At 44.1% G+C, this 72,089-nt stretch overlaps 1 long non-coding RNA gene across 1 annotated transcript; it reads left to right on the top strand.

Annotated features, from left to right (window-relative positions):
- The first annotated feature begins 39,653 nt into the window (after nucleotides 1–39,653).
- Nucleotides 39,654–49,818, top strand: LOC133235217 (uncharacterized). The gene is made up of 3 exons (XR_009732483.1): nucleotides 39,654–39,740; nucleotides 47,779–48,020; nucleotides 49,502–49,818. It is a non-coding gene; the product is annotated as an uncharacterized LOC133235217 (long non-coding RNA).
- Nucleotides 49,819–72,089: the final 22,271 nt, after the last annotated feature.

Below are 72,089 nucleotides of genomic sequence, written 5' to 3'. Positions count from 1 at the left end.
CACTCCCTTGTGGGTGGAGTAACTTTCTCTTGATACTCTGGAGTTAAGGAAGCCAGCATTTGGCCAACATCAGAGTAAGTGATGTCTGATGACTTCAGGAACCGTCAACCACTGCTGAAACAACTAGGTGACAGTTTGCTGATGGAGACCTATTCACCTAATCTCATATTATGGTTTTCATGTGGTCTCCCAAGTCTCCTTCCACAGAATGTGTCTTATCAGTACATATACAGAGGAAAATGGTCATTGAAGGTGGAGAAACCTGGTAGACTCCCCCTAAATCAAGGCTGGCAAATTTAATTTCACCAATTATGGGACAAATGGACACTGTGTGCCTTCTGATGGGATGCACCGAGAAAAACCACACCACTTTTGTGACGTTTGTGCCAAAAATATACAACCTGAATCTAATCGTGAGGCAACATCAGACAAAGCCAAATGGAGGGATTTTCCACAAACATAATATGAGCCTGTTTCCCTGAGAAAAGTCAAGATCATGAGAGTTAAGGGAACTCTAAGGAACGGAAGAGGCCCGAAGGCATGACATTCAAAAGCAATGTGGGATCTTGGATTTGATCCGAGACCAGAGAGGGATGAAGGTTTATGAAGGACAATATTGAGGGGGTCTGGATGCCATGGGGCATACATCTCAATGTTAATTTTCTGATTGTGGAAATTGTATCATCTATTTATACAGAGGCAGTTCTTAGGAAATAAACACTAAAGCATTTATGGATAAAGGAACATTCCTTCCTTTTCTCTCTTTCTCCTATTCTTCCTTCTCCTTCCCTCTAGTCCCCTTCCCTTTTCCCTCCCTCCTCCTTCCTGCCTTCTCCTCTCTCCATTGCTCACCCATCTCCCTTCCTCCTCCCCCTCTCTCTTCCTTCTCCACCTCCCCTCCAACCAACCTCTGAAGCAAATGTAGTAAAATGCTCATCAGTGGGGAATCTGGGTGAAGGAGATATAATATATGTATATATACACATACATCCATACATATATACGCATATATGTGTGTGTATGTATGTGTGTGTATGCATTATTCCTATAGATTTTCCATAAATCCGAATTCATTTCAAAATAAAAAGTTACCTCAGGCCCCACCCAAAAAAGATCTGAGGAGCAAGTGGACCGCCAAGGGAGGAGCCCTGAGTGCTCCCTACAGGTCAATGGCCAGACCTGAAAGGGGTTTTAAGGGTATAAAGTCTGACCCTTTTCCTTCTCCTCTAAAACCCTGAGATGCCACAGATGGGCAGCTACTTAGCTTTGTAGAATCCCCAGACCAGGTCTTAGCCCTGTGCGTCTTGCCTTCCTGCATTGAATCCCAAACTTCATGGCTGAGAGAACTTGGGCTCCTTACCCTTTCAAGCCTCCAGTTTTCTCACCTGGCAAGTGAAAGGCTAGGAAGACTGCATGAGGAGAAAAATGGTATGCATAGGACTTAGCATGGGACTGGCTTGCTAAGCACTCCATCAATGTCAACTGTTACTACTGGTTTTGTTGTTATTATTTGACTCACTGGCCTGGATTTACAAGGCAGGAAATGGACCTAGGGTAGCTGTCAGAATGCTGCCAGCTTCCAGAGAAAGAAAACATAAGGGAAAGGTTTTTTTTAAATAAAGAAAAGATATAATCTCCTGTAACAGGAAGTCTGGTTGTGAGATAGCTCCCGGGAGCTGGGGTTCATCAAATGACTGGATGATGTCATCAGGATACAGATCTTTTCCCACTAGCTACTCTGCCAGTCTCTGCTCAGCCTTGGGATGGGTCCTCTCAGTATCTCAGGATCCCTTTCACATAATATGTAAATAAAATGCATCATATGTAAACAAGAAGACAGGAAAAGAAAGGGCCTCTTTTTGTCTCATTTTTTAAGTTTGAGAGAGAAATTCCTAGAGTCTCATCAGATATCCTCTCATATCTCTGTTCAGAATAAACAGATAAACTCTATTCACATGTAAAATCAACCTTATCAGAGGAGTATCAAATTAGCATGTATGTAAGTAAGAATTACATTGATTGAAAGTAATGGACAATCTCATATAACTGTGACATTATATAGAAGTTGACTTTCACATTTGGAGCCTGGCTACTCTGCCCAGAATTCTCTGGCACCTCTAGCCTCAGGAACCTGGGCTTTTTCTCATCTTATGGTACTCTGTGCATGTTTCAATTCCAGTTGCTTCATAGCCCAAGATGGCTGCACCAGCATACCCCAAGATGGCTGCATCAGCTCCAATCCTCTAGTCCTCATTCCAGCACAGAAGAAGGCAAAAGGGGAGTAGAAAGACAAAATCCCTTTCTATAAAGGATGCTTACTTCTAGAAACAGTACACATCACATCAACTTAATTCCATTGGGCAAAACTCAGTCACATGGCCTTATTTAGCTGTAACAGAGTCTATGAAACATCTTAGCTCTGCACTGCTATCAGATCAGATCAGATCAGATCAGTCGCTCAGTCATGTCAGACTCTTTGTGACCCCGTGAATCGCAGCACACCAGGCCTCCCTGTCCATCACCAACTCCCGGAGTTCACTCAGACTCACGTCCATCAAGTCAGTGATGCCATCCAGCCATCTCATCCTCTGTCGTCCCCTTCTGCTCCTGCCCCCAATCCCTCCCAGCATCAGAGTCTTTTTCAATGAGTCAGCTCTTCGCATGAGGTGGCCAAAGTACTGGACTTTCAGCTTTAGCATCATTCCTTCCAAAGAAATCCCAGGGCTGATCTCCTTCAGAATGGACTGGTTGGATCTCCTTGCAGTCCAAGGGACTCTCAAGAGTCTTCTCCAACACCATAGTTCAAAAGCATCAATTCTTCAGTGCTCAGCCTTCTTCACAGTCCAACTCTCACATCCATACATGACCACAGGAAAAACTATAGCCTTGACTAGACGGACTTTTGTTGGCAAAGTAATGTCTCTGCTTTTGAATATGCTATCTAGGTTGGTCATAACTTTCCTCCCAAGGAGTCAGCGTCTTTTAATTTCATGGCTGCAGTCACCATCTGCAGTGATTTTGGAGCCCAGAAAAATAAAGTCTGACACTGTTTTCACTGTTTCCCCATCTATTTCCCATGAAGTGGTGGGACCGGATGCCATGATCTTCGTTTTCTGAATGTTGAGCTTTAAGACAACTTTTTCACTCTCCACTTTCACTTTCATCAAGAGGCTTTTTAGTTCCTCTTCACTTTATGCCATAAGGGTGGTGTCATCTGCATATCTGAGATGATTGAGATTTCTCCCTGCAATCTTGATTCCAGCTTGTGTTTTTTCCAATCCAGTGTTTCTCATGACGTACTCTGCATAGAAGTTAAATAAACAGGGTGACAATATACAGCCTTGACGAACTCCTTTTCCTATTTGTAACCAGTCTGTTGTTCCATGTCCAGTTCTAACTGTTGCTTCCTGACCTGCATATAGGTTTCTCAAGAGGCAGGTCAGGTGGTCTGGTATTCCCATCTCTTTCAGAATTGTCCACAGTTTATTGTGATCCACACAGTCAAAGGCTTTGGCATAGTCAATAAAGCAGAAATAGATGTTTTTCTGGAACTCTCTTGCTTTTTCGATGATCCAGCGGATGTTGGCAATTTGATCTCTGGTTCCTCTGTCTTTTCTAAAACTAGCTTGAACATCAGGAAGTTCACGGTTCACGTATTGTTGAAGCCTGGCTTGGAGAATTTTGAGCATTACTTTACTAGCGTGTGAGATGAGTGCAATTGTGCGGTAGTTTGAGCATTCTTTGGAATTGCCTTTCTTTGGGATTGGAGTGAAAACTGACCTTTCCAGTCCTGTGGCCACTGCTGAGTTTTCCAAATTTGCTGGCATATTGAGTGCAGCACTTTCACAGCATCATCTTTCAGGATTTGAAAGAGCTCAACTGGAATTCCATCACCTCCCCTAGCTTTGTTCGTAGTGATGCTTTCTAAGGCCCACTTGACTTCACATTCCAGGATGTCTGGCTGTAGATGAGTGATCACACCATCGTGATTATCTGGGTCGTAAGATCTTTTCTGTACAGTTCTTCTGTGTATTCTTGCCATCTCTTCTTAATATCTTCTGCTTCTGTTAGGTCCATACCATTTCTGTCCTTTATCGAGCTCATCTTTGCATGAAATGTTCCTTTGGTATTTCTGATTTTCTTGAAGAGATCCCTAGTCTTTCCCATTCTGTTGTTTTCCTCTATTTCTTTGCACTGATCGCTGAAGAAGGCTTTCTTATTTCTTCTTGCTATTCTTTAGAACTCTGCATTCAGATGTTTATATCTTTCCTTTTCTCCTTTGCTTTTCACTTCTCTTCTTTTCACAGCTATTTGTAAGGCCTCCCCAGACAGCCATTTTGCTTTTTTGCATTTCTTTTCTATGGGAATGGTCTTGATCCCTGTCTCCTGCACTGCTATGGGCCCAGCTAAAAAATTAGCAGAGATGTCTACTACTGTAGAAAAGGATGGGGTGGGGAAGCCTTGATGAATATTGGCCATCAACAATTTATGCCACACTATGACTCCAACACAGGACTAAGGAGGACCCAGCCCCCTTGAAGCTATGGTTGCCTCAGACCTGCACAAAATCAGGGTGCTGCTAACAGGGCAAGGTGGAGAATGGGGTTGGCTAGGAAACAGCAGGTTCCTGAGACTAGGAAATGCCTATCACTCCTTACCAGGTTACCCATCAACAGAAATGAGCAAGCCCCGTTTTTAAAAGAGAGCAAGGATTCCTTTTGACCTTTTCAAGATACCACCTTCCTCCTACCTTCTCCCTTTCCTTTCTCCTCTAGAATAAAGTCTGCAAAATATGCTGTAGGCATTCGCCTTGCTCATGAGTCAGGCACATGGTTTTGGTGTTCAGTGAGTGCCTGAATCACTTGCAAGACTTGGAGCACAGAACATTCCATCTCCATCAGAGCTCCTTGGGGGAGGAGGTGATATTATCCTGAAAGTCATTTGTATTGTATTCATCCACCTCCTTTGCCAAAATGATTCATTCTTAATCCTCACAATCATTCTTACAAGAATAGCACTGCATGTGTGTGGGAGGGGGATGCTTTACCTCTCTCAAAGCTTGACAGCTGTGGATCTGTTTATATTATTTCTAGAACTCAGAATGAACTGAATCACTGGGATAATAGAAACTGAGATTCCACGATGACAGACAGCTGGAGGAGAGGGACACTGACTCAGTCAACCAGATGCTTTACCTACATAGTATTTATGTGTGGTTTATCGTGGGTTTTTCATGAAGGATGCTCTGTCTGGCTGTTCCATCTTTAGAGAAGGCGTTTATGATTTTTTCCCTCTGTTCAGTGTCCAATTTCTCAAGTTTTGTTTACAGAAACCATATTTCCCTTGGGAAACCAGTCCTCCTATGGATTCAGTCTATACTGAGACTAATACCACCTTTGTCTTTAGGGAATACCTGTCACTCAGGCTGGTATCCTGAGCAGAGTATCCCTTGTCCACTATGACTGGTTCATAGTTGGTAGGATGATCAAAATCATCCAATGTAGTTCATTACCAGGGTTTTCTCAGAACAGTAGCAAAGACAGAGGCTTTGTTTTCTGCTTGACTTGGGCTTGAGAGGATGCAAATCTAGAACTGCTGGCACCCTTGATATGAAGAGAAGATACATCAAAGTAGGGGGGCTTCCTAGTCTTAGTGACCTATTGGCTCCTAGTACAACAACCATTCCCCAGCCATTTGCCATGTTAGCAAAACCCTGATTTTGTACAATGGGAAGTAGAGCCAAGAGGTGTAGGGAGCTCTAGTCCTCAAGGCATATATTGAGACCCTGGGTCCACCATACTTGAAGAGATGCTATTGGGATATTCCACTACGTAAGTGAATGAACTATTTTTGGTGTACTTGGGTTTCTTTTCCTTGCAACAAAAATAGCTAAGGATTAATATAGTCATCTCAGTCATTGACAACCCCCTAGATTTGACATCTTGACATACTCTGCTCTTCCTCAAATTCTTTCTTTCTCTTAACCTTGAGTATCCTGTGCTGAACTTAACCATGGGCATTATTCAAGGCTTGACTTTGGTTTTCTCATTTCATCTTTCTACAATCCCTTCTGAATGACCCATATCGTTTTACTACTTCAGATTTTACATCTAAGCTGCTATGCAGTAAGTAGTACTGGCTACAATTTTTTTAAATTGTGAGTAGATACCCAACCCAATAGGACAAATAGATGCCAAAAACAAAGAATGTCTTGATGTATGAAACTCAATGTTCCAAACAAATGAAACTTATGACAAGATAATTTGACATGGATCTGATGAAATACAAATGCATCATAGCATTGTATGGTGTTAAAAAATTTATCCTGACACTTGTCAAAAGGACAAGGAAAACTTTATTCAGGACTTCTGCCATAGGTATCAAGACTATTGCAGTAGGGGAGAAATAGGAGTGGGTGTGGATGCAAAATTATTAAGAGGAGACATCAACAGTAAGGTGATTTTTGCTTACTGAATCAACATAATTCTTACTGAAGGCAGGCTGAGATGAGCAGATATCAAGGGTTTATCTCTGTAAACTGAGTTAATAAGTTTCTTGCTAAAACTGGACTTGGAAGCTCAAACACAGGGCTCACAGAGAAGGTCTAGTCTAAAAGAGGGCTCAGAAGAGCCTAACTCAAATTTGGCCAAAGACAAAGCCTTTGTCAATGGTACGCCAGATCACATGTAAATGGGGAGTCTTCAGAACATTGAAAGAATATAGTGGGAATTACCTTTACCAAACCATTTCTCTTTGTTCATTTCTCCTTTATTACACTGCTTGTATCTCTAGTTTCATTTTACCCTCTTGTTAGTCTTCCACACTGCCACTCACGCACTATACCAGGCCACTGGATAACCTGTTCTCCTGGCCTCCTTTCCATCCCATGGACCCTTCCCCACCTAAGACCTGTGTGCATGTGGCCTCTTTCTGCCTGGAACTCCATCTCAGACATTTCACTTCTAATCATCCTTTGGTCTCTCCTTGTATGCGAACTGGGGGTAAGGGAAGGAGGGCTTCCCCGACATAGCTGCCCAGTGTGTGAGATTCCAGTATGTGTGAGAATCTCACATACATCTCACAATCACATCATTTGGGAGAATCATATAAACTCTCCATCATCCTACTCACCATGGCTGCAATTTGCATTATTTGTGGGGATATTTGAATAATATGTCTCTTCCATTACATTTTAGGTTCTAGAAGGGCAGAGACAGTGTCTGTTTCTGCTCACCCCTGAATTTCACTGTCTGGCAGAGTCTCTGGCCCACACTGGACACTTCACATTGTTAACATTTACAAAATTAAGTAGAACTGGGAGGAGAAAGGAGCTGGACAGGAGGTAAAATGGTCATTGCCCCAGATCAAGTGCCTGGACCATATCTGAATACCCCTGATTCAGAGAGTAGGGTTGAAGAAAGAACTAACCTAACTGAGCTTCCTAAGAAAGACTTCATGAGAGCTGGACCCCAGCAGAGTGGCCATAGGCCCCAGTGACCCCAGGGATGCAGACGCAATGACAGCCTTGGCCAACCTCACTGGGGGACCTGGAGCTGGAATGGCATTTCAGAATCACCCAAGAAGGTCAGGCACTTGGATTCCCATGTCTGTCAGTCATTGAATGTGGGCTGCACCAGGAAGGAACATGACCTTGGCAACGCAGCACAGCCAGCATCGGGGTAGTTAGTCCTTTACTGAACGAGATCTGGGAGGTGTATATCACAGTGGTCCTATGTAAGGCAACGCCTTCTGCCTCCAGGCTCTGAAATACGCCCACTCACTGCCTGGCCCTTTCATTGCCTAGAGGCCATGACACCTCTTTGGTTACCAGCTCAACCATCCCCCACCTCCATCCTGTACCACACCTGCTGTGTCCCTCCACCCAGGTCTTTACAAAGAGGCCCTTGATTAAACTTTCCTCCAACTGCTACTTTGTGGGTACTTTCTGCTTCCTGCTGCAACCTCCTCCTCTGATGTGACCCTTGGAGCCCCTGAGCAGAGGGTGGGAAAGCTCATACAACCTATGTGGACAAGGGCCATCTTTATTCAGGACTACTGTGACAGATGTCAAGGCTGGTACAATAGGGGAGAGAGATCGGACTCAAGTCCACTCCAAATACAATGAGACAGCTAGGGATTTAGAGCCTGGGAGCACAGGCAACAAAATTGTACCCAGGGAAGTTCCACTCCCCAGCTTTCTTTGTGCCAGGAAACTTCCTAGTCCTGGAATGATGTCACCCTCTGTCTCAGCCAATGACTGCCCACCTCTCTTTTAAGGTCCATCCAGATCCTGCCTCTGGGGACAACTCTGACCATGAATCCCACCTTCAGTCACTGACCTTACCTTCCTATGAACTCCCATAGAATTTACTGCCTAAAATTCTAGAAGAGACTTATCTTGCTTTGTATTATAACTTTATTACTTGACCCTTGCTCTTTTTCCTATTTCTTCATGGGTGTGCACATCACAGCCTGAGTTATTAATAGGATGCAACACAAGAGTGTATCTGTGTATTTATCCTTCACTGTTCCTAACACAGAGACTTGCACGTTTGTTTGTTTCGACAAAGAGACGAATGAATGAGTGTAAAATTTGGAAGCTAAAACATCTCTCTGGATAACTGTCTGACTTCTCTATCCCTCAACCTTTTGGCTCTTTTGAGCTTAGTTCTACTCAGAAGTCAGAAACAAATTAGCATTCATCATCAATATATACCGTGCTCTATCTGTGAATCTGTCCCCTGTGTAGGAAGTGATACATAGAACCTCTCTCTTGCATTCTAACTCAGAGAGCCTGTAACATGAGCTGGAAATATGAGGCAATTAACCATGTAATTCAGACAAAATCGCCTGGAAATGTACTTCGTGAGTAGGTACACAGCCCAGTAATGGAAGACTTGAAAAATTCATTCATGATAGATATGGAACCATTTATTAGCGGAAGCGTGGGATGTGCCGGGAACATTTCTAATCTGTTAAAGTCAGAATCTCACAGGGAAGCAGGCTTGGTGACACAGACTCCTGTGCTGCTACCACTAGAGACAGAATCTGGAACTGCAATGAGAGGACTCTGGCTTGTGCAGGGTCTTGTTTTGTATTTCTCTGCTGGTTAGAGTTCAGGGGTGGTCAGTGACAGAGACTGAGTCAAAAATCAAGCCAAATTAAAGAATTGACCAGAAGCTACAGTATAGCCCTCAGAATTGAAGGAAGAGCCAAAAAATGGGGCTGTGAGAAAAACTAGAAACAAGGAAGTCCCAGGTTTCTGTGTGACACTAATAAGTAGTGTGCCCACTAACACGTGGGCATTTTCACATGGACATTCCAATAGGAAGTACTGTGCTCCATCCTCCCCTAGCAGGTGCTACTGTTAGGATGAGTCCATTCTGGCCATTTTCTCCATGTCACTTGCCCACTGTATGGGCCTGACAATGGGCTTCTAATATATACAGATTTGCACTTAATTTTGATGGATCTTATCAGTATTCATTCATTCATTTAACAAGTATTTCTTGAAAACCTTGCAATAGGTGCTACGGAAGACTAAAGAGTAAACTCATTATGGGGTCTACCCTCTAAGGGGGATACAGGGAGATATGTGCCCAAATACTTGTAAGATGGGACAAAAATTTATGCATCAATTAGGATCTATTCAGGACAAGGCACAGAAACTCATTTCAAATAATCTTTGAGAAGGAGGAGAGATACTGATCCATAGAAAGGAAAGCACAGGAACAGGGCTAGCGAGATGGGGCTGTGTGCAAGGGTCACAGTGGGGTCAGAACGTGGTCCCTTTCCATATCTGCTCTGCTTCATCTGTGCTGGCTCCGTTCTCAGGGAAGTTTACTGCAGCTGATCCCATCAGTGCTTTCCGCACTTAGCGTTCCTGTGTACATGACGCTGGCACTCAGTGGCAGCTCCTGTGATGCTCAGCCCTGGGGCCTTCTCCAGCCACAGGAATAGATTCAGGCTGCAGCAGGCAGGCAAAAGTGCCAGGGAGTCAACAGCCCAGGGAGCAGGCATCAGCCAATGAAGGACAGTTAGTAGATTGAAAAACAATGGGTTCTTTGGGTGGGACAACCCCAAATATACTTTTCTCCAGATGCTTCCAACAGGGCTGAGCCTCAGGTGCTCTCTACTTTGGCTCATAACCTGGTCACAAATGCTCTCTATTTGGCTTCCTTCACTTCCTGTCTCACTTCTTTATGCTCCTACCTGTGCCTTCTAGGATCACCTCTAAAATAAACCTCTTCCACACAAACCTTTGCTTCAGGGTTTTTCTCTTGGAGACCCCACCTAAGATACCCTGGCTATATGGTAGCTATATGGTGGCAATAGCTGTAAGCTTGCATCCTGCCAGTGTCTGATTCAGTGGAGAGAGAACTTCCAAACACTTTCATTTAGGTGACTTCCCTGGTGGCCTAGTGGCTAAGACTCTATGCTCCCAATGCAGGGGGCCCAGATTCCACCCTTGGTCAGGGAGCAAGATCCCACATGCCAGAACTAAGAGTTTGTATACCACAATTAAAGATCTCACATGCCACAACTAAAAAAGATTCCTCATGCTGCAACTAAAGATCCCACAAGCTGCAACCAAGATCTGGTGCAGCTAAATAAATAGGTAAATAAAATGAATAGTTAAAAAATTTCCATTTAAAATCCTGAGCCTGACTCTCGTGGTATAGGACTGGTCACATTTCCATCCCTGGTTTGAAATATACCCATTGGCCAGCTCTGGCCACCTACACCATAAAACCGAGAAACTACAGATAATTTCATTCAATCTCATGGTTTGGAGGAGGAGCAGGGATGGATTCTGAATGAATAAACATGATGCTGCTATAGGGACAATGCTGAAGGGATTATCAGCAGGTCAGATCACTAAGAGTCCATAGCATGTGGGGCACTAAACAAGGACAAAGTTCAGAGAAAACTGACACAAGTTCTAACTTGGTGGGGAGGGTCACCTGAGATTAAGGCCAAAGTGAAAGTGAAAGTTGCTCAGTCGTGTCTGACTCTTTGTGACCCTGGGGACTATACAGTCCATGGAATTCTCCAGGCCAGAGTACTGGAGTGGGTAGCCTTTCCCTTCTCCAGGGGATCTTCCCAACCCAGGGATTGAACATAGGTATCCCACATTACAGGCAGGTTCTTTACCAGCTGAGCCACAGGGAAGCCTGTTAAGGCTGAAGGAACCTGAAACATGACCTTCTGAGTTTCCCAAATTGGCACCACCTCTTTGATAATTGTCTTCTTTGTAATAACCCTGTGTTTTGTGTTTTGCAATACCATGTCATCCAAACAAAACAGCAGCCATTCATGTAATTAATTCATCCTCACATTTTAAAAAGTAATAAATGGCATTTTTGAGTTCATGTTCTTAATAATAGGAAAACTTAGCACTTCCAATTTTTCTTGGAAATATTTTTAAAAGTTTCCACTCCTTTCTGTCCTTTTCAGTCCTTAGGAGCTGGTGAATCCCTTCATTTGGTATCTGAGGTCTACTGCATTTATGATGTTCCAAAAGGAGACTGGATAACAAATTGAACCATTTCATTTACATTAAATAGTTTTCATAGCTTGGTGAATTATACTTCAGGTCACATTTTGCAAGAAAATCCCCATACTTTATTATCACAGACTTTGTACTAGAAGGAATCTGTGAGATTATGTAATTCAACTTCTAGCTAAAAAACTTGACATTTAGTGATGAACCTAGGTTCTCACATTCATCTATAAGCCCAGAATATTATGCACCTTTATGTGCAAGGCTGTGTTCCAGGATCTTGAGAAAACACAGTGAAATAATGGAGAAGGTCTCTACCAAAGTAGGGGAGGCAGATCCCTCCCCCCAAATTTATTGGTTGTTGGTATAACACAGAAATAATTTGGAAGCTGTCATTTTCATCAACACAATAAGACAAAGTCTAAACAAAACAAAAGTAAGCAAGACTAAGATCCACAGAAGAATTGAGATCAGGGGGCAAACTGCTGCCTGGAAAACTGGAGAGAGAGACAGGTGGATACAGAGCATCACAGCTTCCTGAGAGCAGAAATCCCAGGACAGGAACCAGTACGGGCAGGGATACCTTATACTGTAATTGATGAATTGTTGGCGCTCAGCATGGACTAGCTTGAGAATTAGAAATTCCAATGGACTCCTCACACTTGTGTGAGCTTTACCTCCAAGAACCCCACCAGCTCCTCGTGGTGAAAGTACAAGAAAAATCTCCTCATTCTTCTGGCAGCAGAAAGGGAAAGGAATCATTTCGGAAAACACTGTACTTAGCACTATGGAGGAGATAAAATAAATGCCAAAGGAGTGGTGAATGAAGAACCAGATAAGGGAGTGGCAGGCACAAAGGCTGTGGGTGAGAAAGAACTCAGCCTGTCCTAGGAACTGAGAAGAGACCAGTGGCTGGAACTAGCCCAGGGAGGGATGATTGAGCTGATGTGGTTGTAGGAAGGCAGAGTCAGATCCCTCAGGGACATAGAAAGGCATTTGTTCCTCATTCTCCTAATAAGTTGAATCCTTTTTATACAAGCTTAATAGCAGACAAGCTGGGACATGAGTTCAGGCCTCTCTGCTTTCTATCTAGTGTCCTACTGCCCCAACACATAAATGACTAATCCTAGAACATATGGTCCAAAACAAATCTATTTAGGAGCAGGAAAGCTTTTCAGGAGCTTCAAAATAAGGCGTCTCCTACAGGGGGAGAGAAGTAGTGAAACAACCTTGTACAGTGTGTAGCCTGGGTAGAGACTAACTATATGCACACCTCATTCTACTGCAATTCGCAGATAGCACATTTTTAAAAGTTGAAGGTCTGTGGCAACCTTGCATAAATCAAATCTATCAGTGCCATCTCTCCAACAGTGTTTAATCACTTTCTGTCTCTCTGCAACATTTTGATTATTCTCACAGTATTTCAAACTTTTCATTATTATTGTACTTGTTATGGTGAACTGTAATCTTTGTGACTATGGCAAAAAGATGACAACTCACTGAAGGCTCAGATGGTGGTTAGTATTTTTCTTTTTAGCACTAAAGTATTTTAAATTAAGATATGGACATTCTTTTTAGACATTATGCTATTGCACACTTAATATAAAGTATAGTAGGAACATAACTTTTATATGCATTCAGAAAAGAAACCTTGTGCAATTTACTTTATTGCAATATTCACTTTATTGAGATGATCTGGAAACAAACCCAAAATATCACTGAGCTCTGCCTATATATTCAAATTCTGGGTCTGCCACTGATCAGTGGTGTGGTCAGGGACAAGTTACTCTACTTTTCTGGGTCCCTGTTTCCTCTTCTAAGAAAACGAGATAATAAAGTACCTCTAGATAGGGTTGTTGACACCATTGCATTAAATGAGATAAAGATTGATTTTTGCCTAAATCTGTTTATTTCCTAGTTTTCCATCTCTGGAAATGGTACCACCTCCCATCTAGGCCAGTGGCTCAAGACAAAAACTCTTAGAGTTACCCCTGATTTTTCTCCTTTCCTTGGATGCCAGATCCATCAATAAGCCTAGATGATTCTATTTCTGCAATACACCCTAAATGTGTGCACTTAGGTTTCTTTCAATTGCCAGTACCTTAGACCAAGACACCATCTTATCTTCCTCAGTCTTCTGAAATGGCAGCCTCCTAAGACTCCCTGCTTTCCTCTTTCTTCCTACAATCCATTCTTCACAAAACAGTCATTTATCATTGCTGAATGTAATTTGATTATGTGTAACTCCTCAGAGTAAACTCATCCAGTAGCTTCTCAGGACACTTAGAATAACACACCCAGTCCATGTCTCTCTGATCTTGCCCCAACCTATTTCGCAGTCCCACTCCCATTTCTACCTTGCTCAAGGAGATGGAGAGGAGCAGGGTACTCTATTCTCAGCCTTTCTGTGATAGCCCAGCAATGGATTTAAATGGTAATGTGAACTCACCCATACTTGGACTAGGGGCTTGGGTATTAGCTTTGGCCAGTGGCATGGGTAACATACACTCAGCATAAACAAAACCAGGATCTCACTGTGGCTCAGATCATGAACTCCTTATTGCAAGGTTCAGACTTAAATTGAAGAAAGTAGGGAAAACCACTAGACCATTCAGGTATGAGCTAAATCAATCCCTTATGATTATACAGTGGAAGTGACAAACAGATTCAAGAGATTAGATTTGATAGAGTGCCTGAAGAACTAGGGATGGAGGTTCATGACATTGTATAGGAGGCAGCGATCAAAACCATCCCTAAGAAAAAGAAATGCAAAAATGCAAAATGGTTGTCTGAGGATGCCTTGAGAAAAGAAGAGAAGTGAAAGGCAAAGGAGAAAAGGGAAGATATATCCACCTGAATGTAGAGTTCCAAAGAATAGCAAGGAGAGATAAGGAAGCCTTCCTCAGTGATCAGTGTTAAGAAATGGAGGAAAACAATAGAATGGGAAAGACTAGAGATCTCTTCAAGAAAATTCGAGATACGAAGGGAACATTTCACACAAAGATGGGCACAGTAAAGGACAGAAATGATATGGACCTAACAGATATGATATGGATATAAGATGGGTATGGATATGTGAATTCACCCATACTTGGACTAGGGGCTTGGGTATTAGCTTTGGCCAGTGGCATGGGTAACATACACTCAGCATAAACAAAACCAGGATCTGACTGGCTCAGATCATGAACTCAGATCATGGATATGGATATGATATGATACAATAAATGATATGGACCATCTTAAGCAGAGGAGATTAAGAAGAGGTGGCAAGAATACACAGAAGAACTAAAAAAAAGGTCTTAATGACCCAGATAACCATGATGGTGTGGTTACTCACCTAGAGCCAGACACCCTGGGATGCGAAGTCAAGTGGGTCTTAGAAAGCATCACTATGAACAAAGCTAGTGGAGGTGACAGAATTCCAGCTGAGCTATTTCAAATCCTAAAAGATGATGCTGTGAAGGTGCTGCACTCAATATGCCAGCAAATTTGGAAAACTCAGCAGTGGCCACAGGACTGGAAAAGGTCAGTCTTCATTCCAGTACCCAAGAAAGGCAATGCCAAAGAATGCTCAAACTACTGCACAATTGCACTCATCTCACATGCTAGCAATGTAATGCTCAAAGTTCTCCAAGCAAGGCTTCAGCAATATGTGAACCATGAACTTCCTGATGTTCAAGCTGGTTTTAGAAAAGGCAGAGGAACCAGAGATCAAATTGCCAACATCCGCTGGATCATCAAAAAAGCAAGAGAGTTCCAGAAAAACATCTATTTCTGCTTTATTGACTATGCCAAAGCCTTTGACTGTGTGGATCACAATAAACTGTGGAAAATTCTGAAAGAGATGGGAATACCAGACCACCTGATCTGCCTCTTGAGAAATGTGTATGCAGGTCAGGAAGCAACAGTTAGAACTGGACATGGAACAACAGACTGGTTCCAAATTTGCAAAGGAGTACGTCAAAGCTGTATATTGTCACCCTGTTTATTTAACTTATATGCAGAGTACATTATACAAAATGCCAGGCTGGATGAAGCACAGGCTGGAATCAAGATTGCTGGGAGAAATATCAATAATCTCAGATATGCAGATGACACCATACTTATGGCAGAAAGCAAAGAGGAACTAAAGAGCCTCATGATGAAAATGAAAGAGGAGAGTGAAAAAACTGGCTTAAAATTCAACTTTCAAAAAACTAAGATCATGGCATCTGGTCCCATCACTTCATGGGAAATAGATGGGGAAACAGTGGAAACAGTGTCAGACTTTATTTTCTTGGGCTCCAAAATCACTGCAGATTGGTGACTGCGGCCATGAAATTATAAGACGCTTGCTCTTTGGAAGAAAAGCTATGACCAATCTAGACAGCATATTAAACAGTGGAAGTTACTTTGCCAACAAAGGTCCATCTAGTCAAAGCTATGGTTTTTCCAGTAGTCATGTATGGATGTGAGAGTTGGACCATGAAGAATTGTGGTGCCGAACAATTGATGATTTCAAACTGTGGTGTTAAAGAAGACTCTTGAGAGTCCCTTGGACTGCAAGGAGATCCAGCCAGTCAATCCTAAAGGAAATCAGTCCTGAATAATCATTGGAAGTACTAATGGTGAAGCTGAAGCTCCAATACTTTTCCACCTGATGGGAAGAACTGACTCATTGGAAAAGACCCTGATGCTGAGAAAGACTGAAGGCAGGAGGAGAAGGGGATGACAGAGGATGAGATGGTTGAATAGCGTCACTAACTTGATGACATGAGTTTGAGCAAGCTCTGGGTTTTGGTGATGGACAGGGAGTGACTGAACTGAATTGAGTGGCATGGGAGTGGTTACAATGTGGACAGAACCCTGAAATCTTTTTTTTTTAAATAATTTTATTTATCTTGGCTGTGCTGGATCTTCATTGTTGCACAAGCTTTTCTCTAGTTGTGGCAAGCATGGGCTACTCTTTAGTTTCACTGGGCAGGCTTCTTATTGCAGTGGTTTCTCTAGTTGCAGAGCACAGGCTCGAGGCACATGAGCTTCAATAGTTGCAGCTCCTGGGCCCTAGAGCACAGGCTCAGTAGTCGTGGCACTCAGGCTTAGTTGCTGCACGGCATGTGGGATCTTCCAGAACTAGGGATCAAACCCATGTCTCCTGCATTGGCAGGCTGATTCTTTACCAGTGAGCCACCAGGGAAGCCCAGAACCCTGAAATCTGTGTACAGTTTGGTGCAGCCTTTTATGCTTCCGTGACCTGCCAGGAGAAGAATGTGCCCCAGGTAACTGCCTGTCCAAGAAGAGAGAGGGAAATGTGCAGCACATCTGAGTCCAGCCTATAGTCTGGAACCATGCCTGAGTTAGCAGTGGTTTTGTTGCCACAGCTCTGGAAGGCAACAAAAATTAGTGCCCGCTGCTATAAGCCACCAAGTTTAATGTCTGCATTGTATCATTACTGCAGCCAGAGTTCATTAATATACTCAGGCCCTCACTTTTCTTTTCGTTACCTTCAATTTTCTTGACTGTTCCCTCTGTGTGAAGCCATTCTCTTCACTGGGAACAGAGTTTCTCAATTTGGCAGTACTGACATTTGAGCTGGATATTTGCTCTGGGGGCTGGCCTGTGCATTATAGGACGTTGAGCACTATCCTTGACTTCTCCCCACCAGGCGCCAATAGCTACTCCTCCTGGTCCCCAGTTGTGACAGCCAAAAATGTCTCCAGACATTGCCCAATGTCCCTGGGGAACAGAATCAGCCCTGCTTGAAAACCAGTATTCTGGAACATATGCCCCCACATCTTCCTAAACAGATCTCCTTCCAACCATTTAGGTTCTTCCTCTAATATCCATCCCTTTACTCATTTCTTTCTGTACATGTTCTCCTGCCTCTCCCTCTAGCGACCCCATAGAATGTGGCACACAACAGGCATCAAGTAAGCCTGTCCTAACAAATGAAATGCTGGAAAACACCCTGTCGACTGTTTTGACTGTAAAGCATTATGCAAATTAATTATCAGAATAATAAAAGATAGAAAAGTCATCAGAAGCAGACCCACACACAGTTTAGCAGCTGTGAAGTTTCTGATACTATGATTTTCCCTTCTGCCGCTGCTGCCCTCTGAGTTTTAGACAGAACTCTGGAGCCTGAGCTGGGTTTGATTGACTAAGACAGAAAGAACCCTCACTGGTCTTAGGATATCTTTAGAATGGATTTAAACACCAAAATAGTTCTGTGGATATCATTTAATTTGTTTCCCCCAAACAGCTGTGCCCCTACTGATAACTCTAGCTCTGTTTGCACATATAACCTTCAAACAGCCACAAGTTAATAGATGGGGGGAGGCATGTCAAAGCAGATGAAGAGCGGTGCCAACCTGTTTCTTAATAACTAATTATGCACAAAATTTATCATCACCCTCACATATCCTCTTAATAGCAGTTGACAACGCCAGTTTTCCCAGTGGTGTCAGCCCATCACTGAGTTGTTTTTGTTTTCATTTCTTTTTTCTTTTCAAATAAAGACATCATTTAAACACAGAAGCAGCAACATCAAAGGGTACAAAAGGGGTTTCGGTGGTTTAACAGGCAGACTAGGCGAAGGCAGGTGGGCTGGTGCCCGGTGCCCAGATCAAACTTTGATCTGCAAGCTGGTGAGATAAGAAACAGCCCTCGCTGTCTGGGGGGATGACAGTGAATGGGATTGGGGCACTGGGGAAAGGAGGTAGAGACAAAGATGAATGGTTGACAAGGTCTTCCTGGAGCCCAGAAATGATTGATCTGTTTTAACTCAATCTCATAGGACCAGATACCACACAGTAGACTCAGACCTTTACAACTCCCCTTGGAAGTTTTTACAAACGCCTGATTTAAACTCCTTGTGTTTCAGTTTGAGTTTATTTCATCTCAATCTTTCGTTTTGGAAGCTGTGGAAAGTTGCTCCCCCTGATGATCCAAGTCCCACTGACACTGAAAAGCCATCAACAGCTCTACCTTGCCCCTTCCCCTGCAGAGAGGTTCGCAGCTTCTGGTTAGACCCTCCTCTTTAGGGACTACCCTCTCCATTTCTCTGCTTACCAGGAGCCATTGAGTTATTCTTCTCAAGAACATAGGGCTCCAACTCAGCCAATCGGATCCTGTCCCTTTAGAACCAAGACATATAGAAGGCAGCTGAGTCACATTACAAGAAAGTGCTAAAGCAGGAATCATAAATGGGACAGATTCAGCTCGCAGAAGTTTATTTTGGCCTGCACAGCTTTTTTTCTTTTTTGAAAATTTACCAAACGCCTTCCCCCCCAACCCCCCAGATTTTTACTTCTCTTAGAAGGTGGATTATCTGGCTATTCTGGGCCTCTGTTGCTAGAAGGCATGCCATCAGCTGGAGCTGAGTAGTGCCCTCTTTAGACAGGGCTTCTGCTCTCCAGTTGTCCACTTCCCTGCCCTACCATGCATTATGACTGCCCTCGTTTATTCTACCTCCTAGGGCTCGGAAGCATTATAGTTTGAGGTTTCTGCTCTAAAAAGAAAAATCCCAAACACCAGTTGGAGCAGTCCTGGCATCCACTCTGCTACAGCCATCGTCATATTGATGGAGTCTATGAGATAGCCTCTAACTGTTATGGGCTGCATTATGCCCCCTCAAATTCACACGTTGAAGTCCTAACCCCTAATACTTCAGAATGTGACTGTACTTAGAGATAGGGTCTTTAAAGAGGTCATGAAGGTTAAATGAGGTCATGAGAGTGGGTCCTTAAAGGAAGAATGAGACCCCAGGAATGCACCTGCACAGAGGAAAGGCCATGTGGGGACACAGCAAGGACGCACCTTCTGGTGGCCGAAGCCAAGGAGAGAGGCCGCAGGAGAAGCCAACCCTGGTGACACCTCAATCTTGGATGGACTTACAAGTCTCCAGAACTATGAGACAGGAAGTTTCTATTGATGAAGCCACCCAGCCTGGGGTACTTTGTTATAGCATCCATAATAAACTGAGACAGTATCTCATCAGTGACCACCCCCTCGAAGAAACTCTTTCTATTACTTGAAAATAGAGTCCCAATGAATAACTATGCTCTCTCTACTCTTCTTCATTTTACCCAGGCCCCTGTCTTGAACTTGTCATTGTATTTTATGTGAAGCTCCACATGTGAAGGCTTGTAAACTAAGGTAAATGAGTCAGTCTTGGTGAAAATAGACATGGAAAGTCAGAAATGGAGGCAAATATTCATTCCCTCTTCAGGAATAGGATGACACATCTGAATATTGTTCTTGTTGTTCAGTTGCTAACTTGTATCTGACTCTTTGTGACCCTATGGACTGCAGCATGCCAGGCTTCCCTATGGCTGACTATCTTCTGGAGTTTGCTCAGATTCATGTCCATTGAGTTGGTGATGCTATCTAACCATCTCATCTTTTGCTGTTCGCTTCTCCTTTTGCCTTCAACCTTTCCCAGCATCAGAGTCTTTTCCAATGAGTCGGCTCTTTGCATTAGGTGGCCAAAGTATTGGAGCTTCAGTTTCAGCATCAGTCCTTCCAATGAATATTCAGGGGTTGATTTCCTTTACGATTGACTTGTTTGATCTCTTTGCAGTCCAAGTGACTCTCAAGAGTCTTCTCCAGCATCACAATTCAAAAGCATCAGTTCTTTGGCGCTCAACCTTCTTTATGGTCCAACTCTCACACCTGTACATGACTACTGGAAAAACCATAGCTTTGACTATACCAACCACTGTTGGCAAAGTGATAGCCCTGCTTTCTACTACACTGTCTAGGTTTGTCATAGCTTTCCTTCCAAGGAGCCAGTGTCTTCTAATTTCATGGCTGCAATCACTGTCCACGGTGATTTCGGAGCCCAAGAAAATAAAGTCTGTCACTTTTCCTACTTTTTCCCCTTCTACTTGCCATGAAGTGATAGGACTAGATGCCATGATCTTAGGAACATTGAGTTTTAAGTCAGCTTTTTTCACTCTCCTCTTTCACTCTCACCAAGAGGCTTAGAGTGGTATCACCTGCATATCTGAGGTTGTTGATATTTCTCCCAGAAGTTGTGATTCCAGCTTGTGATTCATCCAGCCCATCATTTCCCACAATGTACTCTGCATAAAAGCTAAAGAAGTAGGGTGACAATATACAGCCTTGTCGTACTTCTTTCCCAATTTGTAACCAGTCCATTGTTCCATGTAAAGTTCTAATTGTTGCTTCTTGACTTGCATACAGGCTTCTCAGGAGGCAGGTCAGGTGGTCTGGTATTCCCATCTCTTGAAGAATTTTCCACAGTTTGTTGTGATCCACACAGTCAAAGGCTTTAGCATAGCCAATGAAGCAGAAGTAGATGTTTTTCTGGAATTCCCTTGCTTTCTCTATGATCCAATGAACATTGGCAATTTGATTTCTGGTTCCTATGCCTTTTCTAAATGCAGCTTGTACATCTGTAAGTTCTTGGTTCAAGTCCTGCTAAAGCCTAGCTTGAAGGATTTTGAGCATTACCTTGCTAGCATATGAATAGAGTACAATTGTACAGTAGTTTGAATATTCTTTGGCATTGGAATGAAGACTGACCTTTTCCAGGCCTGTGGCCACTGCTGAGTTTTCCAAATTTGCTGGCATATTGAGTGCAGCACTTTCACAGCATCATCTTTTAGGATTTGAAATGGCTCAGCTGGAATTTCATCACCTCCACCACCTTTGTTCATAGTAATTCTTCCCAAGGCCACTTGACTTCACACTCCAGGAGGTCTGGCTCTAGGTGAGTGACCACACCATCGTGGTTATCTGAGTCATTAAGACCTTTTTTTTTAGTTCTTCTGTGTATTCTTGCCACCTCTTCTTAATCTCCTCTGCTTCTGTTAGGTCCTTACCATTTCTGTCCTTTAATGTGCCCATCCTTTCATGAAATATTCCCTTGATATCTCCACTTTTCTTGAAGAGAAATCTAGTCTTTCCCATTCTATTGCTTTCTTCTACTTCTTTGCATTGTTCATTGAAGAAGGCCTTCTTATGTCTCCCTGCTATTCTCTGGAACTCTGCGTTCAGTTGGGTATATCTTTTCCTTTCTCCCTTGCCTTTCACTTCTCTTCTTTCCTCGGGTATTTGGAAAGCTCCTCAGACAATCACTTTACCTTCTTGCATTTCTTTTTCTTTGGGATGGTTTTGATCACCACCTCCTACATTATGTTAGAAACCTCTGTCCATAGTTCTTCTTTCACTCTGTCTACCAGATCTAATCCCTTGAATCTATTTGCCACCTCCACTGTATAACCAATAGGGGTTGATTTAGATCATACCTGAATGGCCTAGTGGTTTTCCCTACTTCCTTTAGCTTAAGCCTGAATTTTGCAATAAGGAGGTCATAATCTGAGCCAGGGTCAGCTCCAAGTTTTATTTTTGCTGACTATATAGTACTTCTCCATCTTTGGCTGCAACAAATACAATCAATCTGATTTCAGTATTGACCATCTGGTGAATTCTGTGCCTAGAGTCATCTCTTGTGTTGTTTGAAGATGGTGTTTGCAATGACCAGTGTGTTCTCTTGACAAAACTCTGTTTTTGCCCTGCTTCATTTTGTACTCCAAGGTCAAACTTGCTTGTTACTTCAGGTATCTCTTGACTCCCTACTTATGCATTCTAATCCCCTATGATGAAAAGGACATCTTTTTTTTGGTGTTAGTTCCAGAAGGCCTTCTAGGTCTTCATAGAAATGGTCAACTTCAGCTTCTTCAGCATTAGTGGTTGGGGTATAGACTTGGATTACTATAATGTTGAACGGTTTACCTCAGAAGTGAATGAAGATTGTTTTGTTGTTTTGGAGATTGCATTCAAGTACCACATTTTGGACTCTTTTGTTGACCATGAGGGATACTCCATTTCTTCTAAGGGACTCTTGCCCACACTAGTAGATATAAAGGTCATCTGAATTAAATTTGCCCTTTCCCTTTCATTTTAGTTCACTGGTTCCTAAGATGCGTATGTTCACTCTTAATATCTCCTGCTTGACCATGTCCAATTTACCTTGATTCATGGACCTAATATTCTAGGTTCCTATGCAATATCATTCTTTACAGCATTGTTCTTTCACCACCAGACACATCCACAGCTGGACAGAGGTTTCCATTTTGGTCCAGCCACTTTTCTGGATCTATTTGTAACTGTCCTCCACTCTTCCTCAGTAGCATATCACACACCTTCCAACCTGGCTGGCTCGTCTTCCAGGGTCATACCTTTTTGCCTTTTCACACTGTTCATGGGGTTCTTAGGGCAAGAATACTGGAGTGACTTGCTATTCCCTTCTCCAGTGGACCACATTTTGTCAGAACTCTCCACTATGACCCATCTGTCTTGTGTAGCCCTGTATGGCATGGCTCATAGTTTCATTGTTACACAGCCCCTTTGCCATGGCAGGGCTGTGATCCAGGAAGAGGACCTGAATATTATGCCTGGACAAATACTAATATCCACCTCTTTGGAAAATATGAGTATCTTTCTCTTATATATGAAAGAGCTCAGAAATGGATCTAGATCTTGCTTTCTCAGTGAAGACTATCTCAGAGTCAAGGAGGGGAAAATTGATTCTTGGGTGTAAAAAAACCAAACTTTCCTCTTTCTATGTGTAAATTACAGATATACACACGGCACACAAACAGACACACATTTGTGGTTTTAAAATTTCATGAGAGGTTGACCGGGAAAAAATGTCTAGTCTAAAAAGGTTTTTTGGAGGGGATGGTAAAAATGGTGAGAAACCATAATCTGTATATTTGGTGCAGTATTAACATGTCTTTCTTCAAGGGCACTGTGCTGTAAGGACCATTTGCTTTCAGGGTCTTTACATAGTGACACTAATGTGGGCAATTTTAGGGATTTCCAAGTAGAAAAGAGATTTCTCGACTCATTGTGTAATTCAAACATAGGCAAAACTATTCAGTTTTGCTGACTGAAGTATAAGGTTAGAAAGAAGGAACTGCAAAGGGCACATCAGACACAGTTGAATGCCTGCCTGAGAGTGTCACCTACGCTCTTTTTCTTGCTGGCAAAGTTACCTCCCAACATGGAGGCTGCAATCTGGTGACTTGTTTTCCTAGCCTCCTTCGCACCTAGAGCATATGCATGTGCGATCCAGTCCTAGGGATGGAAACTTTGGGGAATAGGGCTCCAACAAATAAAAAGAATCTTAAGAGAAGACCCCGTCTCTCCTTCAGCTGTATAGTCTTACCCTCTGTGTTACCTGGCACTGCAGCAGCTATTTTGTGCCCATAAGGCCATGAGGCTAAGGAGCTAAGGAGCTAAGGATAGTGAAAAGGAAGGAGCTAGAGATAGGGTCATGGATGACATTGATCACCATGGAGGGATATGACAAGAGAAAAGAGCAATCAATAAAATTAACTATGCTTTATATTAGAAACAAAGTAAGATTTAGAAACAAGTGATCAAGTCCTAGAGATCTCTTCAAGAAAATTAGAGATACCAAGGGAACATTTCATGCAAAGATGGGCTCGATAAAGGACAGAAATGGTATGGACCTAACAGAAGCAGAAGATATTAAGAAGAGGTGGCAAGAATACACAGAAGAACTGTACAAAAAAGATCTCTTTGTGACCCAGATAATCATGATGGTGTGATTATCTGGGCTCTAGGTGATCACTCACCTAGAGCCAGACATCCTGGAACGTGAAGTCAAGTGGGCCTTAAGAAGCATCACTACGAACAAAGCTAGTGGAGGTGATGGAATTCCGGTTGAGCTCTTTCAAATCCTGAAAGATGATGCTGTGAAAGTGCTGCACTCAATATGCCAGCAAATTTGGAAAACTCAGCAGTGGCCACAGGACTGGAAAAGGTCTGTTTTCATTTCAATCCCAAAGAAAGGCAATGCCAAAGAATGCTCAAACTACCACACAATTGCACTCATCTCACACACTAGTAAAGTAATGCTCAAAATTCTCCAAGCTAGGCTTCAGCAATACGTGAACCATGAACTTCCAGATGTTCAAGCTGGTTTTAGAAAAGGCAGAGGAACCAGAGATCAAATTGCCAACATCCACTGGATCATCAAAAAAGCAAGAGAGTTTCAGAAAAACATCTATTTCTGCTTTATTGACTATGCCAAAGCCTTTGACTGTGTGGATCACAATAAACTATGGATAATTCTGAAAGAGATGGGAATACTAGACCACCTGACCTGCCTCTTGAGAAATCTGTATGCAGGTCAGGAAGCAACAGTTAGAACTGGACATGGAACAACAGACTGGTTACAAATAGGAAAAGGAGTTCGTCAAGGCTGTATATTGTCACCCTGCCTGTTTAACTTATATGCAGAGTACATCATGAGAAACGCTGGAATGGAAGAAGCACAAGCTGAAATCAAGATGGCCGGGAGAAATCTCAATAACCTCAGATATGTAGATGACACCACCCTTATGGCAGAAAGTGAAGAGGAACTCAAAAGCCTCTTGATGAAGGTGAAAGTGGAGAGTGAAAAAGTTGGCTTAACGCTCAACATTCAGAAAACGAAGATCATGGCATCCGGTCCCATCACTTCATGGGAAATAGATGGGGAAACAGTGGAAACAGTGTCAGACTTAATTTTTCTGGGCTCCACAAGCACTGCAGATGGTGATTGCAGCCATGAAATTAAAAGACGCTTACCCCTTGGAAGGAAAGTTATGACCAACCTAGATAGCATATTCAAAAGCAGAGACGTTACTTTGCCAACAAAGGTCTGTCTAGTCAAGGCTATGGTTTTTCCTATGGTCATGTATGGATGTGAGAGTTGGACTGTGAAGAAGGCTGAGCGCCAAAGAATTGATGCTTTTGAACTGTGGTGTTGGAGAAGACTGAGAGTCCCTTGGCCTGCAAGGAGATCCAGCCAGTCCATTCTGAAGGAGATCAGCCCTGGGATTTCTTTGGAGGGAATGATGCTGAAGCTGAAACTCCAGTATTTTGGCCACCTCATGGGAAGACTTGACTCATTGGAAAAGACTCTGATGCTGGGAGGGATTGGGGGCAGGAGGAGAAGGGGACGACAGAGGATGAGATGGCTGGATGGTATCACTGACTCGATGGACATGAGTCTGAGTGAACTCCGGGAGTTGGTGATGGAGAGGGAGGCCTGGCATGCTGTGATTCATGGGGTCGCAAAGAGTTAGACACAACTGAACGACTGAACTGAACTGAACTGAACTGATCAAGTCCTGTGGAAAAAGAACTACGTAGAAGTCCTGCATCTTAGTTCTGTTTCCAGTACCAGCCGGATGGACGACTTTGGACAAGCTTCCTTAAATTTGGGGGGAAATGCTTATCCTGCTTTTCTTACAGGATTTGTAGACTTCACTGTGGTGAAACTACATTTCCCAGACTCCTCTTCCCTGTGTATAAAAATTTTTTTCATGAAGCTTGAGAGGCAGAAGTGGAGCAGTAGCCTTTAAGTGCTGAAGGTCATTATGCTTGATGCAGTGAGGAACATAGGGGAAGTACGTACCAGTTGTTTCAGCTTGTTTCTACTTTCTCTCACCCCACTTTCAGCTATTCTTCCTGACTGCCAGCCCAGCTCACCAACACAGACCCCAGGCCCCCCACCAGATGCTGGTAGACTTCATCCCAGGCTCTCCTTTGCTGAGCCACCATGGCAGTGGGAAGTGCTTGCCCCCCTATACTCCCCTGTAAGCTCTTACTCTCTCCCTATATCAGAGCTTCTGGAGGAGAGGTTGGTGGACTGGTTACTGACTTTACTCTGATCCTCCAACTTCCTCTTTTGGACCCTTAACTTCTCCCACAGTTGTTTAGGGTCTTCTTCTTAAAATAAATCCCTTATTGCATAATATTCACAATGCTTCTGCTTTCCTCATTAAATTCCAAGAGATACACGAATCAAATGAAATAGTGGATCTGAAACACAATGAGCACAGCACGGGCACATGGCAAGAACTTAATAAATCACCATCTTCATCATCACTATCATCAATGTTTCCAGTGCTATTAATGCAAAAGAACCTAGAGATTCTGCTTTCTAATTTCCTATTATGCAGAAGATTAAACTAAGATGCTATCAGGTTAAATGTTTTCTCTGGGGTTATATAGTTCCATCATGACCCAGAAATAATCAGAATTCAGGGCTTCTGATTCCTAATTCTACCCTTTTACACAGACTTTGGCCTTTGCCCACACAAACCTAGCATTCTGCTTATCACCTAATAGGTAGGATGCCATTGGTTGCAAACAATATAAAACCCAACACAGATTGGCCTAAACAATATGGAGGGTTTCTTGGTTCATGTAACCAGAAAATTGAGAGATAGGGGGCTAACCTCAGACATATTATCATGCCAGGAGGCAAAGCCCTGTTTTTTGTCAGATTCTCGTCTCTCCTTTCTGCTGTGTCTCTGCCATGGCTCTCCTCAAGGAAGAGAACCACAGTTGTCCTGAGAAAGACAGAAAAATTTTTTAAGCTAAGGTTCTGTGATTCAACATGATTGGACTGGTTTAGATCACCTGTCCACCTTCATCCAGTCTCTGTTGTGGTGGCAGGGGTGGTATGCAATGATTGGCTTAGTCTTGGTCATGGGCTGCCAACCTAGAACTGGCAGGAACAAACATGAGGGAGGGGGAGGGTTAGCGTCCCTAGAACCACATGTGTGCTAAGTTGCTCATTTGTGTCCAGCTCTTTACAACACCATGGACTGAAGCCCAGCAGGCTCCTCGGTCCATAGAATTCCCCAGGCAAGAAAGCTGGAGTGAGTTGCTATTTCCTCCTCCAGGGTATCTTCCCTAGAACTACATGGACCTCTAAATGCAAACTGGGAGTGGGGATTGGGGAAATAAATGCTGGGGAAGCAACATTTGCAGAGTAGTTACTCCATTTCTTGCCTTAGTATCTTTTCCCAGGGACCCTTATTGGCTCTGGATGAAGCCAGATGAGCACCATTTCCAAAAGGAATGTGCAGTCCTGGGTGATGTATTTAAAAACAGTGGTCATATGATTAAATATTTATGATCACTTAGTTTAATGTAAAACACCCATCAACCTGATGTCCATGAGTCATGTGGTTGGCAGGGGCATCAGGGCTGCCTATTGCATTTAATTAGTCCAAGGAAACAAGTGCCCTTGACCTACTCTTGGGTTCTATCCCACAAAATGGAAATGAAGAATAAGGAAGCTGCCAGGACACAATAATGCTGTTCTTCTTGATGGTACAGACCCATACAGAAAAGCATGAAATTTGTTCTTTACATTCAAAATGGATTCTTTGTGGTTTTTTTACTTTTACAACTAATTTGACATATAAATAACAAATTAGACCAGTCTCAGGTTTTCAGCTTAACAAGGCTTGATACCCACAACAAGATAAAGGACATTTTCATCACACTAGAAAGTGCCCTCCTGTCCCTTCCAAGTCAGTTTCCATCCCCACAACCACTATCTGATTTCTATCACCACAGATTAGAGATTTTTGTCTTTTCTTGGATTCACATAAATGGAATGAGTTAGTATATGCCTGGATTCTTCACTTATATTGCTTTGAGATGCATTCACATGTTTGAGTGTGGCAGTCAGGTATTCATTTTATCACTGAGTAGTGTTCTGCTGCCTGACTCTATCATAATTGTGTTCATTTATTTTCCTGCAGTGTACATTTATGTCACTCCCAATTTTTGACTATTAGGAAAATAATGTTATAAACATTCTTGTATAATTCTTTTCATGCAGTACTTTTACAGCTCTTGATTAAGTCTCTAAGAGCAGAATTGTTGGGTGATAGGGTAAATATGATCTGAGCCACAGTCAGCTCCCTGTCTTGTTTTTGCTGACTGTATAGAGCTTCTCCATCTTTGGCTGCAAAGAATATAATCAATCTGATTTTGGTGTTGACCATCTGGTGATGTCCATGTGTAGAGTCTTCTCTTGTGTTGTTGGAAGAGTGTTTTTGCTATGACCAGTGCGTTCTCTTGGCAAAACTCTATGAGCTGTTGCCCTGCTTCATTCTGTACTCCAAGACCAAATTTGCCTGTTACTCCAGGTGTTTCTTGACTTCCTACTTTTGCATTCCAGTCCCCTATAATGAAAAGGACATCTTTTGTGGGTGTTAGTTCTAAAAGGTCTTGTAGGTCTTCAAGAACCATTCAACTTCAACTTCTTCAGCGTTACTGGTTGGGGCATAGGCTTGGATTACTGTGATAGTGAATGGTTTGCCTTGGAAATGAACAGAGATCATTCTGTCATTTTTGAGATTGCATCCAAGTACCACATTTTGGACTCTGTTGTTGACGATGATGGCTACTCCATTTCTTCTAAGGGATTCCTGCCCACAGTAGTAGATATAATGGACATCTGAGTAAAATTCACCCATGCCAGTCCATTTTAGTTCGCTGATTCCTAGAACGTCGACGTTCACTCTTGCCGTCTCCTGTTTGACCACTTCCAATTTGCCTTGATTCATGGACCTTACATTCCAGGTTCCTATGCAATATTGCTCTTTACAGCATTGGACCTTGCTTATATCACCAGTCACATCCACAACTGGGTATTGTTTTTGCTTTGGCTCCATCCCTTCATTCTTTCTGGAGTTATTTCTCCACTGATCTCCAGTAGCATATTGGGCACTTACTGACCTGGGGAGTTCCTCTTTCAGTATCCTATCATTTTGCCTTTTCATACTGTTCATGGGATTCTCAAGGCAAGAATATTAAAGTGGTTTGCCATACCCTTTTCCAGTGGACCACATTCTGTCAGACCTCTCCACCATGACCCATCTCTCTTGGGTGGCCCCCCATGGCATGGCTTAGTTTCATTGAGTTAGACAAGGCTGTGGTCCATGTGATCAGATTGGCTAGTTTTCTGTGATTATGATTTCAGTGTGTCTGCCCTCTGATGCCCTCTCGCAACACCTACCGTCTTACTTGGGTTTCTATTACCTTAGACATGGGGTATATCTTCACAGCTGTCCCAGCAAAGCACAGCCACCCCTCCTGACCTTGGACGTGGAGTAGCTCCTCTCAGCCCTCCTGCGCCCACGCAGCCACCACTCCTTGAATGTGGGGTTGCTCTTCTCGGTTGGCGCCCCTGACCTTGGACATGGGGTAGCTCCTCTCAGCTGCTCCTGCGCCTGATGAACTATGGATGGAGGTTCGTGACATTGTACAGGAGACAGGGATCAAGACCATTCCCATGGAAAAGAAATGCAAAAAAACAAAATGGCTGTCTGAGGAGGCCTTACAAATAGCTGTGAAAAGAAGGGAAGCAAAAAGCAAAGGAGAAAAGGAAAGATAAAAGCGTCTGAATGCAGAGTTCCAAAGAATAGCAAGGAGAGATAAGAAAGCCTCCTCAGCGATCACTGCAAAGAAATAGAGGAAAACAACAGAATGGGAAAGACTAGAGATCTCTTCAAGAAAATTAGAGATACCAAGGGAATATTTCATGCAAAGATGGGTTCAATAAAGGATAGAAATGGTATGGACCTAACAGAAGCAGAAGATATTAAGAAGAGATGGCAAGAATACACAGAAGAACTGTACAAAAAAGATCTTCCTGACCCAGATAATCACGATGGTGTGATCACTCATCTAGAGCCAGACATCCTGGAATGTGAAGTCAAGTGGGCCTTAGAAAGCATCATTATGAACAAAGCTAGTGGAGGTGATGGAATTCCAGTTGAGCTATTTCAAATCCTGAAAGATGATGCTGTGAAAGTGCTGCACTCAATATGCCAGCAAATTTGGAAAACTCAGCAGTGGCCACAGGACCGGAAAAGGTCTGTTTTCATTTCAGTCCCAAAGAAAGGCAATGCCAAAGAATGCTCAAACTACCGCACAATTGCACTCATCTCACACACTAGTAAAGTAATGCTCAAAATTCTCCAAGCTAGGCTTCAGCAATACGTGAACCATGAACTTCCAGATGTTCAAGCTGGTTTTAGAAAAGGCAGAGGAACCAGAGATCAAATTGCCAACATCCACTGGATCATCAAAAAGCAAGAGAGTTTCAGAAAAACATCTATTTCTGCTTTATTGACTATGCCAAAGCCTTTGACTGTGTGGATCACAATAAACTATGGATAATTCTGAAAGAGATGGGAATACTAGACCACCTGACCTGCCTCTTGAGAGATCTGTATGCAGATCAGGAAGCAACAGTTAGAACTGGACATGGAACAACAGACTGGTTCCAAATAGGAAAAGGAGTACGTCAAGGCTGTATATTGTCACCCTGCTTGTTTAACTTCTATGTAGAGTACATCATGAGAAATGCTGGGCTGGAAGAAGCACAAGCTGGAATCAAGATTGCCGGGAGAAATATCAGTAATCTCAGATATGCAGATGACACCACCCTTATGGCAGAAAGTGAAGAGGAACTAAAAAGCCTCTTGATGAAAGTGAAAGAGGAGAGTGAAAAAGTTGGCTTAAAGCTCAACATTCAGAAAACGAAGATCATGGCATCTGGTCCCATCACTTCATGGGAAATAGATGGGGAAACAGTGAAAACAGTGTCAGACTTTATTTTCCTGGGCTCCAAAATCACTGAAGATGGTGATTGCAGCCATGAAATTAAAAGACGCTTTCTCCTTGGAATGAAAGTTATGACCAACCTAGATAGCATATTCAAAAGCAGAGACGTTACTTTGCCAACAAAGGTCTGTCTAGTCAAGGCTATGGTTTTTCCTATGGTCATGTATGGATGTGAGAGTTGGACTGTGAAGAAAGCTGAGCGCCAAAGAATTGATGCTTTTGAACTGTGGTGTTGGAGAAGACTCTTGAGAGTCCCTTGGACTGCAAGGAGATCCAACCAGTCCATCCTAAAGGAGATCAGTCCTGGGTGTTCACTGTAAGGACTGATGCTGAAGCTGAAACTCCAATACTCTGGCCACCTCATGCGAAGAGTTGACTCATTGAAAAAGACCCTGATGCTGGGAGGGATTGGGGGCAGGAGGAGAAGGGGACAATAGAGGATGAGATGGCTGGATGGCATCATCAACTCAATGGACATGAGTCTGGGTAAACTCCAGGAGTTGGCGATGGAGAGGGAGGCCTGGCGTGCTGCGATTCATGGGGTCGCAAAGAGTCAGACTTGACTGAGTGACTAAACTGAACTGAGCGTAAATATATGCCTAATTTATCATAAACTGCTAAACAGTCCTCGAAGATGACTGTTCCACATTATATTCTTAACAGCAGCATATGAGTTCTAGAACCTGATCCCCATTGCTAACAAACTTGGTGATGACATCTTTGGATCCCAAAGGTCCATTTCTTCCCAAGTGAGAAAGGGAGTGTCGCATGTGGGAACCCAGAAATGGTAGCTTTTGGGTGACACAGGTATGCAAGTCTTGGGTCTCGTGGCTCTCTGATCTATTCTCCCCAATTCTGGTTTTGCTATCTATCACAGGTGGCTGACCACTTCAGGCTGCCTCCTAGGGCCAGTGGAAGGCTTTTCATTGGGTGTGACCACTGGGAGGTGCTGAGTCGGGTGTGGCCAAATGGAGGGGCTGGATTGGCAACATTCTCTGGATTATAGAAAAAGCAACGGAATGTCAGAAAAACGTCTATCTCTGTTTCATCAACTATGCTAAAGCCTTTGACTGTGTAAATCATGACAAACTGTGGAAGTTTCTTAGAGCAATGGGAATGCCAGACCATCTTACCTGTCTCTGGAGAAATCTGTATGCAGGTCAAGAAGCAACAGTTAGAACCCTGTGTGGAACAACTGATTGTTTCAAGATTGAAAAAGGAGTACGACAGGGTTGTCTGCTGTCACCGTGTTTGTTTAACCTATACACTGAGCACATCATGAGAAATTCTGGGTTAGATGAGTTACAAGCCAGAATCAAGATAGGCGGGAGAAACATCAACAACCTCAGATATGTGGGTGATACCACTCTAATGGCAGAAAGTGAAGAGGAAGTAAAGAACCTGTTCATGAAGGTGAAGGAGGAGAGTGAAAGAGCTGGCTTAAGACTAAATATTTAAAAAACTAAGTTCATGGTATCCAGCCCCCATTACTGCGTGGCAAATAGAAGGGGAAAAGGTGGAAGTAGTGACAGATGTCTTCTTCTTGGGCTCCAAAATCACTGCAGATGGTGACTGCAGCCATGAAGTCAGAAGACGATTGCTTCTTGACAGGAAAGCAGTAACAAATCTAGACAGTGTATTGACAAGCAGAGACATTACTCTGCTGACAGAGGTTCATATAGTCAAGGCTTTGGTCTTCCCAGTGGTCATGTACGATTGTGACAGCTGGACCATAAAGAAAGCAGAACACCAAAGAATTGATGCCTTTGAACTGTGGTGTTGGAGAAGACTCCTGAAAGTCCCATGGACAGGAAGGAGATCAAACCAGTCAATCTTAAGGGAGATCAACCCTGAATATTCACTGGAAGGAGTGATGCTAAAGCTGAAGCTCTGCTATGTTGGTCATCTGATATGAATAGATGACTTATTGGAAAAGTCCCTGATGTTGGGAAAGATCGAGGGCAGAAGGAGAAGAGGGCATCAGAGGATGAGATGGCTGGATGGCATCACTGATGCAATGAACATGAACTTGGGCAAACTCTGGGAGATGGTGAGGGACAGGGAGGCCTGGGCTGCTGCAGTTCATGGGATCACAAAGAGTTGGACACGACTGGGTGACTGAACAACGACAACAGCAAGAGGGACTGGGTTGGCCATGGCCAACAGGAGACAGCTGCTGTGAATTTGGAAGGCATGAAGAAGGAAAAGGTAGGGTTTTTCTGCTCCTCTGGTCTCTGGTGGCTTCTGTCACATGGACCATATGTCTTCCTTGGCACTGGCTTCCACTCACCACAGCTCTAGCCTCCACTGGGTGACACCAGCCCTGGACCTAGGTGCCACCACCTGCCCCTTTTGTCTCTCTAGCCTCATCACGGTGGTGTCCTCAGGCCCTTGCAAATCCCTAAGTTGCCTCCTAGTTCCTTGTTGCTTGCTTTTCAGCCCCTTCCTTCATCTGTGTAATCAGTTCCTTGTGTTAGATTTCCTTTGTTCACATGCTGAGAGTGGGCTCTGTTTTCCTGCTTGGATCTTGACAGATACACACAGCATCAAGGATTAACAGAGACGATTTTGAGGCCAAATCACATCTGAGGCCTGCCAGGCTGATTTATTGTCAAATCCTAAAACTGCAAAAATAGGACAACCTTCTTCAGAAACACCATCTGGTACCACAATATTCCCCCTAATGTCTAGCCTAAATCCCTGCCGTGACAAAGTTTGCATCTGATAACCAGACACAACCAAGTCTTGGCCTCAGGAGTGAATACGAGCATGGATGTTAGCAGGTATGGGGCCATGCCTTAGTACTGGCATGAGCCACAGTTGCATAGTAGGAGAAGGAAAGAGGGGGACTGAGAGGAAAAGGGCCACCAAGCAGCCACCATAATTGATGGATTGACCCAAATTTTAGGTCGTCAGGCCACAGACTTGGCTTTCAAGGGAAGCAGTTGTTTCTGCTGCTCCTTTGCTTCTTCCTTTGGATCTTAAAATAGCACCTGCCACATAGCAGATGATAAATCTTTATTTGCATCATGGCATTTGTTTGTGCATTCCTTTGTTGAATATCTACAAGTACGTGGATGATTTAGGAGTCTTGATTGCAAGTCACGGAAAGCCAAAACGAAGTGGCATAGGGGAAAAAAGGCACCAGAGTAATCCACATGGTTGAAGAGTTCAAGGATGTATTGGGCTCAGGCAAGTCTAGATCCAGGTTCTCAAATGATGCATTAGGAGCTGCTGTCTTGCCATGTCTTGGCTCTGCTTTTTGCTGCGTTGGCTTCATTTTAGACAAACTCTTCCAAGGGAAGGTAACAAGAAAGCTCCCAATAGCTCTCAGCTGATATTCCATCAAAACAATCACCACGGAGGAAAGAAAGAACCTGTCCTTTAAAACATTTTCCATGAAAATCTAGGGCTCATCACTCATCAACTCTGATTGCCCTGGCTTGGGTCTACTGCCTCCCTTTTAACCACAGTAGGAATTAGGACAATGAGCAAACTCCGGGAGATAGTGAAGGACAGGGAAGCCTGGCGTGCTGCAGTCCATGGGGTCACAAAGAGTAGGACATGACTGAGCAACTGAGTAACAACAATAACCCACAAGGCTATCTGTAATGAGGGATGTGTGGTTACCCAAAGGAAAAACAAGATTCTCTTGTCAGAAGGACAGCTGGAGGCTGGACAGGCAGAAATCACAAATGGCCACTACAGGGACATCTATATGTCAGGAACTGTGGGCCAGGGAGACAGGAGCAACATGCCACCATTTGCTTGTCCTCATGGTGCTGACACTCTAGCACAGAAGCTGCGTGGCAAAGTAGGCAGCTAGAATCAAGGACATGAATCTTCCCAAGGTAGCAGTAGAGGCTGCAAAAGGAGCATTCTCCCTCACATGTGACTTCATAGCCTGCCGTTCGAAAATGCAAATGTCCTCAGATTTGGCCAGTCTGGAAGCCAGTAAACTGGTTTTGTGTCTACAAGGGACACTAAGAGTTGCCGTGAGGTCTTGCAGAAAATAGGGAGGTCGGGCAGAAAAGAAGGCTTCCCTGGTGGCGCAGATGGTAAAGAATCTGCCTGAAATGTGGGAGGCCCAGGTTCTATCCCTGAGTCAGGAAAATCCGCTGGTGAAGGGAATGGCAACCCACTCCAGTATTCTTGCCTGGAGAATCCCATGGACGGAGGAGCCTGGCAGGCTACAGTCCATGGGGTCGCAAAGAGTTGAACATGACTGAGCAACTAACACACATTTCCAGAAAGCTCTGCTAGAGCTACAGTCTGTAACAGATTGTGTAGTTTATGTGACATGCCAGGAGTCTCCAGAAAAATCATCCTGTTGTAGGGTGAGGGAGGGGTTGCGGGGGTGGAAGATGGCAAGGAATGCACCTCAGGTCATCTTCCAACTTTTAACCAAGCTGGAAAACACGAAAGTTGTTTTTTCTACTTAACTTCTTTCTGACAATTGGTTTCATGTGATTGTAAGACATAATACTGAGAGCGCCACTGTAAGCTTCTCTGCAATGGTAACGTTTTGCAAAACTCTAGTGGACTGCCACAGGCGGGCTCTTGACATCCATGCAGGCCCTGGTCTTTACTGCAATTGCCCCAGTTTTACTTGGAGTCGTTTGTATGTGTGTCTGTGTATTCAGCTCTGCGCAATTTTATCACATGTGTAGAGTAGCATGTGCACCATCACAGTGGAGGTCAAGAAGAATCCCATCACATCCAGAAGGATCCATTCAGTTGCTTTTTTAGAATGCCTACCCCCATATCCCTTCCAAGTAACTCATTCTCCCTCTTCCCTAACCCCTGGCAACCACAAACCTGTTCTCGAGTTCTAGAATTTTGTCAAGAGTCTTATGCTCCTTTTGGACTGGTCTTTTCCCTCAGCAAAAATTTCTGGGGATTCATCCAGTTGTTACCTGCATAAATAGTTTGTTTCTTCTGATTATTGAATAGTATTCAATGGTATGGATGGACCAGTTTGTTACCTATTTACCTGGTGAAGAACATCAGGATTGTTTCCAGGTTTTGCTACTATGAGTAAAGCTATTATGATCATGTATATATAGGTTTTTATGTGGGATGGATGCTCTGAAACCTGTGTTTAATTTGTACTCTAGCTCATCCATGTATTACCTTCATTGATATGACCTCCTCTCTGTTGGCCCTTCTAACGTTGAATTACTGCCCCTGGTATTTATGAAGTATCTTCAACCATTCAGAGCAAGCTGACATTGATCATGTCATTATATCTTCACAATAGTCTCAGTGAAGGGCATTTCCCCCCTTGTGATCACATTACGCTTTGCTTCCTGTTTAGGGGTCAAGTTTTAATCCTCCTTCTAAGCTGGTCTTATCTCCTTATCTGAATGTTGCTCTCTGTCAAGTGGCACTATGTCTTCTGGACTTTATGTAGTGCTGCACACTGAGCTCTGGGATGGCTATCCTCTGATGCCCACATTCATGCATTCAGTACTTGCTCGATGAGACTTACTTTGTGCCAAGTGCCAGGGATACAGTGGTACACCAGTTCTTCCTAGAGTTGTGCAGTGTGCAACCTGCTCAACCATACATAAGAAATGAATACTGGTCTTGGTCAAATTCCCATGTCACTGCTTCTCATTGCATTAAGAACTTCCGTCTGCTAGCACTGGCCTCAATCGTAATTTACAAAGTTGATTAATATCTCTTTGAAGTGAAGTGTTAATTGCTTAGTCATGTCCAACTCTTTGTGTCCCCATAGACTGTAGCCCACCAGACTCCTCCATCCATGGGATTCTCCAGGCAAGAATACTGCAATGGGTTGCCATTTCCTTCTCCAGGGGATCTTCCCAACCCAGGGATGGAACCCTTAACAGGGTATAAATCAAGAATCTATCTCGTTTTCTTTATGTTTGAATCTCAAGTATCTAGGATTATGCTTGGCTCACAATAGACACTTAGTTAATGGCTGAGCAGCTTTCACCCCTACACAGCTCTTAAGTCCATCTATAAGAGCTCTTTCCCTGTGTGTCTTTCCTGACCTAGAGTGTTTCCCCATAGCATCCTGTTATAACACATAACACATAGTGCTGCCATTTCCTGGCTTTCTGTCTCTATTCAACCCACCCACTCCCTAACACACCAAGAAAGTCAAACCTAGAGTCATGCCTGTTTTGTTCATCTTTTGTCTCCCTGTAACTTGCCTGGTCCCCAGCTGGTGGTTATGAAGTAGGTACTGAATGAAGGAGAGGAGAGGGTTCTGCTGGTCTGCCCCAAGACTAGGAGATGAGAAGGAAGATGGCATGGCGTAGGGGCTTCTCACCCAGAGACCCTCACACTAAGCAGGCTGGCTCCCAGCTCACTCCACAGGGCCAAAGCCCCTGTTGTGTCAGCAATTACTCTAAGTTACCAAGCCACTTCTCACTCAAATCCCACTGGCTGATCAGAGAATGAATTTAGGGCATTGTCTTCCAAAGAATATCTTTATTCTGTCCCTGGCAATTTCCTACAATGTGTCCCCCTAACAAGCCTTGATACCAGAAGCTGAAGGCAGACTGGTGCCCAGAATGGATTGAACTTGCAATCCTGGGCAGCCCTTGAACCCACGTTCCCAGCCTCACAGTCAGATCCCTGCAGAATAATAAGACTCACAAATCTTTTGTCTGCAAAATTATCTTCTTGTAACACTGGAAGCTGTTACCATGGAAATAAAATAGCCTATTAGCCCAAATCTACCAAAATATGGGAGAGGCCCGGCTGCCTTTCTGAGGCCCTTCATTAATAAGGAGAAAAGCAGATTAACCTTTAAGAGAATTGACAAGAATGGCCATGACTTGCTGGATTATGATTTTCATGTTGAGTTTATCTGGGCTAATATCTCAGCCTGGAGCAGCCATGCTGGGTGAATAAAGACAAAGCTCAGTGTGAAGATTCAGATGCCTGCCTGGTCTGGTCTGTTGATCTTGGCCACCCCGGATGGCTTCTGGCCCATGGACTCCTAGAGAAGGCTCCTTCCCTGACTGGTCCACTGGAAGGAGAGCAATTTTCCTGTCCCCTGTGGAGCAGCTGCCGAGAAAGGCAGGGAACTGCAGAGGGCTCCTAGCGCATAGCCAAGATGCCAAACAGGAGCCAGAGACAGATGGAGCTGAACCCAGTCTATCCTAGTCTGCCTCCTCTCCTCAAGGGTACCCAGTGCTGAATCCCAGACACACAGGTTTCTGGGAAAGTCCTCCCACATGGGCTCTGCCTCTTCCTGTGACCAGGCACAGAACTTCGGAGTGCCCAGTAAGGGGACTTGGCAGCCCCAGCAGCCCTGGGCATCCCAGTGTCTGATATACAACAGAGATCCGATCCTTGCACAACTCTCTGCTCCCACACTTGGCCAACAAGAGCTGTCAGCATCTTAACCACAGGCAGGTGGGAAGTGCCAGTGTCTTGACAGGTGTCAAGAGGGACTCGCTTTATCCTCAGGAAACTGACAAGAGCCAAAAGAAACTTGGGTTGCTTGACAAGAGTTCACAGATTTCTGGGGATTTTTTTCTTTTTTGGTCATCCTGCTTTTGGTTCCAAATTAAATGAAGAAAGGGAGGGAAAGAGTCCTGGTAAACGTCAGCCTCATTATTAAAGGCTCCGCTGCCTGAGGGACAGCATTACATTCTTTCCTTGCCTCCGGTTACTGACACCAGGAAACAGAAGATCCCTATTAACCTCAGGGGTGGCCTGTGGTCAGAGACAGGAGGTGTGAAAAAGGGAGAGGTCAGCTCTTCATCTCCATTCAGACTGTGAGCTGATCAGGAAGTTCTCTCTGAATGACCCCTGTTTGTCAGTCTAGGCTAAGTGCTGTAACAAACGAGCCCCAAGTCTCAGCAGCTTCAGACAATAGTGGGTTAACTTCTCACTCCTCTCCAGGCCACACAGCTTTTAGAAGCCTGGATCCTTTCTATCTGGTGGCCCTACCATTTCCTAGGACTTTGAGGTGCCTCACTGGATCCTAGCATCTGGCTGGGAGTTGAGGGAGAAACAGGGTGGAGGACCTGGGGATGTTTTAGAGACATCCTGCCTCTTGCTCTCACTCTGTTAACCAGAACAAGACACAGGCCCTGACACTAGAAATAAGAGGGGTGAAATAAAGTGCCAAGGCAGGAGAGAAACCTCAGCTATGGGAGAGCAGCAAGCGCTTAAATACAAATGCCGAGTCTACAGTTGAGAATAACTGATGCTCACTACCCTGTATTCACCATAGAGATTCTGAATGTAAGGGGTTGGGGTGGGGGCAGGGGTGGGAGGCAGTGCCTAGTAATGATACAGCCCGACATTGCTCAAGGCATATGTTGAGAGCGACTCAAGTCCTACAATGTGCTTCTCAGAAACTGGTTTCCTTGAATAGATATGTTTGGGAAATAATGAAAAAGACATATTCCTTCTGGGCATTCACACCTGACAGTAGCCTATGAAAGGCTCTGATAAGTTCTGCATTAAAAAAAAAAAATCTTAATTTAAAGCATTTCCCACATATATTTGACTGGAGACCCTCAATTTTGGGGGGACAAAAATCTAATAATATTTTTCAGCAATGTTTTAAGGGGCATAATTTGAGGGGAAAAAATAAGACCTAACCCAATCTCTTTTTTTTTTTTTTAACAACAAAACAAAACACACACTTGAAGCTCAGAATGAGGACTTGACTTCCTCAAGATCAAAGAGCTTGTGAGGAAGTTACAGGCCTGCACCAGATCCTACGGAATGTGCACATTTCTCTAAACATCTCAGCTGGGATCATCATCCCCTGGAGCATGCGGTGAGTAACTATATGCCAAGTTATAGCATCGCACAGCTTGGGCAGGGGGGCGACTTTCTTTATTCATTTAGAAAATAAGTGAAAAAATTCTACCTCATTTTTCTCACCTGTAAAATGGGGATAATGGGAATAACAGGAAGGGGTGAATTGCTTTAGATGGGAGGGAAGACTCTCTGAGAAGGTGATACATGAGCTAAGACCAGAAAAATGAGAGGATCATACTATTGCAAAACAAAAAAAGAGCCCCAGAATGAGTCTTAAGAGGACAGGGTAGGGGGGTCCCTGGAGAAAGAGAACCAAGCATGGCTTTCTTGACATAGGAGAAGCCATTTTTGGCCTTAACCATTTTGTGATCTAACCCTGCTTGCCCTTGAAGAGGTCTCAGTAATTAATGGTCGTAAGGGAAGTGAAATGGAGAAACAAAGGAAAAGCAGTCAAGAAACAACATTTCAGCAATAAAACAGTCCTCAAAGGATATACATAACTATATGACACGTATTTTTGAGTTCTACAGGAACTAAGGTCCATAACCAGGTGGACGATGGCATATTGACCTTCTCTAAATCTCATGGCTTCAATCAACTAAAGCTTAGACTCTGTCAACCTTTGCCCCAATTCTATGCTGAATTCTCTTCTGCTGAGGCCCCTCCATGGATATTCATGTACCCATAGCTTAAAGGTCCCCAATTTTACTGTTCGGGGAGACACTGCATCAGGAAAAATCCCCAGTGTCTGACTTGCTACATGTAAAAAATTCTTCCTTCTCCTGATCTTTGGTTTGGTTGTATCTTCTGGCTCAACACTCATCAAGAGTTAAACTCAATTTTTGTGTAACACAGGCATGGCACATAGGCACAGAGCAAAAATGCTCAGTAGAGCTTAGTCAAATGAATGAAAAGATAAATGAGTGTGTTGTGAATCAGCATATAGTGTAATTAGGGTTCTTACAACAAGTTCAATTTGTGAGTTTTCCCAAAACCACCCAACAATTCTCTGAGGTCCTACAATTTAAATCTTGATACTACCTGGAAAGAGCATCAGATCCCACAGATTAAGGGTTCAGTTCCATGGGACTGCCCCCTCTGGCCCCACTTCAGAGGCCCATTGCTATTGCTGCTGCTGCTGCTGCTGCTGCGTCGCTTCAGTCGTGTCCAACTCTGTGCAACCCCATAGACGGCAGCCCATCAGGCTCCCCCGTTCCTGGGATTCTCCAGGCAAGAACACTGGAGTGTGTTGCCATTTCCTCCTCCAATGCATGAAAGTGAAAAGTGAAAGTGAAGTCTCTCAGTCGTGTCCAACTCTTAGCGACCACATGGACTGCCCCACCAGGCTCCTCTGTCCATGGGATTTTCCAGGCAAGAGGCCAATTGCAAATCCAGGTTATCATCTGTGGGATTTTGACCAACCAGCTAAAGGTGAGAGGTCCAACCATTCTCTACTTCTACAGACTGGAGATTCCAATGACCCCTTCCATGGGTTCCATTAATTTTCTAAGGTAGCTTAGAGAAACATTTTATCTTCTAGGTCATGCATTTATTATAAAAGGATATGACTCAGAAGCAGCCAGATGGACAAAGCACGCCACCCTCCCAGCACCTCCATGTAGTCATCAACCCAGAAGCTCTGCAAACCTAGCCCTTTCTGGGGTTTTATGGTGCCTTCATTACATAGACAAGTTTGGTTAGATCACTGACCATTGGTGACTCAACTCAGTCTCCAGCTCCTCTCACCTCCCTTGAGTTCTAGTCCTCTAATCACTGGCTGACTCCCCTGGCAACCAACTCCCCATTCACCCATTCTGAGGCACCTCCACAAAGTCACCTAATTAATATAACAAAAGACATCTTTATAGATCTCAGCATAGGAAATTCCAAGAATCTTAGGAGCTCTATGATAAGAAAAGGCATGAAGACCAAATATAAATTTCTTATTATAAATCACAATATCAGAGTAACACTGCAATTTTCAGATAAAACACTTCAAAGATACATCACCTTGGCACCCTCAAAACACAGTATATGTTTTCTGTTTCCACTACTCTCTGCTGGTAGGATTAATTTGGGAAGAATATTCAAGATACTTGGGCACTACTGACATTTGATCAGATGATTTGTCCTGTGCATGAAGGATGTCCAGCCTCTATCTACCAAATTGTCCACCCCCATGCCCTATTTGTAACAACCAAAAATGTCCCCTGGGAGGCAAAGTCACCTTCAGGGGAGAACCACTGCTGGGGATAGTCAAGCTCTTACATTGGAAAGATAGGAAATGTGGACCATAACATTATCAAACCTTTTCTTTTTCTCCCTGCTCACCCCTGTGGGCTCCCCAACCAGTATTGTGGGAAAGATATGTCCACACAGCATCACTTAGCATGGAACCAGCTTTCCAATCAGAGCAGGCACCGATGAACCATTTCTGTACTTCTGTCTCCTCCTTCCCATGCCCCAGGAAATTCCAAGTTAATTTCCAGCCATCTTGTTACAACCTCTCAAGAGAAGGAAGCAAAGTTTCCTGATTTTGCATTCCAGCAGCACTGCAACCTGAACCCTTTGTGTTTTTGACATTCTGTTTCTGATTTCCATGCTGAGCTGAGAGTAGGGAATAAATACTTCCTTGAAAGCCCTGTGTATTCCGCTGAAAATCAGCCAACAGGCTTTGAAGAAGAGAGCAGGGGTCCAGGGACTTGCTGGGAGAATATACCAGACTGGTCACTGGAAAGAGAAAGAGAAAGAGAGAGAGGGCAAGCTATGTGCAGGTCCTAACACGCAGCTCCTCACTCGCCGGTGTCTCTGCCAAGGCACTTGAACTGAGGCTTAGTTCCCTCACATGTAAAAGGAACATGATGCTGCTACTACCAGTGACTACTGTTTACTTACTGCCCTGAGCACTGCAGCCTAATAATTCTTGTCCAGATCACAGAGTCATGGTGAGAGGTATATCAAAGAGATTTAAGGGCTTTGTCAACAGTAAAGTGCTTTACAAACTCCAGGTCCAATTAGAATTGCCACCTACTTCAGATATTTATACCTGCAACTGAACAAACTTCCAGGAGACAAAAGAGCAGAGCAGGTAAGAACCCAAGTTTCAGAGGTAACCAATCCTGACATCAAATCCCTAATGGACCACACTAGCTGTGTGACACTGGGCCTCTTATTCAACCTTTCTGTGCATTTAGTGTTCTCATCTGAAAAAATTGAAGCTAAATGGGATTTTAAACAGAACTTAATTTGATCCTCATTTACAGCACTTAGGCCTGCTGCTTAGTGAGTCTAGACCATGACTGCAGAGAACCTGTGTACTGAGGAGGGATCTTTATGGAGAAGAGCAGAAAGATGGGGTACAGAGGGAATGGAGTTGGAGGGATTAGGGAGCCTCAATCTGTGAGTGGAGGGGAAAAAGGCCCAGGTCATGGCATTGATTCTGACATATTCTGACTCAGAAGGAAAGGCATAGTAAGACTGGGGCTTTGAATATGTTATGCCAGGCGTGAACAAGTGGGAGAATCTTGCCAATAACTCTTGTTGAACTCTGCATCTGTCTCTGCTGCCAGGACAGGCGACTTGCCCATGTTACCCCATTTGTGCCCCTCCCAGGGGAGGCTGAGGCTAATCCTTGGACTTTTTCTTGTGTTAAGTCAGCCCCCAGGCCTGCGCACACGCACAACACATACCAGCTACAGAGATCTCAACTTTAGCCCAGCTGGGCTTCCTGGCATGTTGCCCACCCACCAGAAAAGGCCGAGCAGGATGAAGGCAGATGGCGGGTGCACTTCTGAGAAGGGCCTTCAAGCCTCTGACAATAAGAGAACAGAGATAGTCCTTCTGGCAGACACTGACCCTCTGAATCAAAGCCCCCTCTGGCTTTGTGCTTCTGGGTGGGTCTTTCCTGAACTTTCCCCTCTAATGTTATTGTGGTTACTCTCTGCTAGGTTTCTGACTCTTGCTTTTCAGTTTGGATTTCCCCAGAGTGCTCTCTGCCATGAAGCCCTTTTCCTAGACTCAGTCCCTGAGGCAAAGATTTGAGTACAGTTTGTTTGGGAGGGGGCACCAGGGTTGCGGGGAGGCAGTGAATAGGGAAAGGGAGAGGAGCAGATAGGGGGCATCATCAAGGAACCTCCTTTGGGGGCTCATTCCTCGGGCGAGCCCTGGGAGATGATGGAGATAATGCCTCAAGTTCTCTCACCGGAGTGTGCAGAGCTGGGTGTGGTCTATTCATTCATACTGGTGGAGGGTGTGTCTTAGTCCATCCAGGCTGCTATTATTAAAAATACCATAGAATGGGTGGTTGATAAACAATGGAAAATTATTTCTCAGGATTTTGGAGGCTGGGAAGTCCAAGATCAAGGTACTAGAAGATTCGGTATCTGGTGAGAGCCTACTTCCTGGGCCATAGACGGCTGTTCTCACTGTGTCCTCCTGCGGGGGAAGGGATGAGGGAGCTCTCTAGGGCCTCTTTCATAAGGGCACTAATCCCATCCATGAGGGCTGTGCTCTCTCTTACGGTCTAATCACGTCCCAGAGGCTTCCACCTCCTAATACCATCACCGTGGGGGTTAGGATTTCAACATATGAACGTTAGGGAGGCACATTCAGCCCACAGCAGTCTGTCCTGCCCAGAATCTCTGTCCTAAAAGGAGAACACACATGAGCAGAGCCCCAGTATCATTTGGGAGCCGCCTTCACAGATAGAGATGAGTGCTGATGGCATCTGGTGGGACCCCATTGCTGTCTCCCTCATTCCTCCCCGCCCCGCCGCCCACCAATTTCTGATTCTTCGGGCCCTTGACAGCACTGGCGATGTGGGGAAAGGGAGAGGTTGGAGATCCCAACCTTTACCACAGCCTCCCAGAGGGGCAACCACATTGAAGCTGTCAAAATATGGATGGGACTCTAAAAAAGAAAAAAAACGTGGACTTCACTAGGGAAATTGGAAAACATCAGTCACAGTTCTGTTTATTCAGTGCCTCTTTAACCATGGCAAATTCTTCATCAGGAGAGAAAATTAAAACAAAGTAAAACCATGAGCACTCTCTCCTGGGAGAGGTTCAGGGCTCATTTCTCTGTTCCTAGTTAGCCCCCTCAAATGCTAATATTGAAAGTGTTTTTAAAGTCTTATTTGTTTGTTTGTTTCAGTATTAAAGATTCCCCCTCCTGTTCCCCTGAGACTGGAAGGCTGGGCTGGGAAGAAGAGGAACTCTGCTCCTCAGTGTTCTCAGTGGATGATCTCCCCTAGCTGATAGAAAGCCATGTTCCCAGAGGGTCTTAGGAAGTCTTGACTCTCTGCCACCTGGGCACAGAAGCTTGCTACCTATATTTCCTTGGGCAGATGGCTAATTCCATTGAACCTTAGTTTCTTTGTCTTTAAAGTGCTGGTATTTATAGGACCCACCTCTGGGGTGACTGTGAGGATTCAGTAAGATGATACAGGCCCACGCAGGGCACCGTGCATGCAAAGAGCCCTGTCCTGGAGGCTCAGGGATGTACGTTTACCATCCATTCTTTTCCTTCTTCTGGTTTTAGTCCACTGAGTCTCACTCAGTGCTGGTGATCAGCTCTCCTAATAGGACTATCAAATCTCTGTGCAAATAAAACTGTGGTGGTCTGCCTATGATCCCTAGCATGCTGGACTCAAAAGGGGGACCCTGCAGGGAGACTGGCCACATTTTCCCAGGAGTCAAGAGAAAAGAGATGATTCTCAATCAAGTGAAACTGTCCCTTGGGATCTGGCTTTATCCTCACAATGATCCCAACACTGGGGACTCAGTGTTAAGAGAAACATAGAGAAAGGAAAGACAGGTAATTCCAAAAGAGAAGGTCATTGCTTAGACCACATCTGCACTATTCTATTTCCTCCTGGATGTTACACTTGGAGGGATGTTGGCACACGATATATTTTTTAAATATACAGATGTATTTCTGGGCCATATAGAATGTGACATGGAGGCAGAATGTGTACACAGAAAGGTAGGAGTATGTCAGGCAAAGAAATGAGTTAAATTCCTAAAACATCTAATGCAAGGAGTTCAGTAAATACTAATGAAATCAAACTAATGAGAATATTAACCACAAGGCTGTGCATATTGGATCAGACCATTTGGCTGTGCATAATCATATTTTAGTAGCAGGTAACAGCTCAAGATCTCAGGAATATTAAGCCCAAAATGAAGGGAGAAATTCCCTACTGATATCTTAAACCACAGGGCTGGCAGAGATCGGCAGTGGGGAAATTACCCCTGTCTTCCTGCTCCCCCAGTGCCACCAGCATCTGGTGCCCTGCTCCTGGGACTTCAGTTTTCCTGTCTAGAGCAGCTGTCTCACGGGACTGGGAATTTAGCAGGCTCCTGCTCATTCGTAATTCTATTTGCTTTGGCCAAGACATCAGAACAGGGGTGTTAGATGTGGTCCCTGTTTGAATGTGGCTCACATGGAAGACTGATTAGGGAATCTGAGCCGTTTGTGGTCATGAATATTCAGGACAGAGAGTAAAAACAAACAGGGTTTGTGGGGCATGAAATTGAAGACAAACAAATATTCCAGCAGAGTAACAGGACTGGAGCCCAGGGATGGTGACCGTCACTTCCCCAAGGGAACTCCCATGGATGCCCTAGTGACACGGACTCTGGGAGTTCAAGGGCGAGGTTGTCTGTCTTGTTTGCTGCTGTATTCCCAGGGCACAGCATAGAGCTAGCACTCAGTGAGCAATCAGCTGTTGCATAAAGAAAAGAAAGGACCAGAGCTTAGAAACCCCAAACCCCTTTCCTTAGATGTTTTGTTTGCCATAAACAAGATTTTTAACACTTTTTTAAGTGCTATGGTAAGCAGAAACCTAAACATGGCCCTACCCCCAAGAGGCCCACCCCTGTTATTCCATCAAACAGGAATCTGAAAATATTTTGTAGATGGAATTAACTTTAATTCCCAAGTCAGTGGCCTAATTAAGGCAAGTATCTGGATGGACCCAACCCAAACAAGTGAGCTCTTTAAAAGCTAAGAGCTTTCTCTGGCTGCAGCAGAAGGGAAGTAGAGAGATTCAAAGCACAAGAAGGATTTCACAGGCTGTTTTTCACTTTGAAGTGGACTGGGTTATGTTTAACCACCCAAGAACAGCTTCAAGAGGCTAAGATACCCCCAGGCCTATACCCAGCAGGGAAAGGGGCATCCAGCTGTACACCCACAAGGAACCAAGTTCTGCCAACAATGTGAATGAGCTTAGAAGCTGATTCTTCCCTGGAGCCTTGAAATAAGAGCCAGCCTACTTGTCACCTTACTTCTGACCCTAAGCAAAGAGCTCAATTAAGTTGACATCAACTTCTGAGCTATACAATGGTGAACTAATAAAAAGGTGCAATTTTAAGCCCCTAAATTTGCAGTTAACTTGTTATACATCAATAGAAAAGTAATACAAGTATGAACCTGCAGAATCTAATAGTTTCTTTTCTGACCAGCCATAGAGCATGGTGGTTAGGAACGTGGATTATGACTTGGAGCCACATTGCCTATTTCAAATCTTAGCTCTGCCATTGTCCCAGGGGAAAGATCTGAGCAAGTTGTTTAATCTCCCTGGGCTTCAGTTTCTTCATGTGTAGAATAGGGGTGATAATAATAATATCTTCGTCCTGGTGCCATGGAGAACCAAATACTGTAAAATATGTACAGTTCTGAGAGTAATGTGTGGTACATTGTACATATTTTATCAGCCCTGTGATTAGTACTATTTAAAAAAAATAAAGGTTTCTAGAATCTCCCCTCAAGGCCCAGGACCTGGGAAAGCTGAGCCATAGACCCACATGACAACCATCAGCTGAAACTGCCCCCTTCTTCTGGTTTTCTCATATGCATTCCTCTTGGCACCGTTATGCTTCCTGCTGGCCCCTGTAGGCATTTGGGTTTGCAATCTCTGATCCAGGATTGATTAGCTGGAGAGTCAAGCAAAACCTCAATTCTGACCTTCACCTATGAAAACAAGCCAAGATCTTTATTCATTAGCTGAGCGGATATAGTCTTCTCTGAAGCCCTCCTTAATTTTTCTTTGGAAGGATTTAGAAGCTGGCTGGAGTATGGCTTGAAGAGAAACGTGCAAGGACTCTTGCGGGTCTTTGAACTGAAGATCCCAACGGACGGAGGAGAAGTGGCTCAGAAGGGCTCTTGAGCATCTAATCCATTTGCGGCTGTCACTGCCTCCTGGCTTTATAAAATAAAGGACAACATGAAGCCTGTGAAAGATGCCATCCATCCTTCTGGTGGCCCCAAAGTCCAAGCCCACTAGACTCTGCGAATTGTAAGTGCTGGCCACTCAAGAGCCCTCATGCCTCTCTCTTCTGTTGTCCTAAATGATCCCTTGGCTCTGGATCCTTGCCAAGAACCCGGAGCACAATGCCACTTCAAGCCCAAAGTCATCTCCCTGTCTCAGCTCCAATTAGCTCAGAGCTTTTGGGAAGCTGTGTGTGAGAGCAGCAGGGCAAGCAAAGTGCTGTCCAGCTGGCGGGCAGATGGACAGAAAGAGGGCCAACTCTTGTTTTTAATCTAAAAAAGAGCCCAGGGTAGGGAACTCAGGCAGCTCCCCTCCTGTCTCTGAATGGTAATCTCTTGGGGCCATGAGAAAATGTTTCACTGCAACAGTACCTGAGTTTTCCTCTTTAGACCCTATGACCTTCCCAGGCTGTGCAAATGGACTATTGACAACAACTCTTCACTGTCTGTTATTCAGTCTCCCTTTGAAGCAAAAGCAGAGGGTTTGACCAGTTGGCTACACACAACTCTCTCTCTCTCTCTCTCTCTCTCTCTCTCTCTCTCTCTCTCTCTCTTTGTCAAACTTGTTTCTAGAACTCAAGTCTGTGTGAGGTACAAGAATGTCTTGAAATATTAGAATCATCTAATATTCTATTATTGTATGATGTATCTAATCTTCCTTGCTCATTCCTCTTAGGATTTCACTTTTTTCCCCCATAGAGTCTTGCTATTTGAAGTGACCATCTTGGGCCTTACTTATTGGTATCACTCTTGATGTTTGTTAGAAAGGTTGTCTCAGACCTGCCACAGACCTACTGAATCAGAAACTGTAGTTGAACAAGATCCCCAGGGGACTGACAGGCACGTTCAAGTTTGAAAAGCAATCCTTAGCCTAGCCATTTTTCTCCCTAGTTTGGGCAGATACACGGAATCACCCACTGCTTCGGGAATAAGCAATGCTATGGAATCAGAAAATAAAGTGGGAGAAGGGAGGTTTCTGACTATTGAGTTCAAAACATCTACGGGTTTAAATTTAAAGCAGTATTTCCATGTATACTTATAGAACACATTTTTGTCCCCAATGCCATAAACGTTAAAAGATTCCACCCCTGGAGGAAAGAGGGAGAAGGAGAACCATGGAGACAGCAGCTAAGTGAGATCAAGAAACTCTGGGTCTCTGGGAGTTCCACCATCCATTCCAATGCCAGGGAGCCACATGGCAGCCCAGTCAGTTGTCCTTCTCATGGCCACCTGCTGGGGAACACTCATGGGCAGGTTGCCACACAATCATACAGGAGGAAGACAGCTCTTCTTTGACCAGAGAATTTGCTTCAGTCCCTGAGACCCTTGGTGATCCCTAGCACCTTGGGAATGGAGTGGGAGCCATAGACACATAAGAGGTAATGTGACCTGGAAGAAAAGCTTCACTAAGACCAAGATGGCACTAGTCGATCCAGCGGTCAATCCCTCATTAAATCAGGGATAGTAAACCAACTCACCCTACACTTCTGATCTGGTTTCCTCCTGCAGGCCCATCATGGAGGAGGAGGCCCTGAAGTTTCCAACTTTATCCTTCAAGGGAAGAAGTAGAAACAATGAAGTGGACTTATAGCATAACAGACCATCAGAGCTGAGAAAGAACTCAGAGTTCACAAAATAGAACCATCTCTTCCTTCTACCTGTTCATTTATCCATCTACCCTTCCAATGATTGGACAAACATTTATTGTCTCCCACAAGTCAGGGATCATGCTAGGCACTGGGAGATTCAACACTATGCAAAACCAGACCCAGACCTTGTCCTCAGGGAGCTGATTTTCTAGTAAAAAGATGTCACTAAACACCTAAGAGAAACTATTAGATGTGGTTCATTCAAGGGCATGCGGATGGTGATAGAGTTTGAGTTCTCAGAGGGAGTTTAGAGAAGACCTTCTCGGGAAAACGGAGTGAAACCAGCTTGTGAGAAGGGACAGGTAAGCCTAGATAGAAGCCATGAAACTGCCTTCCAGCTTCTCTTAGAAGACTGGGCCCAAGCTGAATCTGTGACAGGAGTAATGCTTTGCCAGCACAGAAGTCTGGGTGTGGCTAAGTCATCCACTTTCTAATTTATGTTGGTGGAACCCTGCCCTGTTGGTTTGTTTCATTCAGCCATTCACCAGGTCCTGTGAAGAAAGGAAATGGAGGATCCCTGAGCCTTGGAAAAGTGTGAAGAACTTCTTCAAGAGATAAATGGGGAAAAGGATGCTTCTCTTTCAAAGTCACTTTGCGAGCAACAGCTAACAGTTTTTTTAAGGCTTTGCTTTATGCCAAGCACCAAGCTAAACCCTATTTGCAACATCTATAATCTTTGCAACAACTCTATGAGTTGGGTTCTATCGTTTATCCCATTTTATGGATGCATACACTGAGGCTTGGACAGGTTAAAGGACTTGCCCAAGGTCACAGAACTGATAACAGGTAGGGGTGGGATCTGATTGCCAGGCTTTACCTGTGATAGGAAACATGATGTCAAATTACTACGTGACATCCATCTCATCCAGAGCTGGCTTCAAGGGCATTCAAGTACTGCAGTCACACAATGCCACCCTGAGAGGTGCCCTGCCCTGAGCCATATAATGCTTAATAGTCACCATCTTGAGAGTGCTGACAATTACATGTGTAATCACATGGGGTTTTGTGTGTATGTGTGTGTGTGAGTTGCTCAGTTGTGTCTGACTCTTTGCAATCCCATGGATTGCAGCCCACCGTGCTCCTGTGTTCATGGTATTCTCCATGCAAGAATACTGAAGTGAGTAGCCATTTCCCTCTCCAGGGGATCTTCCCAACCCAGGGGTCAAAACTGAGTCTCCTGTACTGCAGGCAGATTCTTTACCATCTGAGCCACCAGGGAAGCCCTCGGGGTCTTATATGTCAGTTCTAATAGGACCGTGGGGCACCTGTGGTCCTGCCTCCTGCTGCGTCTCCACCTCTCTGTCTCCCTAGGACAAGTACTCTGCTGCCTGGCTCTTTACTCTGTGATACCCCAGACCTGCTTGGCCTCCCCCTCCCCACCACTGCCCAGTGATTATAGCCACCCCACCACCTGGCTCCCTGACCCCACTCCCCCAAGTAATCCATGCTGCCCTTTTTCCTGACAGAAGCTTAGAGGGGTACATGGGAATGTAAGGAGATAGGATAGGTGGTCCCCAGAGAAAGAGAACCAGTCACAGCATTCTTGACATAAAAGAAGCCATTTCTGACCTAAGCCATTTTGTGAAATAACCCTGCAAGCAGTGCTCATCCTTGTCTCATAATTAATTATCTTAAGGGAACATTGAGTGCAGAAACATTGTCTGCAAGAGAAGTAACAATAGCAAAGATAATATATCCATTGTAAAGACTCCCAGTTCTGAGTCAAGGGTAAAGATCAGCCTGAAGTATTCAATGACCAGATCACCTAGAACCCAAGGTGATTATTGACTTTTTCTGGCTCTTAGGACTTTAGTCATCTAAGACTTGGACTATGTCTACTGCCCAAGCCCCTTCATGAATACGCATGCACCCTTAGCTTGAAACTTCCCCAATTTTGCTGGGGAGACAACTACTTTGAGAAAGTTCCCTGGTACTCTCCTTACTTGCTGCAAGTAATAAATCCTTTCTTCTCCAGATCTTTGGCTTCGTTGTGTCCTTTGGCTCAAAACACACCAAGAGGAGAGCTCAGTTTTCTGGTAACAGGAAAAGTCAAGCCTGGGGAGCACTTCAGGGCAGGGCAGGATGCAGCAGTGCCATGGCATGTCTGATATAGGCATCTTGGCAGGGCCCAGTCTCCTACCCACCCACATTCACACTGGATGTGTCCCAGCATGTGATTGCCTATCCTCTGTAGGTTGAGAACTGACTCCTTTGTCCCTGGCTGGGGCATAGGCCATAGGTCTGGTGGCTGCTAGGAGAGGATACGAGGTAGAGGGAGGGGGTGTGGGAATGAATGCTCGCATGTGCTAAGTGGCACATCCCAGGTACCCGAGATGGTCTGCACTGGCCTCCCTGCCCAAAGGAGTGGGACATTAAATAGGAAATAGAAACATAGGGGAAGATAGCCAGAGAGAGATACCAAGATAGAGATAGACTGTGGAAGGTGCTTCAATAGCTCCTATTTCTTGAATTTTGAACAAGGGCCCTGCATTTTCATGTTGCACCAGACCTCACAGATAATGTAGTGTGGACAGACTTTCAAGGTGAGTGGATGTTAAAAGGAGCCGCTGCCATTAAACCTCACTGCTCCAGTTTGGAACACCTACACACATTGCATCTGTCTTGCTTCTTTGAGTTTATTCCCTATTATTGCACTTAGTTTTACTGCCCATGTTCACGTGCTTGCCATGCTGAGCCTGTCACACAGAATGTTGCATTCATCTCCATAATGCCCCTGTAACTACACCCATTTTTCTTAGGAGAAGACTGAGGCTTGAGAAGCTAAAATATTAGTACAGTGACCAGGAAGATCTTTCTGCTGACTCTTTGTAGACTGGCCTTGCCTGTAGTCCCCAACTTGATAAAATAGCCTTTTTTCTCATTTCCTTCTCACTTCATGGAAGCTAAGATTAATGGATTTTCAAGCATCCTTCTTAATGTATTTCTGAGGTGCCCAGGATCTGCTCTGGACAAGCTTCCTGGAGCTGAAAAGACTGGTGGTTGGTTCTGAGAAATGCTTTTCTGAAAGAGGAGATACTGGGAACATGCAAAAGCAGCTATCTAAGGAATAGATGGCTCGGGCAAGACATTTCAAATACCACCTCCCCATGCTGCCAACAGGCAGTGACTTATGCCCAACTGCCCGGTTATTTACCAAGGGAAGCCTGTGGCAGGTCTGCACACTGGGGACTTTCTTCTGCAGGCCTTTCATTGCCAAGAGACACCCCGAGAATGTAGAGGTTACGAGCCCCATCACCCAGAGCCAACTTGCAGAGGGAGAGCTGAATAGAGCTCTCTTTAGGAGACCAAGCCAGGATTACAGTAATTGCAGGCCGGCTGCCGGCTCTCTGGCGACAGCGCCTAGTGGAGGTTGCCAGCTGGCCCTGCTAATTACCTGTCGCCCAGGATGGGGAGGAAAACTTGCAAAAGGACTGAAGAGGCCCAGACAGAAGGCACTGGAGCATGGCAGGCTGGCATCTCTGGGATCCAGGCCGCCCTGCTGGCCCCATGGCAATAGCTCTGCTGTTGCAGAGAATGACTTGGCATGTTTCTGCCTTGTTCCTCCCAAACAGCTCCCTTTTGTGGGCTTGCCTGTCTCCCCTTTAGAGCAATGAACCTCTCTAGTCTTGAGTTTTCCCCAAGGCACTTAGGGAATTGTTAAGGATGGATTCTTGGGCAGCAGAGCAGAGAGAGGGGGAGAAAGAGGCTCTTGCTAGACCAGTGATGGCCAACAGAAATTTAACGCAAGCCACAAATGTAACTCAAAATTTTCTAGTAGTGATAGAAAAAAAAAATGTAAAAAGAAATAGGTGAAATTTAAGTTAGTAATACATTAAACATAATATATCCCAAATGCTATCATTTAAACATGAATTGGTATTTTTTAAAGTATTGAATTATTTTACATTCTCTTCTTTGTACCTAAATTCCAGTGTATATGCTACATGTCCAGCTCATCCCAATCAGGATGAAGTGCCAATAGCCGCATGGGGCTGGTGGCCACCATACTGGACAGCACAGCTCCAGATAAGTGATAGAAAATATAATGCAAATATACTATTGGCTGGCCTTGATCATACTTGGGTTTTATATTCTAACTTCCAATCCTTCTTTTCTCTGGGCTTTGACATTTGCTCTCCAAACCTTAGTTCCATGTAACTTCACATGTGGGCTGAAGACCAGCAGCATTGACATCACCCAGGAGCTTGTTAGAACACAGAACCTCAGGCTGAAGCCCTGACCCACCGGATCAGAATCTGCACTTCAACAATTTTCCCAAGTGATTTGCATGCAGAGTGAAGCCTGTGAAGTGCTGCCCTTGGCTCCCTTCCTTGCCCTGCCCCTCCTGATGGCATGTGACTTTTACTTTAATCTTGGGCTTGCTTGTTGCCTGGATTCCCTTGTCCAACTCCCGAGCCTTTGGTTGCTGCCCAATGTAGATGACGCCTGCATTCTCTGCTACTGTCCCCAACTGGCAGTAAGCCAAGAGAGTGGAAATTGAACAACAACAAATGAAACAAAATTTGATTACCATTTGTTGAGCGCTTACTGCGAGCCAGGCTCTGTGCTTAGCGCGTCTCTTGCATAATTTCACTGAATCCTTTTCCACTTTAGGAGTCTGATGCATTATTATCCTAATTTTACAGACGAAGTTCTGAGATGACTGTCCATACACAGCTCATTTCCGGGGGAGTGAAAATTAAACCCTGGGTCTACCTGATTGGAAAGTCCACACTTTATGGCTCTGTTCAAAGTCAACTTGTTTTAGTGTGTGTGTGGTGGTAGCGAGTACTTTCTCCCTGAGACAGGATTATTAGAATGCAGGTAGTTTATTTGAGAAGTACGGAAACACCGTAGCCAAGCAGGAAACATGAGAGGGAAGAATGAGCAGTCAATAAAGGGTGTATTTTCAAGCCAGCTACCCATGTGGCAGTGTAGAGCTGAGTCCCACTGAAGAAACTCGAAGAGCTAGTAGGTGAGGGAGTTGGGATTTTACACACCAAGTCCCATCAAGAATTAGCTGGGGCATGCTCACAGAAGGTTCCAACAGCAAGAGGAAGTTCCAAGGCAAAGAAATAGAGGTGCTGGCAGTTGGAAGTCAGCAGGTGAGAGAGGGGGTCTAGTCTAGGTGAGGCTTGGCAGTGTCTACCATGATAGACTAGACCCATGGATTCCTCAGCATTACCAACCCAAGAGGAAATGAAATACCTCTTATCAGTCACTGACCCACTGATGCTTTCCAATGGCTCCCAGGAAATGCAGGGCCCCCAGTCCCTCTTTGTTGGTTTTTGATGACTGGTTGGGATGCACAGCAGTGCAATCAGGCTCTGTGAGAATTGTGGGATCCTGTCCATCTCCTATCCTGTATTTTCCAGGTAGGTAGGCCTGGCTGGGCAGACACATACTCCAGCTCAAGCACCCCAGCTTCAACCAGTTTCTTGGTATCTCTGATTTGGAGCAGATATTACTTTAGGAGAAAATACAAGGGGAAAAAATGGAAGCAGTGACAGATTTTACTTTCTTGGACTCCAAAATCACTGCAGACAGTGACTGTAGCCATCAAATCAAAAGATGCTTGCTCCTTGGAAAGAAAGCTATGCTAAACATAGACAGCATATTAAAAAGCAGAGACATCACTTTGCTAACAAAGGTCTGTATAGTCAAAGCTATGATGTTTCCAGTAGTCACGTATGGATGTGAGAATTGGACCAAAAAGAAGGCCAAGCACCAAAGAATCGGTGCCTTCAAACTGTGGTTGGAGAAGACTCTTGAGAGTCCCTTTGACTGCAAGGAGATCCAACCAGTCCATCCTAAAGGAAATCAACCCTGAATATTCATTGGAAGGACTGAAGCTCCAATACTTTGGCTACTTGATATGAAGAGCTGACTCATTGGAAAAGATTCTGATGCTGAGAAAGATTGAAGGCAAAAGGAGAAGGGGGCAGCAGAGGATGGGATGGTTAGGTTATAACATCACTGACTCAATGGACATGAATTTGAGCAAACTCTAGGAGATAGTGGAGGACAGAGGAGGCTGGCATGCTGTAGTCCATGGGGTCGGATTGCAAAGAGTCAGACATGACTTAGTGACTGAACAACAACATATATATATAGAGATATATATATATATATGGTTTTGGAAGGGACACCATGGTGCAAGGTCAAGCACAATAGAAACATGTGCCTTGGCAGTGAGAGAGAAGCCCAGCAGAAGGACAAAGTATGAAAGTTTGGAAAGGTCAAACCTCATTTTGCCAAAGTCAACAAAGATGGATCTAAGTTGGGTCAGCTTTCTTTCTAGATTCTTTCTATTAATATTACTCTGTGAAAATACTCTATGCCTACAATACTTCAAAATTTTCAGACTGCTATGGATTCATAGGAAGTGAGGAGGGGGTGAAGAGAAAAGGAAGAGAGAGAGGGAAAAAGAGCAGGAGGGAAAGACAAGAGAAAGAGAAGGTAAAATTGACCTGAAGACTGAACAGCAAATGTGGTGCCTCCCTCTAAAGGGAATGAGGCAGGGCTTCAACATATGACTTTGGGTGGGAGAATATAATTCGGCACTGATGGAGAGCAATGGATGGATTCCAGATTTTAAAAAAAAAGCTTCGCTAGAAGAGATGTATTTGCCATGGACTGCAAATAGTACAGAAAGGAAACGAGGCAGCAGAGGTGACTCTGAGGCTTGTAATCTGACCGTCTGGACAGTGAGGATTCATCCACTTGGGCCCTCCTGTCTCCAACATTGTATATGGCTACACTCAAAGTCTGGCTCTTCCAAAGGGAACCCAAGAGAGCCCCAAACCAGAAATGAACCCCAAAGATCCAAAGCCAGGATCCCTACTGGATACACCTACTTGCTCCCAACAACAGACACAAGCTCTGAATAGACAGGGTCGTATGAGTTTGTATCCCCACAAAAAGATAACTCCCAGTACCTTGGAATGTGATCTTATTTAGAAACAGGTTTTGTGCAGAAGTAACAAAATGAGATTATTAGGATGGGCTCTAACCTCACATGGCTGATATCCTTTTTAAAAGGGGACATTTAGGAACAGAGACAGATGTGCACAGAGGGGAAACAACACAGTGATGCATGGGAAGGGGCCACTTGAGGACAGGACTGGAGCAATGCGTCTGCAAGCATGTGCAATGTGTCGGAGGTGACCAAAGGTTAAGAGCTGCCTGGAACAGACCCTTCCCTAACCATTTTAGAGGGAGCCTGGCCCTGCCAACGCCTCAGTTTCAGACTTCCAGCCTTCAGAGCTGTGAGACAACACTTTCCTGTTGCTTTCAGCCACTCGATTCATAGTACTTTGGTACACAGATCTAGCAACTATTACAGAAATAGTCAGGTGCAGCTCTCTGTCAAAGTCTGATGGGAGGCCGTAGATCAATAACCCAGCCTTCTTGTTGCTCTTAGTTTGGGAAACTTGGAGATGTGGGTGTTACACCATTTCTCAGAGTTTCACCGGTGGAATTAAGCTCTAGTCACCTAGAAAGTAAACAGCTTGATAACTCACTGCTTCCCATCCCACTTCTTCACTTCCTACCCGTGTTTCCAGGATCTACTAAATAAACATCCCTGCACAGAGATCTTACCCCAGATCTACTTCTAGGAGAACCCAGCCTGAGGGAGAAGCTGCCCAGGGAAGTGAATATTTGGCATCCCAGCCACACACCCTCTGGTTAGATAAGCTGGCAGCCTCTTCAGAAAAATATCCTCTACCAAGTTTGGTTCTAGAATATTTCTGCACAACTTTTCATGGGATGCAATTGTGCATGAATGGCTCATTCTTCTAAGGGGGTTGAAGAAAGAAAAAAACAACAAAAGCCACCTTCTTATTTTACCCTTCACTGGTAGCTCAGATGGTAAAAGAGTCTGCCCGCAATGCAGGAGACTCAGGTTCAATCCCTGAGTTGGAGAGATTCCCTGAAGAAGGAAATGGCAAGCCACTCCAATATTCTCGCCTGGAGAATTCCATGGACAGAGGAGCCTGGCAGGTTACAGTCCATGGGGTTGCAAAGAGTCGGACACAACTGGGCGAATATCACTTCACTTCACTTCCCTTCTCACTGTCCCCAAGCAAGGGACTACCCAAAGGCTGGGGAAGGGAAGACTTGCTAATTACTGTCTTGATAGTTACTCAGTGCTTGAAAACAGCAAAGCAGCCATCTTTGTAATGTGCAAGCTTTCTGAAGCCAGGTCACACTGTGCTTGTGATAAGTTACAGAAGACAGAAGGATAGGTAAGTTATAGGCTATATACCATTTAATTACTAGTGAGGTAAGATTAGAGAGAGAGAGTTGGTAGAATAATATCATCAAGATCTCAGGGAGTAAAATTTCTCTAGTATACATACACACACACATACACACACTCAAGATACAACTAGGTTAGTTAAAACATGTCTACAAATTTTGACACTCTTTCCTTGAAAGCTAGAACCTAATTCACCGCCCCTTCATTATGGGGCTAGACATAGTGACTCACTTATAACAACTAGCTATGGTGGCTTTGATGATGTATGACTTCCAAGACTAGGTCTTGAAAGGTATTACAGTTTCCTTGTTTCTTTCTAGGGACACTCATTCTTGGGGGGAGCCAGCTGCTCTGTTGTGAGGTTGCATGAAGCAGTCAGTGAAGAGGCCCACATGGTGAGGGACTGAGGCCTCCAACTATTAGCCATGGGATCTCCCAGCCCTAGCTAAACAGCTAGGTGCTGACAGCCCCTGAGGACATCGTAGCTATGAGACCCCGAACCAGGATCCAGCTAAGTCACCCCCAATTCTCGATCCACAAAAATCGTGAGATAGTCAATGTTTGTTGTTTTATACAATTGTTTTAGACAACAGTGTTGTTTATACAATAATGAATACAACTACATACTATTTGATGGTTAGCTGGGATGGGGAGATAGAACAGGAAAGATTCATCATCAAGATCTTGAGGGAGTGAAACAGCTCTAGTACATGATACACAACAGAGATCAACATCTCCTGCATAGACTGCCTCCCAAATCAAGGCACCACACTGAGACAGTTCACAATTCAGAGAATTCTCATGGAACCATGATGTTTGGGCTGAACAACACTTCAGAGCTGAAATCCTCATGTAGAAAAATAGATAAGGAAACCCAGGTCTAGAGAGAAGAGGGGATTTCCCCAAAGTTATTATATCTATTTTGGAGGGTTCCTGGTGTGACTTGGAGGCAACAGGCAAATTGTGGGAAGTTATAGATGCCAGGAATCTCCACCTTGTTCAGATAGTAATTTTTCCTACAACAGCATTGGGGATTCACAAATATATTTATGAGTTCTAAGAGACAAAGCTGCCTATGTAATTCTAATATAGGATCAACATGTAAAACTGATTTGTTTTTTGTTTAATGAAATTTGTTGGACTCTTTTCTTCAACAAACCGTGAATCCGTAAACACAGATCGAGAGTAGGTGTTGACTCATATTCAGCTATTTCTTGCAAACAATTGGTTTGCCATCTGACAGTATCAGCCTTTAAAGGAAGGTTACCAAATGCAAAGACTGAAGAAAAAACTCTAAACTGGAGATGCCTCACAGTGGTGGCCCATCTATTGAGCATTTTCTTTAGCTCTCAAAAAGATTCCTTTTCAGAAACAATGAGAATTTTACTGCATAGAACCCTATGCTTAAATGACCCACAGCAATTATTTTTGAGTCTGCAAACAGCTTTAGAACCAATCAGATATCCAGAAATACTTTAGGAAAAGGCCTTTTTAAAGAGCTCACTCTCTTTTCTCTACCTATTAACATCTTTTACAAATAGTCCTGGAGTTAAAAAAAAAATTTTTTTATTTATTAATTTTTATTGGAGTATGGTGGTAAAGAATCTGCCTGTCAATGCAGGAGATGCAGGAGACTCGGGTTCCATCCCTGGGTTGGAACAATCCCTTGGAGGAGGAAATGGCAACCCACTCCAGTATTTTTGCCTGGAAAGTGCCAGGGACCCTGGTGGGCTACAGTCCATGGGGTCACAAAGAATTAGTCCTGGAGTTTTATGTCCTTAACTTTTGTGCTTCTGTATGACCCAGTCACTGTCCTCTTCTTCCACCCAACTACAGACCACTCTCCCCTTGATGAGCCCTCCACCTACAGCCATGCTGACTTTTTGGGGGGTTCTGAAAACAAGATAGGTTCTTTCCTACCCCAGGGTCTTTTTTTTTTTTTTTTTAATGTGGACTGTTTTAATCTCCTGGTTCTTAAAATGCAGTCTACTAATCAATGTGTCAATGTTCAAGTCTCAACTCAAATGTTCCCTCCACACAGAAGCTTTCCCTGCTGCTGTGAACACCCCTCCCCTTCCTATCTGTGATGGTCAGTTTTATGTGCTGACTTGGGTAGGCTATATTCTCCAGTTATTTAATAAAACACTAATCTAGGTGTTGATGGGAAGATATTTGGTAGATTAGAGTCTATGATCAGTTTACTTTAAGTAAGAAGGGTTATCTTCCATAATTTGCATGGGGTGAGGGTGCTGATTCAATCAGTTGAAGGCCTTCAGAGCAGAGGTGAGTTTTCTCTGAAGAACAAAAAGAAATTCTGCCTATGGACAGCAGCTTCATCTTGTGCCCAAGATTTCAAGCCTGCCCTTCCTGATAGCAGGTCTTGTGGATTTTGGAATTGCTTATCTGTTACTCATAATTTCTTAAGCCAATTCCTTGCAAAAATCTCTAAAAATAGGTAGCCTACTGGTTCTCTTCCTCTGGCAGAACCCTGAATGATACACTATCCCAGTTACTTCATTTATTTTCTTAAGACTAGTGTTGCCTGACTTAAGAAATAAAAGTACAGAATGCAATTTTGGAAAATACATCCACTAGAAAAAGTGGGTTTTATCCAAAATTTATGTTAACTGGACATATTATATTTGACCTGGAAGTCCTACTTGTTGTGATTTGAATTTACCCTATTTATAGATTTGCTCACTTACTTATGGTCCATCTTCCGCATCTGGTCTGGAAGCTCCACAAAGGAAACTACCCGATAGGTGGTTTGTGGCTTCATCCCCAGTCCCTGAAACAGAGCATAGAGTGGGTATCTAATAAATATTTATAGAGTGAATGAATAAATCAATGAATTTATATCATCTGCATATTCATGCTTTCTGCTTCCAAAGCCCCCACATAATCCTTCACACACAGAAATCAGGTTTATGTTCATGAGAAGTTGAATGGATGGTTCAAGTGATGAGAGAATAGGGTCTTCTCATCCACGGTTCCATTTTCCACATCGCTTAATGTGTTAGTGAGTGTTACATGAGTGACTGTTAGAGTGATTATTTGACTATTTAAGAGCTCTTAGCTCTGATTATTTAGGGAAAATGAGCAGAAAATGGGGAAACAAAAGTGCTGATAGCAGTGATAAGAGGCTTGTCTCATAAACTTAGTTTAATCAGGATGATGACGGAAAGCACAAGGCATGCCAAATATGGCAAATCTTCAGGCCTGAACAGAAGCTTAGAGAACTTGGTCGCTCAGTTGTGCAATTACGAAAGGGAAAAAAAAAAAAAAGAGCAATAATCAGAACATGTGTGAAATTCCAGAGCTCTGTCATGGAGGACTGGCTGAAAGTTGAATGAGGAACTTTTTTAAAAAGCATCTGGAGCCAGAAACCACTTTTAACAAGTGTATCTACTGTTTGGTTTGGGGCACTGGCCTTTTGTTCTGCCTGAAATTTAAGTTTCAGCTCAAGTGCCACCTCTTTCCTGAAGCCTTTCCACATGCCCCTCAGTCCCACCTATAAGGACATCTCTCTCTCTCTCTCTTCCCTGCAGTCCCAAGAGTGTGAGGTTTGCACCCGTTAGAAGTATACATTTGCACTTACACTTACAGTTTAGTCACCTGTTTATAACTGCTTCTTCTCCTCTAGGTCGTAAATTGCCTGAAAGCAAGAAACATTTTATATACTCTACCACACACACCCCAGTATCCCAATCAGAGCCGGATGCATAGCAGGTTCAGTTCTATTGGGGAAATTAATGTGGACTTTAAGTTGAAGGGCCTGGAATCAAATCCAAGCTCCACCGTTTGCAACCTGTGTGCCCTTTGACAAGCCACTGCATTCTTTTCTGAGGTGCAGTATCCTCATCTGTTCAGTGGGGACATGAGTACAGATTGAGGGGTCTTAATGATACAGGTCTCAGCAGAAAACAGTGATCAGAGATGTTGCTTGATTGAGTGTTCATGTTAGCCTGAAATGTTCTCAGGAGTTGGAAGAGAATACAACAAAATACAAAAGCTTAAGTTTATATTTAGGCAAGAATGTCTCTGGATTCTGATGGAAGATATCTAAGAACCCAACTCCAAACCTGACCAAGTGGGGTTGAAATGATCTCTTCTGAAAGAATTCTAGCTCCCCTTCACCAGCTACATGGCCTGAAATCTCCACCATTATGGTCCCTTCTTTGGGCCAAAGCATACTGGCTCTTGACGCCAGGCTGATATCAATGGTCCTCTAGACAGGATAGATAGGTGAAGTTGGGGAGAAGAAAGAGGAATGAATTTGGAGCCTGAAATTAAAGATTTCTGCCCAAACTCTGCAATATATTGCCTGTGTAATCTCCTACCCCTTCTGGAATTCAGCCTCTCTTGTTTTGCTTTCTCATTTATGAGTCATGCATGGTCCCTCATGCATGATCACACATATACACACACACACACGGAATTGCTAAAGTATGGTTTCTCAACCTCAGCATTACTGAAGTCCTGGTCCTATAATTCTTCATTGTGGGGAGCTTTCCTATGCATTGCAGAATGTTTAGTGGCATCTCTGGCCCCTACCTTCTCAATGCCAGGAGCTCGCTCTACAAGCTGTGATAACCAAAAATATCGCTATATATCCACCAGGGAAGAAAATCATCTAGAGCTGAGAATCATGCAGTAATGACCAAACTCAATAATTTCTATGCGAACTCATAAATTTGATAGTCCAGTAGAAGTGTTATTAATAATTATTTTCCCATGATTCTAGAGAAAATTAAATTACCCTCTTCTGCAATTCCTTAGCACTTAAAAATAATAACAGCTAAGAATAATTGAATACTTGTTATACTGTGGGCTCTGCTATTGTCTCACTCTGAATATGAGAAGATTCAAGCTCTCAGTGCATACACAGCTTGTCCAAGATTATAGGAGTGCACAGTGGAGGCAAGAGACTTGGAGCAAGTGGAGCAAGTGGAGCAAGAACCCATGAAAAACCCATGTTTCAACCGTATCAGTTATTTGTAGCTGTGTAACAAATGATCATAACTTAGCCACTTAAAATGGCATACATCTGTCATCTCACACTTTCTGCCATAAGGAGTCTGGAAATGCCTCAGTGGGGTTCTCTGTAAGATTGCAATCAAGGTTTTGGCCACAACAAGTGTCTTAACTAAATGCTCGACTGGGAAAAGATCCACTTTCAAACTCACATGGCTGATGATGGGACCCAGTTCCTGGAAGGCTTTCAGACAGAGACCTCAGTCCCCTGCTTGCTGCCAGCTGGAGGCCACCCTCGGTTACCTGCCACGTGGGCCTCACTGCAGCATCATTCACAACATGAGACGTGCTTTGTCAAAGCCAGCAAAGGAGGCGATCTGTTAGCAAGACAGACATAGTGATCTTATATGATATAAGCATGGAGAGTGGATCATCACCTTTGTTCTATTCTACTGGTTAGAAGGAACTGCTAGGCACACCCATACCCCAAGAGTAGGGATTACATAGGTACACAAACCCTAGAAGGCAAGGATCACCAATGCCATCAGCTATGAGCCCAAGGGCTGTTTTGAGGGGTGGCTGTTTTGTTTTCTTTTGCTTTAAAGGTTGTCTTAGTCTGCTCAGGCTGCTATAACAGAATGTCAGACACTTGGTGTCTTGCAGAAGAGACATATATTTATCACAGTCCTGGCGGCTGGGAATTCTAAGATCAAGGCACCAGGTGATGCAATTCTGGTGACAGCCCTTCTGGATTGCGGACGGTTGCCTTCTCACCACGTCCTCATGGAGCAGAAAGAGAGAGAGACGTGAAGAAAGAACTATCTAGTGTCTCTTTTTCTATAAGAATAATAACCCTCTCTTGGGCACTCCACTCTCCTGACCTCACCTAAACGAAATTATCTACCACAGGCTGTCACCAAGTACCATCAAATTAGGGGTGAGGGCTTCAACATATCAATTTGGACAGCACAAATTCACTCCATGGCATAGAGGAAGCAGTGTATTTTGTGAAAGAAAATGACTGATGTTTCTTAGACACATGATGATTCTTCTGGAGTGGAGACATGCACTGCTGATGACTACTTTGATGACACAATTACAGACTGGAGCAGTTGCGACAGAGACAGCACGGCCCACAAAGCTGAAACTATTTACTGTGGTCCTTTGCAGAACAAAGTTTGCTGACCACTGGCACAGAGTAGAAAATAATTAGAAACTGAAAAATAAAAATGACAGGCTTGGGTGGATTACAAAAGGAGTATCATGTGGGGGTGGTTAAGGTTTCAGAGGTTTTCTTGGGAGGGGTGAAGAGGAAAGGAAGAAGGGGTGAGGAATGAAAGAAGGAAAGGTGACAGAGTTTCAAAAATAAACTTGATCTCCCTGGCGTGCTGTCTCAGAAGACTGAGGCTGCGGTAATTAAGTAGTGAAATTACAATGAAGGAAAATAGTCCACCAGAAGAAACTAAGGCAAGAAATCCAAAGTGGGTCCAACGGAGACAAAAAGCACACTGAGAGTCGTGCATCAAGTGCCTCAATTTGCAGAAACCATGTTGCTTCCTCGCCATCCTCCATCTGAAAAGAAGTCTACTGTGCACACAAGTCACACAGCATTTGCTGAGTTCTACACGCCAACGTCAGGCTCCCAACAAGCCTTTTCTCTTTTGCTTTTTCCTCAGTGGAAATGAGTACATGCCAAGGGTGAGGTCTGTGTGTGGGTTTGGAACTTGCACAAAAACACAGCTAGATGAGCCTTATTTATATTATGTTCACTTCTTCCATCACTGTGCATACATCACATCAGGTGATGGTGCCTGTCGCAGGTCCCTAGTTACCGGCTCTAAGTGTTCTTTGGCCTAAACAAAAAAGCAGGACAAATAGAAGCAAAGACCCACTCAGGGTCCGGGACATGAATAGAAACCGATGTCCCCTTCAAAAACAGCTCACTTTGTAAATAGGAAGAAATAAACCATTCAAAAGATGCTTGGAAACCATGGACTGGAGTCTGGCTATTGGAGTGGAACCTGTTTGGGGTTTGGGATTTGAGGTTTGGGTGGGGATGTCAACTCACATGTTGTGGTGACTCCCTAAACACACACAGACTGTTTCGATATCAGATTTGAATATGCTGCACCTTGCCCCGCTCCCAGCTGTCTCGTCCCCACACCGCCAAGCCAAGAACCCTGGACAGTTTGATCTCTGTCCTGACAGACTTTTTGGAGTTAGCTGGCGATGGATTCTATTTCAGGAAGTCAGACCAAATAAAAATCATTCCAATTAAAAAGCGCCGCTGGGCAAGTAGAACAGCAAGTGCCCACCACACACAAAACAGACCAACCACCAAGTTCAGCCTTCCCTATGTGTTGTTGATGGCAGAGTTACTGCCTTGGAGTCTAGAGTGATTCAATGATGTAAAAGTTGTCTGGTATTCTGCTGAGAGGATTTTACCCACGTATCACAAGACATTTTGCTGGACTTATCATTCACAACAGCCCAGAGCAGTAAAGGAGTCTAAAAGTGATTTCAAATACTACGGAACCCAGTTATCTGTGGTTTATTAATACTGAGACTCATGTGATCACCAGATATATTTTAAGAACCACCCCCTACTCAAGCCCGCTGAACGTTCTTGGGTAAAAGCTTGAATTTTGGGGCTTCTGGTGGTGGATGTCTCATCTTATTCAGGGAGCTGGGTTCTAAATTTTCACAAAGATGAAAAGGCTGTACAATTAAAATGGCTCTTGGAAAATCCCTCCTAATGCCCACAAATGCTGCGAGATGTGAGTAGGAAGTCACACTGTCATAGCCCGCTGGGTGGGGTGGATGGACGGAACAGCTGCACTGTGGAAATTGTTCCTCCCTTCTCTGTTCTTTGTGAGGAGGGTGTGGAGGTGAACTCACTTTAGTCAAATGTGTAGGTTATGTAACTTCAGTTCCCCTGGAAAAGTTAGCACACCCTACAAACACCAGGCGGTAGTTGTTGTTTAGTTACTAAATCACGTCCCATTCTTCATGATCCCATGGACTGTAGTCAACCAGGCTCCTCTGCTCATGGGATTCTCCAGACAACAATATTGGAGTGGGTTGCCATTTCCTTCTCCAGGGGATCTTTCTAACCCAGGGATTGAACCCGTGTCTCCTGCATTGGCAGGGGGGTTCTTTACCATTGAGCCATGCAGAAAATGCCAGGCACTAGTGGGCTTTGTGGAGAAAAAGTTCCCGACCACCAGTAACCATTAAGTTTTTCACTGTTTGATAACAGAGACCCTGCCTTTTCTCATCCACTATAAACAGGACCAGTGTCTTCTACCACTTTTCCTTCCTTTTTTCTTTCCTAAACAGACTGATTCAAGCTTTTCAAGACTGGTTAAGCCTTATATCTGTCTCTTTGCTTCTTTCTGTTTAGCTTTTCCAAGCCAAATGTGCATGCTCAGTGTTTCCTATAGGGACAATGCCCTGAAATTTTAGACATCTCCAAAGAACTCCTGCAGCACTGATAGAGACATCTGAGTATGGGATTAACAGTTTCCCCAGGCAGCAGGCAATTTCTAGAAGTTAGAAGGTTACAGGTGGCTAAATGGACTTGATTGTTCAGATTCTTATAGCTAAAATTGCCAAAAACAAGCTCCAAGCTTAAATTAAAAGGGGAATTTTTTTTGACACAAGCAAATGAAACACTGCATGCAGTATTGCCCTTGGGATTCTAGTGGAACAAGTAAGAAGGATCTCTCTCTTTCCAAAATTCAGCTTCCCTTTCCTTTATGAGTAGGGCTCATTCTCTTCCATGACAAGAGGGCTTCATTCATGTTTGGGGGTTGGACGAGCTGCATGCTTCACTCATATCCTCACATCTTAGCATCTTCAGAGGAAAAAGAGTTCTCTCTTCTGAGACCAAGAGGAGGACTCAGATAGGCTGTGCCAGGTCACATGACTCCTTAGCCCAATGACTAGAGCTGCAGGGAGGGGATACTGTTGATTGGCCAGACCTCAATCCCATGCCAGCCCCTGAGGCCAAAAGAGAGGACTAAGGAGACTGACAAGTATTATATGGAACTCTGTGAAGACAAGCAATTTCCCAAAGAAGATGACGGGAGAGTGCAGGTACAAATACGAAGGAGGAAAGACTTCTGAGCGGAAGAAACAACAAATGTTCACCTTGGGGTCCTAAGAAAAATGCATGGAAGACAGACTGTCTTACTCCTACCATCCTAGACTCAACTCAACATTTAATGAACCTGTGGGTTCAAATGGTTTTACCAGCATTATTTATGGTACAACCTTGCAACTTGTCTGGGCCATTTTAGCCCCTGGCCTCAAATAGTCATCAGTGAACAGAAATCCACAACTTGGACAAAGCAGGAAAGCCGATTCTCCAATTCCATTATCTACTCACTTTGTAAGCCAAGGTTTTGCAAGTTTTCTAATGACAGTGGTTTATCCTGAAAAGAAACACAGGCACCCAATGCCATAATTGCTTGCCATTTTTGTAGCTATTTCTTTTGACAGCTCCTTGCGCTACCTGCATTATCCATCATTTACCACAGAGCGTGCACTATCTGGCACTCTATCTGCTTTCTATCTGGCACTGAGTCATCAGCCAAAGGTCATGCTAGTCTTTCTTCTCTTTCTTCCTTCCTCCCAGGAAGTATGGCCCCTGGACTAGCAGCCTCTGCATCACCTAGGAATGTATTTTGAAATTCAAATTCTTGGACTCTATACCAGACCTACTGAGTCCAAAAGAGAAAGAGTGGGGGCCCCAGCAACCTGTATTTTACCATGCTCTCCAGGTGATTCTGATGTTCAAGGTTGCTGAATTCTACAACCTATAGGTAATATAATACTCTGTTGTCATACTGATCTCATAACTCTCCAACATATGCTTCTTTTTGATTCCTGCCTCAAACTCCCCATTGTTTACATAATAAACTATACACCCAGTTTAGTCATCCAAGGACCTGAGGAATGTCATGTCCCAAACTTACTGCATGAATACATGAACATGTATTTCTTGTTACAAATCTCATTTATTTATTTATTGAGCACTTACCATGAACCAGTCTTCCAGGCGCCTTAGACGTGGATCCTCCAGCCTCAGTTGAGCCTTCGGGTGACTGCAGCCCTGGGTGATATGATATGGAAACCTTGTGAGAGATGCTGAGTCAGAACCTCCAAATCAAGCCACTCCACAGAAACGTCACAAATAAGGAGTGATTATTATTGTTTGAAGCCACTGTACTTTGGAGTGACTTGTTATGCAGCAATACATAACTAACATAATAGAGTGTAAGCCTTCTTCTCCCTCACAAATATAGTATACATGGAATTTACTGGTAAGGGTATTTGGTAGGAAAGGGTGGCTTTATAAGTATGGAATGACAAACCAGAGGTTCAGAAGCTCTGCCAAGGTATGTTGCCATCAATGTTAAAGAGTTTGTAAAAGAACCAGTGAGAGAAATCAACTACCACCATTTGAATTTAACAGGCCTCTGTCAGTGCCCTACTCTGTGTATGGCATTGTGTCACATATTAAGGTTAACATGACAAAGCACCGCAAACATAGTTCTAGAGGCTAGACATCTGAAATCAAGGTGTTGGCAGGACCATGCTAGGAGAGGATCTGCCCCATGCTTCTCTCCTGGATTCTGGCATTGCCAGGGATCCTTAACCTGACTTGGTTTGCACACACATCATTTCGGTCTCTGCCTCTGCTGTAAGGCAGCATTCTCCCTGTGTCTTCATGGCACCTTCCTTCTGTGCAAGTCTGTCTCTGTGTCTCTACTCCTCTTCTTACAAGGACACCAGTTACACTGGTTTAGGGTCTGCCCTAAAAACCTCATCTTAACTTGTTACATCTGAGAAGACCCCATTTCCAAATAAGGTCAAAGTCACAGTACTGAGGATTAGGACTTCAACAGCTTTTAGTGGGGGCAAGATTCCACCCTGAACGTAGAAACAGCTGAGATGAATCAGATTCATTTCCCACCATGATGACTAGAGATCCATTCATATCTAACAATCACCCACATGGCAGGGGCAAGCATCATTTGGGACTACCTCATGGGCTAAAAGGCAATGACATTGGCCTTCAAAGGATGAGCAGCATTCCAGGCACATGAACCACAGTGAGCAAAAGAAAGAAGTCCAGAAAGCAGAGCAATATTCCTCCATATTGAGGAATGTGGAGTTGCTCTGTGCTTGACCAGGAGCAAAGATTTGTAGCCAGGTGGCTTCCCTGGTGGCTCAGTTGGTAAAGAATCCACCTGCAACGCAGGAGACCTGGGTTTGATCCCTAAGTTCGGAAGATCCCCTGGAGAAGAGAATGTCAATCCACTCCAGTATTCTTGCCTGAGAATCCCCGTGGACAAGCAAGCCTGGCAGACTGCAGTTCAACAGGTCACAAAGAGTCGGGCAAGACCGAGCGACTAAGAGCAGCACAGGGAGGTAGGGCGGGCTTCCCAGGTGGCACTAGTGGTAAAGAACCCACTGCCAATTCAGGAGACGTAAGAAATGTGGGTCCAGTCCCGGGGTCAGGAAGATCCCCTGGCAAAGGCCATGGCAACCCACACCAGTCGTTTTGCCTGGAAAATCCCATGGACAGAGGATCCTGGCAGTTCATAGAGTCACAAAGAGCTGGACACCACTAAAGCAACTTAGCATGCGCACAGGGAGGTAGTGATTGCTAATCTAAGGAATGTGCATGAGATTCATGGAACAGACACCACCAATGCCCTGCCCATAACCCCTCAAATCTCTTTACCATTTCTATGCCTGAGGTCAGGTGAAGGTGGGCCTTAAGCGACCTGTAGGCAACTCACAGTGAGGCAGCCCCTGCTGCCCAAGGCCAAGTCTCTGGGGGAGGTTGCAGGCGAGAGCCTTCAGCTGCAATAGTGCAGGCAGCAGCTGAGAAATGGGAGTGAAAAATGACCCAGTGGGATCTGGGTGAATACCCCAGCCTTTGCTGTACTAGGGAGAATCCAGGTGCTGAGGTCCTGGCAGCAGGTGGAACTAAAGCTATGGAGACTTGAAGCCAAGTCTGGGCTGAAGATGTGGGTTTGGGATTCATCCAAATATGGGGATATTAACACCCAGGAGTGAGTGAGATCAGACAGACAGAGCAGGAATTGTTCAAAGATGGCCAGAAGACAGAAATTTAGAGAAATCTAAGTTAAGGAGATCAGTGTGCATGTATTTACTTAATTGGGTAGCTCCAGTCACTAGATAATCGCCACCCAGAGTGAAAGCTAGTACCTCTGGGAGTTTTCAATAAAACTGGCAAGTCTCCAACATTGTTTAGGGACTGAATAAAAAGGGTCATACCTGTTCTACACAACTGAGGTTCATTTTCATAGGGGACCTTTGAGAGACACAAGGTCTTTGCTCAAAAAATGTGACCCATATTAGTGCAGAGCTCAGGCTCTCAGAGAAGGCGATGGCACCCCACTCCAGGACTCTTGCCTGGAAAATCCCATGGACGGAGGGGCCTGGTGGGCTGCAGTCCATGGGGTCGCTAGGAGTCAGACACGACTGAGCGACTTCACTTTCACTTTTCACTTTCATGCATTGGAGAAGGAAATGGCAACCCACTCCAGTGTTCTTGCCTGGAGAATCCCAGGGACTGAGGAACCTGGTGGGCTGCCGTCTCTGGGGTCGCACAGAGTCGGACACGACTGAAGTGACTTAGCAGCAGCAGCAGCAGGCTCTTGGATTTGGATTTTGACTTAACCACTTATTTAACGGAAACACTCTGAACAAATTATTATTTTCTTTTTTTGAGTTTCAATTTCCTCATCTATTAAATGGCAAGAATAAGAGTACCCACCCACCTAAAAGAGCTGTTAAGAATATGCAATGAGATAGTACATGTAAAGAGGTACTATGGTCAATGAGGGGTGGGGTGTGGGTGGTATTTGTGATCAGGTGAAACCTTAGGGGTCTCTCGGGTTACCCGTGTGGTGCCAAAAAGCACAGGCTCTCAGAGTTCAAATCCTGGCTGTGCCACCTACTAACTCTAAGATCTTGTGTTCAGTTTCCTTTTGGGTAAAATGGGGATGTACATAATACCTATCCATCCTATGTGGCTGTTATGTGGATTAAATAACCTAATACACATAAATATGCTTAGAACGGTACCTGACATCTAGTGAGCAACTTTCTCCCAGGAAAACTCCCATCTCTCTCCACTGCTGGACGCTCTGTTATTATGGTACTGCTCAGCACTAGCTGCTCTATACATCATGCTTTCAGCCCCCAGTCTTCCAGGAGAAACATCACTGGCCTTTCCCCCCCGACAGGAAGGATTGTGCTAAAGGGACTGAATTTCCTTCTGCAACAAAAACTCCTCAAAGAAAAACAAGCTAAGCCCCCAGCCATGTCACGTTGTAACCTGGCTATCTGTTAGCTGACAGAATGCCTGCTTTTCATATGGGCACAGTCAGTCACATCTAGTTTCCGAGTGTGTTCCTGCTGCCCTGGTGGCAACCGACAGGGGAGGGTGGGGACCAGGGCTTACTGCCCCACATTCTGCTCTACATTTGAAATCAATCTTGCTTCTTACATTTCTCCTCTCTTCCTTACTCCTATGTTCCCCACCCCCACAAACTGCTCTCATCCGAGGCCTGGGAAGATGAAGTTGTGTTCTTGCTTTCTTTAAAATGAACAGAAACTAAATCATCTAGATTTACAGGTTTCCCCCACTATCTGAAAGTAGAATGAAGCTTTCGTAAGCCAAACTGGCCATAAAGTAAAGAAGCAATTACCTCAGGACACATCTTGATAAGGGATGTACAAGATAAGACAAAGCACAGATGCTCATGAATGTAGTTCAAAGCTATGGTGGCCTGATGCTGAGATGCTGAGTGTGGCTCCTGAAAGAGCTAGGTGGTATTCCTCATGCTGCCTCTTGGACAACTCACTTCAAAACAACCAACCCTGAACTCTATTCTGACTTTTAGTCTTTTCTGGTTAAAGCAAAAATCCTCTTTGGATTTCATTCAGTTACCAAAAACAAGTACTAATGTAGGTGGTTTTGTAAAAAGTAGTTTAAAAGGAGCTTTTGAAAAGTGGAGGATACCTGGGTTCCCTCTTGTGCCTAGTTGAATGTATTCCAGTTTTGTTCCTTTCGAAGGGCAAGCATCGTTTCTTTATTGGTATGCCTATAGCATCCAAAGGAAAAAGATTGTGACTGATTACCACCTCTTTCCAGAATATTCTTGTG

The sequence above is a fragment of the Bos javanicus genome, chromosome 22 (assembly GCF_032452875.1).
Source record: "Bos javanicus breed banteng chromosome 22, ARS-OSU_banteng_1.0, whole genome shotgun sequence".
In the NCBI taxonomy this organism is placed as follows: Eukaryota; Metazoa; Chordata; class Mammalia; order Artiodactyla; family Bovidae; genus Bos; species Bos javanicus.
This window is presented reverse-complemented; position numbering and strand designations above follow the sequence as displayed.